Below are 72,089 nucleotides of genomic sequence, written 5' to 3' on the forward strand. Positions count from 1 at the left end.
ACATTTCAGCCTGATTGGACCTTGTTTTCACCCAAATGGACCCAGAATGATGTGAAATAGTGCTTCGTGCAACATAATTCTGGGTGCCATTTACAAACCATAAGTGCTAATGACTCCATTCCTTTTTGTGGTTGTAGGGGCTGTTGATTGGAGTACACTAAAACAAACCTGATCTCTCTAGGACATTCAGAAGCCAAGTTATAAGCCCACAAATGTGTAACTGGACTACTTCTTTAAATTGACACCAGATCCGGTGACCTTTGGGACATGGTTTGACCCCCTTAGGAAAGTGCTATCATCATGAAACGTTCAGATCACTTACAACTCAATAGATTCTACCTTCCTGTAACGTTTCAGCCTGACTGGACCTTGTTTTCACACAAATGAACCCAGAATGATGTGAAATTGTGCTTCGTGCAACATAATTCTGGGTGCCATTTACAAACCATAAGTGCTAATGACTCCATTCCTTTTTGTGGTTGTAGGGACTTTTGATTGGTGTACACTAAAACAAACCTAACCTCTCTAGGACATTCAGAAGCCAAGTTATAAGCCCACAAAGGCGTAACTGGACTACATCCTTAAAGTGACACCAGGCCCGATGACCTTTGGGACATGGTTTTACCCCCTATAGGAATGTGCGATCATCTTGAAACGTTCAGATCACTTACAACTCAATATATTCTATCTTCTTGTAGCGTTTCAGCCTGATTGGACCTTGTTTTCACACAAATGGACCCAGAATGATGTGAAATTGTGCTTCGTGCAACATAATTCTGGGTGCCATTTACAAACCATAAGTGCTAATGACTCCATTCCTTTTTGTGGTTGTATGGGATGTTGATTGGAGTACACTAAAACAAACCTGATCTCACTAGGACATTCAGAAGCCAAGTTATAAGCCCACAAATGTGTAACTGGACTACTTCTTTAAATTGACACCAGATCCGGTGACCTTTGGGACATGGTTTGACCCCCTTAGGAAAGTGCTTTCATCATGAAACGTTCAGATCACTTACTACTCAATAGATTCTACCTTCCTGTAACGTTTCAGCCTTATTGGACCTTGTTTTCACACAAATGAACCCAGAATGATGTGAAATTGTGCTTCGTGCAACATAATTCTGGGTGCCATTTAAAAACCATAAGTGCTAATGACTCCATTCCTTTTTGTGGTTGTAGGGGCTGTTGATTGGAGTACACTAAAACAAACCTGATCTCTCTAGGACATTCAGAATCCAAGTTATAAGCCCACAAATGTGTAACTGGACTACTTCTTTAAATTGTCACCAGATCCGGTGACCTTTGGGACATGGTTTGACCCCCTTAGGAAAGTGCTATCATCATGAAACGTTCAGATCACTTACAACTCAATAGATTCTACCTTCTTGTAACGTTTCAGCCTGATTGAACCTTGTTTTCACACAAATGGACCCAGAATGATGTGAAATTGTGCTTCGTGCAACATAATTCTGCGTCCCATTTAAAAACCATAAGTGCTAATGACTCCAGTCCTTTTTGTGGTTGTAGGGACTGTTGATTGGAGTACACTAAAACAAACCTGACCTCTTTAGAATATTCAGAAGCCAAGTTATAAGCCCACAAAGGTGTAACTGGACTACTTCTTTAAAGTGACACCAGGCCCGGTGACCTTTGGGACATGGTTTGACCCCCCATAGGAATGTGTGATCATCATGAAACGTTCAGATCACTTACAACTCAATAGATTCTACCTTCTTGTAACGTTTCAGCCTGATTGGACCTTGTTTTCACACAAATGGACCCAGAATGATGTGAAATTGTGCTTCGTGCAACATAATTCTGGTTGCCATTTACAAACCATAAGTGCTAATGACTCCATTCCTTTTTGTGGTTGTAGGGGTTGTTGATTGGAGTACACTAAAACAAACCTGATCTCTCTAGGACATTCAGAAGCCAAGTTACAAGCCCACAAATGTGTAACTGGACTACTTCTTTAAATTGACACCAGATCCGGTGACCTTTGGGACATGGTTTGACCCCCTTAGGAAAGTGTTATCATCATGAAACGTTCAGATAACTTACAACTCAATAGATTCTACCTTCCTGTAACGTTTCAGCCTGATTGGACCTTGTTTTCACACAAATGAACCCAGAATGATGTGAAATTGTGCTTCGTGCAACATAATTCTGGGTGCCATTTAAAAACCATAAGTGCTAATGACTCCATTCCTTTTTGGGGTAATGGGGGCTGTTAATTGGACTACTCTAAAACAAACCTGACCTCTCTAGGATATTCAAAAGCCAAGTTATAAGCCCACAAAGGTGTAACTGGACTACTTCTTTAAATTGACACCAGATCCGGTGACCTTTGGGACATGGTTTGACCCCCTTAGGAAAGTGCGATCATCTTGAAACGTTCAGATCACTTACAACTCAATAGATTCTACCTTCTTGTAACGTTTCAGCCTGATTTGACCTTGTTTTCACACAAATGGACCCAGAATGATGTGAAATTGTGCTTCGTGCAACATAATTCTGGGTGCCATTTAAAGACCATAAGTGCTAATGACTCCATTCCTTTTTGTGGTTGTAGGGGCTGTTGATTGGAGTATACTAAAATAAACCTGATCTCTCTAGGACATTCAGAAGCCAAGTTATAAGCCCACAAATGTGTAACTGGACTACTTCTTTAAATTTACACCAGATCCGGTGACCTTTGGGACATGGTTTGACCCCCTTAGGAAAGTGCTATCATCATGAAACGTTCAGATCACTTACAACTCAATAGATTCTACCTTCCTGTAACGTTTCAGCCTGATTGGACCTTTTTTTCACACAAATGAACCCAGAATTATGTGAAATTGTGCTTCGTGCAACATAATTCTGGGTGCCATTTACAAACCATAAGTGCTAATGACTGCATTCATTTTTGTGGTTGTAGGGACTGTTGACTGGAGTACACTAAAACAAACCTGACCTCTCTAGGACATTCAGAAGCCAAGTTATAAGCCCACAAAGGTGTAACTGGACTACTTCTTTAAATTGACACCAGATCCGGTGACCTTTGGGACATGGTTTGACCCCCTTAGGAAAGTGCGATCATCTTGAAACGTTCAGATCACTTACAACTCAATAGATTCTACCTTCTTGTAACATTTCAGCCTGATTGGACCTTGTTTTCACACAAATGGACCCAGAATGATGTGAAATTGTGCTTCGTGCAACATAATTCTGGGTGCCATTTACAAACCATAAGTGCTAATGACTCCATTCCTTTTTGTGGTTGTAGGGGCTGTTGATTGGAGTACACTAAAACAAACCTAACCTCTCTAGGACATTCAGAAGCCAAGTTATAAGCCCACAAAGGTGTAACTGGACTACTTCTTTAAATTGACACCAGATCCGGTGACCTTTGGGACATGGTTTGACCCCCTTAGGAAAGTGCTATCATCATGAAACGTTCAGATCACTTACAACTCAATAGATTCTACCTTCTTGTAACGTTTCAGCCTGATTGGACCTTGTTTTCACACAAATGAACCCAGAATGATGTGAAATTGTGCTTCGTGCAACATAATTCTGGGTGCCATTTACAAACCATAAGTGCTAATGACTCCATTCCTTTTTGTGGTTGTAGGGGCTGTTGATTGGAGTACACTAAAACAAACCTAACCTCTCTAGGACATTCAGAAGCCAAGTTATAAGCCCACAAAGGTGTAACTGGACTACTTCTTTAAAGTGACACCAGGCCCGGTGACCTTTGGGACATGGTTTTACCCACTATAGGAATGTGCGATCATCTTGAAACGTTCAGATCACTTACAACTCAATAGATTCTACCTTCTTGTAGCGTTTCAGCCTGAATGGACCTTGTTTTCACACAAATGGACCCAGAATGATGTGAAATTGTGCTTCGTGCAACATAATTCTGGGTGCCATTTACAAACCATAAGTGCTAATGACTCCATTCCTTTTTGTGGTTGTAGGGGCTGTTGATTGGAGTACACTAAAACAAACCTGACCTCTCTAGGACATTCAGAAGCCAAGTTATAAGCCCACAAAGGTGTAACTGGACTACTTCTTTAAAGTGACACCAGGCCCGGTGACCTTTGGGACATGGTTTGACCCCCTATAGGAATGTGCGATCATCATGAAACGTTCAGATCACTTAAAACTCAATAGATTCTACCTTCTTGTAACGTTTCAGCCTCATTGGACCTTGTTTTCACACAAAGGGACCCAGAATGATGTGAAATTGTGCTTCGTGCAACATAATTCTGGGTGCCATTTACAAACCATAAGTGCTAATGACTCCCTTCCTTTTTGTGGTTGTAGGGGCTGTTGATTGGAGTACACTAAAACAAACCTGATCTCTCTAGGAAATTCAGAAGCCAAGTTATAAGCCCACAAATGTGTAACTGGACTACTTCTTTAAATTGACACCAGATCCGGTGACCTTTGGGACATGGTTTGACCCCCTTAGGAAAGTGCTATCATCATGAAACGTTCAGATCACTTACAACTCAATAGATTCTACCTTCCTGTAACGTTTCAGCCTGATTGGACCTTTTTTTCACACAAATGAACCCAGACTGATGTGAAATTGTGCTTCGTGCAACATAATTCTGGGTGCCATTTACAAACCATAAGTGCTAATGACTGCATTCCTTTTTGTGGTTGTAGGGACTGTTGATTGGAGTACACTAAAACAAACCTGACCTCTCTAGGACATTCAGAAGCCAAGTTATAAGCCCACAAAGGTGTAACTGGACTACTTCTTTAAATTGACACCAGATCCGGTGACCTTTGGGACATGGTTCGACCCCCTTAGGAAAGTGCGATCATCTTGAAACGTTCAGATCACTTACAACTCAATAGATTCTACCTTCTTGTAACGTTTCAGCCTGATTGGACCTTGTTTTCACACAAATGGACCCAGAATGATGTGAAATTGTGCTTCGTGCAACATAATTCTGGGTGCCATTTACAAACCATAAGTGCTAATGACTCCATTCCTTTTTGTGGTTGTAGGGGCTGTTGATTGGAGTACACTAAAACAAATCTAACCTCTCTAGGACATTCAGAAGCCAAGTTATAAGCCCACAAAGGTGTAACTGGACTACTTCTTTAAATTGACACCAGATCCGGTGACCTTTGGGACATGGTTTGACCCCCTTAGGAAAGGGCTATCATCATGAAACGTTCAGATCACTTACAACTCAATAGATTCTACCTTCTTGTAACGTTTCAGCCTGATTGCGACGGTGGCACAGGAGTTAACTGCTCGCCTCGCAATCGGAAGGTCGCAGGTTCGAGACCCGCTCAGTCTGTCGCTGTCGTTGTGTCCTTGGGCAAGACACTTAACCCACGTTGCCTGCTGGTGGTGGTCGGAGGGACCGGTGGCGCCAGTGCTCGGCAGCCTCGCCTCTGTCAGTGCGCCCCAGGGCAGCTGTGGCTACACTGTAGCTCATCCCCACCAGTGTGTGAATGTGTGTGTGAATGGGTGAATGACTGATTGTGTTGTAAAGCGCCTTGGGGGGTTCCAGGACTCTAGAAGGCGCTATATCAAATACAGGCCATTTACCATTTACCATTTACCATTGGACCTTGTTTTCACACAAATGAACCCAGAATGATGTGAAATTGTGCTTCGTGCAACATAATTCTGGGTGCCATTTACAAACCATAAGTGCTAATGACTCCATTCCTTTTTGTGGTTTTAGGGGCTGTTGATTGGAGTACACTAAAACAAACCTGATCTCTCTAGGACATTCAGAAGCCAAGTTATAAGCCCACAAATGTGTAACTGGACTACTTCTTTAAATTGACACCAGATCCGGTGACCTTTGGGACATGGTACTACTTCTTTAAATTGACACCAGATCCGGTGACCTTTGGGACATGGTTTGACCCCCTATAGGAATGTGTGATCATCATGAAACGTTCAGATCACTTACAACTCAATAGATTGTACCTTCTTGTAACGTTTCAGCCTGATTGGACCTTGTTTTCACACAAATGGACCCAGAATGATGTGAAATTGTGCTTCGTGCAACATAATTCTGGGTGCCATTTACAAACCATAAGTGCTAATGACTCCACTCCTTTTTGTGGTTGTAGGGGATGTTGATTGGAGTACACTAAAACAAACTTGACCTCCCTAGGACATTCAGAAGCCAAGTTATAAGCCCAAAAAGGTGTAACTGGACTACTTCTTTTAAGTGACACCAGGCCCGGTGACATTTGGGACATGGGTCCAATCAGGCTGAAACGTTACAAGAAGGTAGAATCTATTGAGTTGTAAGTGATCTGAACGTTTCATGATGATCGCACATTCCTATAGAGGGTCAAACCATGTCCCAAAGGTCACCGGGCCTGGTGTCACTTTAAAGAAGTAGTCCAGTTACACATTTGTGGGCTTATAACTTGGCTTCTGAATATCCTAGAGAGGTCAGGTTTGTTTTAAAGTACTCCAATTAACAGCCCCCATTCACCCAAAAAAGGAATGGAGTCATTAGCACTTATGGTTTGTAAATGGCACCCAGAATTATGTTGCACAAAGCACAATTTCACATCATTCTGGGTTCATTTGTGTGAAAACAAGGTCCAATCAGGCTAAAACGTTACAGGTAGGTAGAATCTATTGAGTGGTAAGTGATCTGAACGTTTCATGATGATCGCACAGTCCTAACAGGCTCAAAAAATGTCCCAAAGGTCACCAGGATCTGGTGTCAATTTAAAGAAGTAGTCCAGTTACACATTTTTGGGCTTATAACTTGGCTTCTGAATGTCCTAGAGAGATCAGGTTTGTTTTAGTGTACTCCAATCAACAACCCTTGTAAGTGATCTGAACGTTTCATGATGATCACACATTCCTATAGGGGGTCAAACCATGTCCCAAAGGTCACCGGGCCTGGTGTCACTTTAAAGAAGTAGTCCAGTTACACCTTTGTGGGCTTATAACTTGGCTTCTGAATGTCCTAGAGAGGTCAGGTTTGTATTAGTGTACTCCAATCAACAGCCCCTACAACCACAAAAAGGGAGGGAGTCATTAGCCCTTATGTTTTTTATATGGCACCCAGAATTATGCTGCACGAAGCACAATTTCACATCATTCTGGGTTCATTTGTGTGAAAAGTAGGTCCATTCAGGCTGAAACGTTACAGGAAGGTAGAATCTATTGAGTTGTAAGTGATCTGAACGTTTCATGATGATAGCACTTTCCTAAGGGGGTCAAACCATGTCCCAAAGGTCACCGGATCTGGTGTCAATTTAAAGAAGTAGTCCAGTTACACATTTGTCGGCTTATAACTTGGCTTCTTAATGTTCTAGAGAGATCAGGTTTGTTTTAGTGTACTCCAATCAACAGCCCCTACAACCACAAAAAAGGAATGAATCATTAGCACTTATGGCTTGTAAATGGCACCCAGAATTATGTTGCACGAAGCACAATTTCACTTCATTCTGGGTCCATTTGTGTGAAAACAAGGTCCAATCAGGCTGAAACGTTACAGGAAGGTAGAATCTATTGAGTTGTAATTGAACTGAACATTTCATGATGATAGCACTTTCCTAAGGGGGTCAAACCATGTCCCAAAGGTCACCGGGCCTGGTGTCACTTTAAAGAAGTAGCCCAGTTACACCTTTGTGGGCTTATAACTTGGCTTCTGAATGTCCTAGAGAGATCAGGTTTGTTTTAGTGTACTCCAATCAACAACCCCTACAACCTCAAAAAGGAATGGGGTCATTAGCACTTATGGTTTGTAAATGGCACCCAGAATTATGTTGCACGAAGCACAATTTCACATCATTCTGGGTCCATTTGTGTGAAAACAAGGTCCAATCAGGCTGAAATGTTACAGGAAGGTAGAATCTATTGAGTTGTAAGTGATCTAAACGTTTCATGATGATAGCACTTTCGTAAGGGGGTCAAACCATGTCCCAAAGGTCACCGGATCTGGTGTCAATTTAAAGAAGTAGTCCAGTTACACATTTGTGGGCTTGTAACTTGGCTTCTGAATGTCCTAGAGAGATCAGGTTTGTTTTAGTGTACTCCAATCAACAGCCCCTACAACCACAAAAAGGAATGGAGTCATTAGCACTTATAGTTTGTAAATGGCAACCAGAATTATGTTGCACGAAGCACAATTTCACATCATTCTGGGTCCATTTGTGTGAAACCAAGGTCCAATCAGGCTGAAACGTTACAAGAAGGTAGAATCTATTGAGTTGTAAGTGATCTGAACGTTTCATGATGATCGCACATTCCTATAGAGGGTCAAACCATGTCCCAAAGGTCACATGGCCTGGTGTCACTTTAAAGAAGTAGTCCAGTTACACATTTGTGGACTTATAACTTGGCTTCTGAATATCCTAGAGAGATCAGGTTTGTTTTAGTGTACTCCAATCAACAACCCCAACAACCTCAAAAAGGAATGGGGTCATTAGCACTTATGGTTTGTAAATGGCACCCAGAGTTATGTTGCACGAAGCACAATTTCACATCATTCTGGGTCCATTTGTGTGAAAACAAGGTCCAATCAGGCTGAAACGTTACAAGAAGGTAGAATCTATTGAGTTGTAAGTGATCTGAACGTTTCAAGATGATCGCACATTCCTAAGGGGGTAAAACCATGTCCCAAAGGTCACCGGGCCTGGTGTCACTTTAAAGAAGTAGTCCAGTTACACCTTTGTGGGCTTATAACTTGGCTTCTGAATGTCCTAGAGAGGTCAGGTTTGTTTTAGTGTACTCCAATCAACAGCCCCTACAACCACAAAAAGGAATGGAGTCATTAGCACTTATGGTTTTTACATGACACCCAGAATTATGTTGCATGAAGCACAATTTCACATCATTCTGGGTTCATTTGTGTGAAAACAAGGTCCAATCAGGCTGAAACGTTACAGGAAGGTAGAATCTATTGAGTTGTAAGTGATCTGAACGTTTCATGATGATAGCACTTTCGTAAGGGGGTCAAACCATGTCCCAAAGGTCACCGGATCTGGTGTCAATTTAAAGAAGTAGTCCAGTTACACATTTGTGGGCTTGTAACTTGGCTTCTGAATGTCCTAGAGAGATCAGGTTTGTTTTAGTGTACTCCAATCAACAACCCCTACAACCACAAAAAGGAATGGAGTCATGAGCACTTATGGTTTGTAAATGGCAACCAGAATTATGTTGCACGAAGCACAATTTCACATCTTTCTGGGTCCATTTGTGTGAAACCAAGGTCCAATCAGGCTGAAACGTTACAAGAAGGTAGAATCTATTGAGTTGTAAGTGATCTGAACGTTTCATGATGATCGCACATTCCTATAGAGGGTCAAACCATGTCCCAAAGGTCACCGGGCCTGGTGTCACTTTAAAGAAGTAGTCCAGTTACACATTTGTGGGCTTATAACTTGGCTTCTGAATATCCTAGAGAGGTCAGGTTTGTTTTACAGTACTCCAATTAACAGCCCCCATTACCCCAAAAAGGAATGGAGTCATTAGCACTTATGGTTTGTAAATGGCACCCAGAATTATGTTGCACGAAGCACAATTTCACTTCATTCTGGGTCCATTTGTGTGAAAACAAGGTCCAATCAGGCTGAAACGTTATAAGAAGGTAGAATCTATTGAGTTGTAAGTGATCTGAACGTTTCAAGATGATCGCACATTCCTATAGGGGGTCAAACCATGTCCCAAAGCTCACCGGGCCTGGTGTCACTTTAAAGAAGTAGTCCAGTTACACCTTTGTGGGCTTATAACTTGGCTTCTGAATGTCCTAGAGAGATCAGGTTTGTTTTAGTGTACTCCAATCAAGAGCCCCTACAACCACAAAAAGGAATGGAGTCATTAGCACTTATGGTTTGTAAATGGCACCCAGAATTATGTTGCACGAAGCACAATTTCACATCATTCTGGGTCCATTTGTGTGAAAACAAGGTCCAATTAGTATGAAACGTTACAAGAAGGTTGAATCTATTGAGTTGTAAGTGATCTGAACGTTTCATGATGATCGCACATTCCTATAGGGGGTCAAACCATGTCCCAAAGGTCACCGGGCCTGGTGTCACTTTAAAGAAGTAGTCCAGTTACACATTTGTGGGCTTATAACTTGGCTTCTGAATATCCTAGAGAGGTCAGGTTTGTTTTAAAGTACTCCAATTAACATCCCCCATTACCCCAAAAAGGAATGGAGTCATTAGCACTTATGGTTTGTAAATGGCACCCAGAATTATGTTGCACGAAGCACAATTTCACTTCATTCTGGGTCCATTTGTGTGAAAACAAGGTCCAATCAGGCTGAAACGTTACAAGAAGGTAGAATCTATTGAGTTGTAAGTGATCTGAACGTTTCAAGATGATCGCACTTTCCTAAGCGGGCAAAACCATGTCCCAAAGGTCACCGGGCCTGGTGTCACTTTAAAGAAGTAGTCCAGTTACACCTTTGTGGGCTTATAACTTGGCTTCTGAATGTCCTAGAGAGGTCAGGTTTGTTTTAGTGTACTCCAATCAACAGCCCCTACAACCACAAAAAGGAATGGAGTCATTAGCACTTATTGTTTGTAAATGGCACCCAGAATTATGTTGCACGAAGCACAATTTCACATCATTCTGGGTCCATTTGTGTGAAAACAAGGTCCAATCAGTATGAAACGTTACAGGAAGGTAGAATCTATTGAGTTGTAATTGAACTGAACATTTCATGATGATAGCACTTTCCTAATGGGGTCAAACCATGTCCCAAAGGTCACCGGGCCTGGTGTCACTTTAAAGAAGTAGTCCAGTTACACCTTTGTGGGCTTATAACTTGGCTTCTGAATGTCCTAGAGAGATCAGGTTTGTTTTAGTGTACTCCAATCAACAACCCCTACAACCTCAAAAAGGAATGGGGTCATTAGCACTTATGGTTTGTAAATGGCACCCAGAATTATGTTGCACGAAGCACAATTTCACATCATTCTGGGTCCATTTGTGTGAAAACAAGGTCCAATCAGGCTGAAACGTTACAAGAAGGTAGAATCTATTGAGTTGTAAGTGATCTGAACGTTTCAAGATGATCGCACATTTCTAAGGGGGTAAAACCATGTCCCAAAGGTCACCGGGCCTGGTGTCACTTTAAAGAAGTAGTCCAGTTACACCTTTGTGGGCTTATAACTTGGCTTCTGAATGTCCTAGAGAGGTCAGGTTTGTTTTAGTGTACTCCAATCAACAGCTCCTACAACCACAAAAAGGAATGGAGTCGTTAGCACTTATGGTTTTTACATGACACCCAGAATTATGTTGCACGAAGCACAATTTCACATCATTCTGGGTTCATTTGTGTGAAAACAAGGTCCAATCAGGCTGAAATGTTACAGGAAGGTAGAATCTATTGAGTTGTAAGTGATCTGAACGTTTCATGATGATAGCACTTTCGTAAGGGGGTCAAACCATGTCCCAAAGGTCACCGGATCTGGTGTCAATTTAAAGAAGTAGTCCAGTTACACATTTGTGGGCTTGTAACTTGGCTTCTGAATGTCCTAGAGAGATCAGGTTTGTTTTAGTGTACTCCAATCAACAGCCCCTACAACCACAAAAAGGAATGGAGTCATTAGCACTTATGGTTTGTAAATGGCAACCAGAATTATGTTGCACGAAGCACAATTTCACATCATTCTGGGTCCATTTGTGTGAAACCAAGGTCCAATCAGGCTGAAACGTTACAAGAAGGTAGAATCTATTGAGTTGTAAGTGATCTGAACGTTTCATGATGATCGCACATTCCTATAGAGGGTCAAACCATGTCCCAAAGGTCACCGGGCCTGGTGTCACTTTAAAGAAGTAGTCCAGTTACACATTTGTGGGCTTATAACTTGGCTTCTGAATATCCTAGAGAGATCAGGTTTGTTTTAGTGTACTCCAATCAACAACCCCAACAACCTTAAAAAGGAATGGGGTCATTAGCACTTATGGTTTGTAAATGGCACCCAGAATTATGTTGCACGAAGCACAATTTCACATCATTCTGGGTCCATTTGTGTGAAAACAAGGTCCAATCAGGCTGAAACGTTACAAGAAGGTAGAATCTATTGAGTTGTAAGTGATCTGAACGTTTCAAGATGATCGCACATTCCTAAGGGGGTAAAACCATGTCCCAAAGGTCACCGGGCCTGGTGTCACTTTAAAGAAGTAGTCCAGTTACACCTTTTTGGGCTTATAACTTGGCTTCTGAATGTCCTAGAGAGATCAGGTTTGTTTTAGTGTACTCCAATCAACAGCCCCTACAACCACAAAAAGGAATGGAGTCATTAGCACTTATGGTTTTTACATGACACCCAGAATTATGTTGCATGAAGCACAATTTCACATCATTCTGGGTTCATTTGTGTGAAAACAAGGTCCAATCAGGCTGAAACGTTACAGGAAGGTAGAATCTATTGAGTTGTAAGTGATCTGAACGTTTCATGATGATAGCACTTTCGTAAGGGGGTCAAACCATGTCCCAAAGGTCACCGGATCTGGTGTCAATTTAAAGAAGTAGTCCAGTTACACATTTGTGGGCTTGTAACTTGGCTTCTGAATGTCCTAGAGAGATCAGGTTTGTTTTAGTGTACTCCAATCAACAACCCCTACAACCACAAAAAGGAATGGAGTCATGAGCACTTATGGTTTGTAAATGGCAACCAGAATTATGTTGCACGAAGCACAATTTCACATCTTTCTGGGTCCATTTGTGTGAAACCAAGGTCCAATCAGGCTGAAACGTTACAAGAAGGTAGAATCTATTGAGTTGTAAGTGATCTGAACGTTTCATGATCATCGCACATTCCTGTAGAGGGTCAAACCATGTCCCAAAGGTCACCGGGCCTGGTGTCACTTTAAAGAAGTAGTCCAGTTACACATTTGTGGGCTTATAACTTGGCTTCTGAATATCCTAGAGAGGTCAGGTTTGTTTTACAGTACTCCAATTAACAGCCCCCATTACCCCAAAAAGGAATGGAGTCATTAGCACTTATGGTTTGTAAATGGCACCCAGAATTATGTTGCACGAAGCACAATTTCACTTCATTCTGGGTCCATTTGTGTGAAAACAAGGTCCAATCAGGCTGAAACGTTACAAGAAGGTAGAATCTATTGAGTTGTAAGTGATCCGAACGTTTCAAGATGATCGCACATTCCTATAGGGGGTCAAACCATGTCCCAAAGCTCACCGGGCCTGGTGTCACTTTAAAGAAGTAGTCCAGTTACACCTTTGTGGGCTTATAACTTGGCTTCTGAATGTCCTAGAGAGGTCAGGTTTGTTTTAGTGTACTCCAATCAACAGCCCCTACAACCACAAAAAGGAATGGAGTCATTAGCACTTATGGTTTGTAAATGGCACCCAGAATTATGTTGCACGAAGCACAATTTCACATCATTCTGGGTCCATTTGTGTGAAAACAAGGTCCAATCAGTATGAAACGTTACAAGAAGGTTGAATCTATTGAGTTGTAAGTGATCTGAACGTTTCATGATGATCGCACATTCCTATAGGGGGTCAAACCATGTCCCAAAGGTCACCGGGCCTGGTGTCACTTTAAAGAAGTAGTCCAGTTACACATTTGTGGGCATATAACTTGGCTTCTGAATATCCTAGAGAGGTCGGGTTTGTTTTAGAGTACTCCAATTAACAGCCCCCATTACCCCAAAAAGGAATGGAGTCATTAGCACTTATGGTTTTTACATGGCACCCAGAATTATGTTGCACGAAGCACAATTTCACATCATTCTGGGTTCATTTGTGTGAAAACAAGGTCCAATCAGGCTGAAACGTTACAGGAAGGTAGAATCTATTGAGTTGTAAGTGAACTGAACGTTTCATGATTATAGCACTTTCCTAAGGGGGTCAAACCATGTCCCAAAGGTCACCGGATCTGGTGTCAATTTAAAGAAGTAGTCCAGTTACACATTTGTGGGCTTGTAACTTGGCTTCTGAATTTCCTAGAGAGATCAGGTTTGTTTTAGTGTACTCCAATCAACAGCCCCTACAACCACAAAAGGAATGGAGTCATTAGCACTTATGGTTTGTAAATGGCACCCAGAATTATGTTGCACGAAGCACAATTTCACTTCATTCTGGGTCCATTTGTGTGAAAACAAGGTCCAATCAGGCTGAAACGTTACAAGAAGGTAGAATCTATTGAGTTGTAAGTGATCTGAACGTTTCAAGATGATCGCACATTCCTAAGCGGGTAAAACCATGTCCCAAAGGTCACCGGGCCTGGTGTCACTTTAAAGAAGTAGTCCAGTTACACATTTGTGGGCTTATAACTTGGCTTCTAAATGTCCTAGAGAGGTCAGGTTTGTTTTAGTGTACTCCAATCAACAGCCCCTACAACCACAAAAAGGAATGGAGTCATTAGCACTTATGGTTTGTAAATGGCACCCAGAATTATGTTGCACGAAGCACAATTTCACATCATTCTGGGTCCATTTGTGTGAAAACAAGGTCCAATCAGTATGAAACGTTACAAGAAGGTTGAATCTATTGAGTTGTAAGTGATCTGAACATTTCATGATGATCGCACATTCCTATAGGGGGTCAAACCATGTCCCAAAGGTCACCGGGCCTGGTGTCACTTTAAAGAAGTAGTCCAGTTACACATTTGTGGGCTTATAACTTGGCTTCTGAATATCCTAGAGAGGTCGGGTTTGTTTTAGAGTACTCCAATTAACAGCCCCCATTACCCCAAAAAGGAATGGAGTCATTAGCACTTATGGTTTTTACATGGCACCCAGAATTATGTTGCACGAAGCACAATTTCACATCATTCTGGGTTCATTTGTGTGAAAACAAGGTCCAATCAGGCTGAAACGTTACAGGAAGGTAGAATCTATTGAGTTGTAAGTGATCTGAACATTTCATGATGATAGCACTTTCCTAAGGGGGTCAAACCATGTCCCAAAGGTCACCGGGCCTGGTCTCACTTTAAAGATGTAGTCCAGTTACACCTTTGTGGGCTTATAACTTGGCTTCTGAATGTCCTAGAGAGGTCAGGTTTGTTTTAGTGTACTCCAATCAACAGCCCCTACAACCACAAAAAGGAATGGAGTCATTAGCACTTATGGTTTGTAAATGGCACCCAGAATTATGTTGCACGAAGCACAATTTCACATCATTCTGGGTCCATTTGTGTGAAAACAAGGTCCAATCAGTATGAAACGTTACAAGAAGGTTGAATCTATTGAGTTGTAAGTGATCTGAACGTTTCATGATGATCGCACATTCCTATAGGGGGTCAAACCATGTCCCAAAGGTCACCGGGCCTGGTGTCACTTTAAAGAAGTAGTCCAGTTACACATTTGTGGGCATATAACTTGGCTTCTGAATATCCTAGAGAGGTCGGGTTTGTTTTAGAGTACTCCAATTAACAGCCCCCATTACCCCAAAAAGGAATGGAGTCATTAGCACTTATGGTTTTTACATGGCACCCAGAATTATGTTGCACGAAGCACAATTTCACTTCATTCTGGGTTCATTTGTGTGAAAACAAGGTCCAGTCAGGCTGAAACGTTACAGGAAGGTAGAATCTACTGAGTTGTAAGTGATCTGAACGTTTCATAATGATAGCACTTTCGTAAGGGGGTCAAACCATGTCCCAAAGGTCACCGGATCTGGTGTCAATTTAAAGAAGTAGTCCAGTTACACATTTGTGGGCTTGTAACTTGGCTTCTGAATGTCCTAGAGAGATCAGGTTTGTTTTAGTATACTCCAATCAACAGCCCCTACAACCACAAAAAGGAATGAGTCATTAGCACTTATGGTTTGTAAATGGCAACCAGAATTATGTTGCACGAAGCACAATTTCACATCATTCTGGGTCCATTTGTGTGAAACCAAGGTCCAATCAGGCTGAAACGTTACAAGAAGGTAGAATCTATTGAGTTGTAAGTGATCTGAACGTTTCATGATGATCGCACATTCCTATAGAGGGTCAAACCATGTCCCAAAGGTCACCAGGCCTGGTGTCACTTTAAAGAAGTAGTCCAGTTACACATTTGTGGGCTTATAACTTGGCTTCTGAATATCCTAGAGAGGTCAGGTTTGTTTTAAAGTACTCCAATTAACAGCCCCCATTACCCCAAAAAGGAATGGCGTCATTAGCACTTATGGTTTGTAAATGGCACCCAGAATTATGTTGCACGAAGCACAATTTCACATCATTCTGGGTTCATTTGTGTGATAACAAGGTCCAATCAGGCTGAAACTTTACAGGTAGGTAGAATCTATTGAGTTGTAAGTGATCTGAACGTTTCATGATGATAGCACTTTCGTAAGGGGGTCAAACCATGTCCCAAAGGTCACCGGATCTGGTGTCAATTTAAAGAAGTAGTCCAGTTACACATTTGTGGGCTTGTAACTTGGCTTCTGAATGTCCTAGAGAGATCAGGTTTGTTTTAGTGTACTCCAATCAACAACCCCTACAACCACAAAAAGGAATGGAGTCATTCGCACTTATGGTTTGTAAATGGCAACCAGAATTATGTTGCACGAAGCACAATTTCACATCATTCTGGGTCCATTTGTGTGAAAACAAGGCCCGATCAGGCTGAAACGTTACAGGAAGGTAGAATCTATTGAGTTGTAAGTGATCTGAACGTTTCATGATGATAGCACTTTCCTAAGGGGGTCAAACCATGTCCCAAAGGTCACCGGATCTGGTGTCAATTTAAAGAAGTAGTCCAGTTACATATTTGTGGGCTTATAACTTGGCTTCTGAATGTCCTAGAGAGATCAGGGTTGTTTTAGTGTACTCCAATCAACAGCCCCTACAACGACAAAAAGGAATGGAGTCATTAGCACTTATAGTTTGTAAATGGCACCCAGAATTATGTTGCACGAAGCGCAATTTCACATAATTCTGGGTCCATTTGTGTGAAAACAAGGTCCAATCAGGCTGAAACGTTACAAGAAGGTAGAATCTATTGATTTGTAAGTGATCTGAACGTTTCATGATGATCACACATTCCTATGGGGGGTCAAACCATGTCCCAAAGGTCACCGGGCCTGGTGTCACTTTAAAGAAGTAGTCCAGTTACACCTTTGTGGGCTTATAACTTGGCTTCTGAATATTCTAAAGAGGTCAGGTTTGTTTTAGTGTACTCCAATCAACAGTCCCTACAACCACAAAAAGGACTGGAGTCATTAGCACTTATGGTTTTTAAATGGGACGCAGAATTATGTTGCACGAAGCACAATTTCACATCATTCTGGGTCCATTTGTGTGAAAACAAGGTTCAATCAGGCTGAAACGTTACAAGAAGGTAGAATCTATTGAGTTGTAAGTGATCTGAACGTTTCATGATGATAGCACTTTCCTAAGGGGGTCAAACCATGTCCCAAAGGTCACCGGATCTGGTGACAATTTAAAGAAGTAGTCCAGTTACACATTTGTGGGCTTATAACTTGGATTCTGAATGTCCTAGAGAGATCAGGTTTGTTTTAGTGTACTCCAATCAACAGCCCCTACAACCACAAAAAGGAATGGAGTCATTAGCACTTATGGTTTTTAAATGGCACCCAGAATTATGTTGCACGAAGCACAATTTCACATCATTCTGGGTTCATTTGTGTGAAAACAAGGTCCAATAAGGCTGAAACGTTACAGGAAGGTAGAATCTATTGAGTAGTAAGTGATCTGAACGTTTCAAGATGATCGCACTTTCCTATAGGGGGTAAAACCATGTCCCAAAGGTCATCGGGCCTGGTGTCACTTTAAAGATGTAGTCCAGTTATGCCTTTGTGGGCTTATAACTTGGCTTCTGAATGTCCTAGAGAGGTTAGGTTTGTTTTAGTGTACACCAATCAAAAGTCCCTACAACCACAAAAAGGAATGGAGTCATTAGCACTTATGGTTTGTAAATGGCACCCAGAATTATGTTGCACGAAGCCCAATTTCACATCATTCTGGGTTCATTTGTGTGAAAACAAGGTCCAGTCAGGCTGAAACGTTACAGGAAGGTAGAATCTATTGAGTTGTAAGTGATCTGAACGTTTCATGATGATAGCACTTTCCTAAGGGGGTCAAACCATGTCCCAAAGGTCACCGGATCTGGTGTCAATTTAAAGAAGTAGTCCAGTTACACATTTGTGGGCTTATAACTTGGCTTCTGAATGTCCTAGAGAGATCAGGTTTGTTTTAGTGTACTCCAATCAACAGCCCCTACAACCACAAAAAGGAATGGGGTCATTAGCACTTATGGTTTGTAAATGGCACCCAGAATTATGTTGCACGAAGCACTATTTCACATCATTCTGGGTCCATTTGAGTGAAAACAAGGTCCAATCAGGCTGAAATGTTACAGGAAGGTAGAATCTATTGAGTTGTAAGTGATCTGAACGTTTCATGATGATAGCACTTTCCTAAGGGGGTCAAACCATGTCCCAAAGGTCACCGGATCTGGTGTCACTTTAAAGAAGTAGTCCAGTTACACATTTGTGGGCTTATAACTTGGCTTCTGAATGTCCTAGAGAGATCAGGTTTGTTTTAGTATACTCCAATCAACAGCCCCTACAACCACAAAAAGGATCGGAGTCATTAGCACTTATGGTTTTTAAATGGCACCCAGAATTATGTTGCACGAAGCACAATTTCACATCATTCTGGGTTCATTTGTGTGAAAACAAGGTCCAATCAGGCTGAAACGTTACAGGAAGGTAGAATCTATTGAGTTGTAAGTGATCTGAACGTTTCAAGATGATCGCACATTCCTATAGGGGGTAAAACCATGTCCCAAAGGTCACCGGGCCTGGTGTCACTTTAAAGATGTAGTCCAGTTACACCTTTGTGGGCTTATAACTTGGCTTCTGAATGTCCTACAGAGGTTAGGTTTGTTTTAGTGTACTCCAATCAAAAGCCCCTACAACCACAAAAAGGAATGGAGTCATTAGCACTTATGGTTTGTAAATGGCACCCAGAATTATGTTGCACGAAGCACAATTTCACATCATTTTGGGTTCATTTGTGTGAAAACAAGGTCCAATCAGGCTGAAACGTTACAGGAAGGTAGAATCTATTGAGTTGTAATTGATCTGAACGTTTCATGATGATAGCACTTTCCTAAGGGGGTCAAACCATGTCCCAAAGGTCACCGGATCTGGTGTCACTTTAAAGAAGTAGTCCAGTTACACATTTGTAGGCTTATAACTTTTCTTCTGAATGTCCTAGAGAGGTCAGGTTTGTTTTAGTGTACTCCAATCAACAGCCCCTACAACCACAAAAAGGAATGGAGACATCAGCAGTTATGGTTTTTAAATGGCACCCAGAATTATGTTGCACGAAGCACAATTTCACATCATTCTGGGTTCATTTGTGTGAAAACAAGGTCCAATCAGGCTGAAACGTTACAGGAAGGTAGAATCTATTGAGTTGTAAGTGATCTTAACGTTTCATGATGATAGCACTTTCCTAAGGGGGTCAAACCATGTCCCAAATGTCACCGGATCTGGTGTCAATTTAAAGAAGTAGTCCAGTTACACATTTGTGGGCTTATAACTTGGCTTCTGAATGTCCTAGAGAGATCAGGTTTGTTTTAGGGTACTCCAGTCAACAGCTCCTACAACCACAAAAAGGAATGGAGTCATTAGCACTTATGGTTTTTAAATGGAACCCAGAATTATGTTGCACGAAGCACAATTTCACATCATTCTTGGTTCATTTGTGTGAAAACAAGGTCCAATCAGGCTGAAACGTTACAGGAAGGTAGAATCTCTTGAGTTGTAAGTCATCTGAACGTTTCATGATGATAGCACTTTCCTAAGGGGGTAAAACCATGTCCCAAAGGTCACCGGATCTGGTGTCAATTTAAGGAAGTAGTCCAGTTCCACATTTGTGGGCTTATAACTTGGCTTCTGAATGTCCTAGAGAGATCAGGTTTGTTTTAATGTACTCCAATCAACAGCCCCTACAACCACAAAAAGGAATGGAGTCATTAGCACTTATGGTTTGTAAATGGCACCCAGAATTATGTTGCACAAAGCACAATTTCACATCATTCTGGGTTCATTTGTGTGAAAACAAGGTCCAATCAGGCTGAAACGTTACAGGAAGGTAGAATCTACTGAGTTGTAAGTGATCTGAACGTTTCATGATGATAGCACTTTCCTAAGGGGGTCAAACCATGTCCCAAATGTCACCGGATCTGGTGTCAATTTAAAGAAGTAGTCCAGTTACACATTTGTGGGCTTATAACTTGGCTTCTGAATGTCCTAGAGAGATCAGGTTTGTTTAACTGTACTCCAATCAACAGCCCCTACAACCACAAAAAGGAATGGAGTCATTAGCACTTATGCTTTGTCAATGGCACCCAGAATTATGTTGCACGAAGCACCATTTCAGATCATTCTGGGTCCATTTGTGTGAAAACAATGTCCAATCAGGCTGAAACGCTACAAGAAGATAGACTCTATTGAGTTGTAAGTGATCTGAACGTTTCAAGATGATCGCACATTCCTATAGGTGGTAAAACCATGTCCCAAAGGTCACCGGGCCTTGTGTCACTTTAAAGAAGTAGTCCAGTTACACCTTTGTGGGCTTTTAACTCTGCTTCTGAATGTCCTAGAGAGGTCAGGTTTGTTTTAGTGTACTCCAACAAACAGCCCCTAGAACCACAAAAAAGAATGGAGTCATTAGCACTTATGGTTTGTAAATGGCTCCCAGAATTATGTTGCACGAAGCACAATTTCACATCATTCTGGGTCCATTTGTGTGAAAACAAGGTCCAATCAGGCTGAAACTTTACAGGAAGGTAGAATCTATTGAGTTGTAAGTGATCTCAACGTTTCAAGATGATAGCACTTTCCTAAGGGGGTCAAACCATGTCCCAAAGGTCACCGGATCTGGTGTCAATTTAAAGAAGTAGTCCAGTTACACATTTGTGGGCTTATAACTTGGCTTCTGAATGTCCTAGAGAGATCAGGTTTGTTTTAGTATACTCCAATCAACAGCCCCTACAACCACAAAAAGGAATGGAGTCATTAGCACTTATGGATTTTAAATGGCACCCAGAATTATGTTGCACGAAGCCCAATTTCACATCATTCTGGGTTCATTTGTGTGAAAACAAGGTCCAGTCAGGCTGAAACGTTACAGGAAGGTAGAATCTATTGAGTTGTAAGTGATCTGAACGTTTCATGATGATAGCACTTTCCTAAGGGGGTCAAACCATGTCCCAAAGGTCACCGGATCTGGTGTCAACTTAAAGAAGTAGTCCAGTTACACATTTGTGGGCTTATAACTTGACTTCTGAATGTCCTGGAGCGATCAGGTTTGTTTTAGTGTACTCCAATCAACAGCCCCTACAACCACAAAAAGGATAGGAGTCATTAGCACTTATGGTTTTTAAATGGCACCCAGAATTATGTTGCACGAAGCACATTTTCACATCATTCTGGGTTCATTTGTGTGAAAACAAGGTCCAATCAGGCTGATACGTTACAGGAAGGTAGAATCTATTGAGTTGAAAGTGATCTGAACGTTTCATGATGATAGCACTTTCCTAAGGGGGTCAAACCATGTCCCAAAGGTCACCGGATCTGGTGTCAATATAAAGAAGTTGTCCAGTTACACATTTGTGGGCTTATAACCTGGCTTCTGAATGTCCTAGAGCGATCAGGTTTGTTTTAGTGTACTCCAATCAACAGCCCCTACAACCACAAAAAGGAATGGAGACATTAGCACTTATGGTTTTTAAATGGCACCCAGAATTATGTTGCACGAAGCACAATTTCACATCATTCTGGCTTCATTTGTGTGAAAACAAGGTCCAATCAGGCTGAAACGTTACAGGAAGGTAGAATCTATTGAGTTGTAAGTGATCTGAACGTTTCATCATGATAGCACTTTCCTAAGGGGGTCAAACCATGTCCCAAAGGTCACCGGATCAGGTGTCAATTTAAAGAAGTAGTCCAGTTACACATTTGTGGGCTTATAACTTGGCTTCTGAATGTCCTAGAGAGATCAGGTTTGTTTTAGTGTACTCCAATCAACAGCCCCTACAACCACAAAAAGGAATGGAGTCATTAGCACTTATGGTTTGTAAATGGCACCCAGAATTATGTTGCACGAAGCACAATTTCACATCATTCTGTGTCCATTTGTGTGAAAACAAGGTCCAATCAGGCTGAAACGCTACAAGAAGGTAGAATCTATAGAGTTGTAAGTGATCTGAACGTTTCAAGATGATCGCACATTCCTATAGGGGGTAAAACCATGTCCCAAAGGTCACCGGGCCTGGTGTCACTTTAAAGATGTAGTCCAGTTACACCTTTGTGGGCTTATAACTTGGCTTCTTAATGTCCTAGAGAGGTTAGGTTTGTTTTAGTGTACTCCAATCAAAAGCCCCTACAACCACAAAAAGGAATGGAGTCATTAGCACTTATGGTTTGTAAATGGCACCCAGAATTATGTTGCACGAAGCACAATTTCACATCATTCTGGGTTCATTTGTGTGAAAACAAGGTCCAATCTGGCTGAAACGTTACAGGAAGGTAGAATCTATTGAGTTGTAAGTGATCTTAACGTTTCATGATGATAGCACTTTCCTAAGGGGGTCAAACCATGTCCCAAATGTCACCGGATCTGGTGTCAATTTAAAGAAGTAGTCCAGTTACACATTTGTGGGCTTATAACTTGGCTTCTGAATGTCCTAGAGAGATCAGGTTTGTTTTAGGGTACTCCAATCAACAGCTCCTACAACCACAAAAAGGAATGGAGTCATTAGCACTTATGGTTTTTAAATGGCACCCAGAATTATGTTGCACGGAGCACAATTTCACATCATTCTGGGTTCATTTGTGTGAAAACAAGGTCCAATCAGGCTGAAACGTTACAGGAAGGTAGAATCTATTGAGTTGTAAGTGATCTGAACGTTTCATGATGATAGCACTTTCCTAAGGGGGTAAAACCATGTCCCAAAGGTCACCGGATCTGGTGTCAATTTAAAGAAGTTGTCCAGTTACACATTTGTGGGCTTATAACTTGGCTTCTGAATGTCCTAGAGAGATCAGGTTTGTTTTAATGTAATCCAATCAACAGCCCCTACAACCACAAAAAGGAATGGAGTCATTAGCACTTATGGTTTGTAAATGGCACCCAGAATTATGTTGCACAAAGCACAATTTCACATCATTCTGGGTTCATTTGTGTGAAAACAAGGTCCAATCAGGCTGAAACGTTACAGGAAGGTAGAATCTACTGAGTTGTAAGTGATCTGAACGTTTCATGATGATAGCACTTTCCTAAGGGGGTCAAACCATGTCCCAAATGTCACCGGATCTGGTGTTAATTTAAAGAAGTAGTCCAGTTACACATTTGTGGGCTTATAACTTGGCTTCTGAATGTCCTAGAGAGATCAGGTTTGTTTTACTGTACTCCAATCAACAGCCCCTACAACCACAAAATGGAATGGAGTCATTAGCACTTATGCTTTGTAAATGGCACCCAGAATTATGTTGCACGAAGCACAATTTCAGATCATTCTGGGTCCATTTGTGTGAAAACAAGGTCCAATCAGGCTGAAACGCTACAAGAAGGTAGAATCTATTGAGTTGTAAGTGATCTGAACGTTTCAAGATGATGACACATTCCTCTAGGGGGTAAAACCATGTCCCAAAGGTCACTGGGCCTTGTGTCACTTTAAAGAATAGTCCAGTTACACCTTTGTGGGCTTATAACTTGGCTTCTGAATGTCCTAGAGAGGTGAGGTTTGTTTTAGTGTACTCCAATCAACAGCCCCTACAAACATCAAAAAGGAATGGAGTCATTAGCACTTATGGTTTGTAAATGGCACCCAGAATTATGTTGCACGAAGCACAATTTCACATCATTCTGGGTTCATTTGTGTGAAAACAAGGTCCAATCAGGCTGAAACGTTACAGGAAGGTAGAATCTATTGAGTTGTAAGTGATCTGAACATTTCATGATGATAGCACTTTCCTAAGGGGGTCAAAATATGTCCCAAAGGTCACCGGATCTGGTGTCAATTTAAAGAAGTAGTCCAGTTACACATTTGTGGGCTTATAACTTGGCTTCTGAATGTCCTAGAGAGGTCAGGTTTGTTTTAGTGTACTCCAACAAACAGCCCCTACAACCACAAAAAAGAATGGAGTCATTAGCACTTATGGTTTGTAAATGGCACCCAGAATTATGTTGCACGAAGCACAATTTCACATCATTCTGGGTCCATTTGTGTGAAAACAAGGTCCAATCAGGCTGAAACGTTGCAGGAAGGTAGACTCTATTGAGTTGTAAGTGATCTGAAAGTTTCAAGATGATAGCACTTTCCTAAGGGGGTCAAACCATGTCCCAAAGGTCACCGGATCTGGTGTCAAATTAAAGAAGTAGTCCAGTTAAACATTTGTGGGCTTATAACTTGGCTTCTGAATGTCCTAGAGAGATCAGGTTTGTTTTAGTATACTCCAATCAACAGCCCCTACAACCACAAAAAGGAATGGAGTCATTAGCACTTATGGTTTTTAAATGGCACCCAGAATTATGTTGCACGAAGCCCAATTTCACATCATTCTGGGTTCATTTGTGTGAAAACAAGGTCCAGTCAGGCTGAAACGTTACAGGAAGGTAGAATCTATTGAGTTGTAAGTGATCTGAACGTTTCATGATGATAGCACTTTCCTAAGGGGGTCAAACCATGTCCCAAAGGTCACCGGATCTGGTGTCAACTTAAAGAAGTAGTCCAGTTACACATTTGTGGGCTTATAACTTGGCTTCTGAATGTCCTGGAGCAATCAGGTTTGTTTTAGTGTACTCCAATCAACAGCCCCTACAACCACAAAAAGGATCGGAGTCATTAGCACTTATGGTTTTTAAATGGCACCCAGAATTATGTTGCACGAAGCACAATTTCACATCATTCTGGGTTCATTTGTGTGAAAACAAGATCCAATCAGGCTGAAACGTTACAGGAAGGTAGAATCTATTAAGTTGTAAGTGATCTGAACGTTTCATGATGATAGCACTTTCCTAAGGGGGTCAAACCATGTCCCAAAGGTCACCGGATCTGGTGTCAATTTAAAGAAGTTGTCCAGTTACACATTTGTGGGCTTATAACTTGGCTTCTGAATGTCCTAGAGCGATCAGGTTTGTTTTAGTGTACTCCAATCAACAGCCCCTACAACCACAAAAAGGAATGGAGACATTAGCACTTATGGTTTTTAAATGGCACCCAGAATTATGTTGCACGAAGCACAATTTCACATCATTCTGGGTTCATTTGTGTGAAAACAAGGTCCAATCAGGCTGAAACGTTACAGGAAGGTAGAATCTATTGAGTTGTAAGTGATCTGAACGTTTCATCATGATAGCACTTTCCTAAGGGGGTCAAACCATGTCCCAAAGGTCACCGGATCAGGTGTCAATTTAAAGAAGTAGTCCAGTTACACATTTGTGGGCTTATAACTTGGCTTCTGAATGTCCTAGAGAGATCAGGTTTGTTTTAGTGTACTCCAATCAACAGCCCCTACAACCACAAAAAGGAATGGAGTCATTAGCACTTATGGTTTGTAAATGGCACCCAGAATTATGTTGCACGAAGCACAATTTCACATCATTCTGTGTCCATTTGTGTGAAAACAAGGTCCAATCAGGCTGAAACGCTACAAGAAGGTAGAATCTATTGAGTTGTAAGTGATCTGAACGTTTCAAGATGATCGCACATTCCTATAGGGGGTAAAACCATGTCCCAAAGGTCACCGGGCCTGGTGTCACTTTAAAGATGTAGTCCAGTTACACCTTTGTGGGCTTATAACTTGGCTTCTGAATGTCCTAGAGAGGTTAGGTTTGTTTTAGTGTACTCCAATCAAAAGCCCCTACAACCACAAAAAGGAATGGAGTCATTAGCACTTATGGTTTGTAAATGGCACCCAGAATTATGTTGCACGAAGCACAATTTCACATCATTCTGGGTTCATTTGTGTGAAAACAAGGTCCAATCAGGCTGAAACGTTACAGGAAGGTAGAATCTATTGAGTTGTAAGTGATCTGAACGTTTCATGATGATAGCACTTTCCTAAGGGGGTCAAACCATGTCCCAAAGGTCACCGGATCTGGTGTCACTTTAAAGAAGTAGTCCAGTTACACATTTGTGGGCTTATAACTTGGCTTCTGAATGTCCTAGAGAGGTCAGGTTTGTTTTAGTGTACTCCAATCAACAGCCCCTACAACCACAAAAAGGAATGGAGACATTAGCACTTATGGTTTTTAAATGGCACCCAGAATTATGTTGCACGAAGCACAATTTCACATCATTCTGGGTTCATTTGTGTGAAAACAAGGTCCAATCAGGCTGAAACGTTACAGGAAGGTAGAATCTATTGAGTTGTAAGTGATCTTAACGTTTCATGATGATAGCACTTTCCTAAGGGGGTCAAACCATGTCCCAAATGTCACCGGATCTGGTGTCAATTTAAAGAAGTAGTCCAGTTACACATTTGTGGGCTCATAACTTGGCTTCTGAATGTCCTAGAGAGATCAGGTTTGTTTTAGGGTACTCCAATCAACAGCTCCTACAACCACAAAAAGGAATGGAGTCATTAGCATTTATGGTTTGTAAATGGCACCCAGAATTATGTTGCACGAAGCACAATTTCACATCATTCTGTGTCCATTTGTGTGAAAACAAGGTCCAATCAGGCTGAAACGCTACAAGAAGGTAGAATCTATTGAGTTGTAAGTGATCTGAACGTTTCAAGATGATCGCACATTCCTAAGGGGGTAAAACCATGTCCCATAGGTCACGGTGCCTGGTGTCACTTTAAAGATGTAGTCCAGTTACACCTTTGTGGGCTTATAACTTGGCTTCTGAATGTCCTAGAGAGGTTAGATTTGTTTTAGTGTACTCCAATCAAAAGCCCCTACAACCACAAAAAGGAATGGAGTCATTAGCACTTATGGTTTGTAAATGGCACCCAGAATTATGTTGCACGAAGCACAATTTCACATCATTCTGGGTTCATTTGTGTGAAAACAAGGTCCAATCAGGCTGAAACGTTACAGGAAGGTAGAATCTATTGAGTTGTAAGTGATCTGAACGTTTCATGATGATAGCACTTTCCTAAGGGGGTCAAACCATGTCGCAAAGGTCACCGGATCTGGTGTCACTTTAAAGAAGTAGTCCAGTTACACATTTGTGGGCTTATAACTTGGCTTCTGAATGTCCTAGAGAGGTCAGGTTTGTTTTAGTGTACTCCAATCAACAGCCCCTACAACCACAAAAAGGAATGAAGACATTAGCACTTATGGTTTTTAAATGGCACCCAGAATTATGTTGCACGAAGCACAATTTCACATCATTCTGGGTTCATTTGTGTGAAAACAAGGTCCAATCAGGCTGAAACGTTACAGGAAGGTAGAATCTATTGAGTTGTAAGTGATCTTAACATTTCATGATGATAGCACTTTCCTAAGGGGGTCAAACCATGTCCCAAATGTCACCGGATCTGGTGTCAATTTAAAGAAGTAGTCCAGTTACACATTTGTGGGCTTATAACTTGGCTTCTGAATGTCCTAGAGAGATCAGGTTTGTTTTAGGGTACTCCAATCAACAGCTCCTACAACCACAAAAAGGAATGGAGACATTAGCACTTATGGTTTTTAAATGGCACCCAGAATTATGTTGCACGAAGCCCAACTTCACATAATTCTGGGTTCATTTGTGTGAAAACAAGGTCCAGTCAGGCTGAAACGTTACAGGAAGGTAGAATCTATTGAGTTGTAAGTGATCTGAACGTTTCAAGATGATCACACATTCCTATAGGGGGTAAAACCATGTCCCAAAGGTCACCGGGCCTTGTGTCACTTTAAAGAATAGTCCAGTTACACCTTTGTGGGCTTATAACTTGGCTTCTGAATGTCCTAGAGAGGTTAGGTTTGTTTTAGTGTACTCCAATCAACAGCCCCTACAACCACAAAAAGGAATGAAGACATTAGCACTTATGGTTTTTAAATGGCACCCAGAATTATGTTGCACGAAGCACAATTTCACATCATTCTGGGTTCATTTGTGTGAAAACAAGGTCCAATCAGGCTGAAACGTTACAGGAAGGTAGAATCTATTGAGTTGTAAGTGATCTTAACATTTCATGATGATAGCACTTTCCTAAGGGGGTCAAACCATGTCCCAAATGTCACCGGATCTGGTGTCAATTTAAAGAAGTAGTCCAGTTACACATTTGTGGGCTTATAACTTGGCTTCTGAATGTCCTAGAGAGATCAGGTTTGTTTTAGGGTACTCCAATCAACAGCTCCTACAACCACAAAAAGGAATGGAGACATTAGCACTTATGGTTTTTAAATGGCACCCAGAATTATGTTGCACGAAGCCCAACTTCACATAATTCTGGGTTCATTTGTGTGAAAACAAGGTCCAGTCAGGCTGAAACGTTACAGGAAGGTAGAATCTATTGAGTTGTAAGTGATCTGAACGTTTCAAGATGATCACACATTCCTATAGGGGGTAAAACCATGTCCCAAAGGTCACCGGGCCTTGTGTCACTTTAAAGAATAGTCCAGTTACACCTTTGTGGGCTTATAACTTGGCTTCTGAATGTCCTAGAGAGGTTAGGTTTGTTTTAGTGTACTCCAATCAACAGCCCCTACAACCACAAAAAGGAATGGAGTTATTAGCACTTATGGTTTGTAAATGGCACCCAGAATTATGTTGCACGAAGCACAATTTCACATCATTCTGTGTCCATTTGTGTGAAAACAAGGTCCAATCAGGCTGAAACGCTACAAGAAGGTAGAATCTATAGAGTTGTAAGTGATCTGAACGTTTCAAGATGATCGCACATTCCTATAGGGGGTAAAACCATGTCCCAAAGGTCACCGGGCCTGGTGTCACTTTAAAGATGTAGTCCAGTTACACCTTTGTGGGCTTATAACTTGGCTTCTGAATGTCCTAAAGAGGTTAGGTTTGTTTTAGTGTACTCCAATCAAAAGCCCCTACAACCACAAAAAGGAATGGAGTCATTAGCACTTATGGTTTGTAAATGGCACCCAGAATTATGTTGCACGAAGCACAATTTCACATCATTCTGGGTTCATTTGTGTGAAAACAAGGTCCAATCAGGCTGAAACGTTACAGGAAGGTAGAATCTATTGAGTTGTAAGTGATCTGAACGTTTCATGATGATAGCACTTTCCTAAGGGGGTCAAACCATGTCCCAAAGGTCACCGGATCTGGTGTCACTTTAAAGAAGTAGTCCAGTTACACATTTCTGGGCTTATAACTTGGCTTCTGAATGCCCTAGAGAGGTCAGGTTTGTTTTAGTGTACTCCAATCAACAGCCCCTACAACCACAAAAAGGAATGGAGACATTAGCACTTATGGTTTTTAAATGGCACCCAGAATTATGTTGCACGAAGCACAATTTCACATCATTCTGGGTCCATTTGTGTGAAAACAAGGTCCAATCAGGCTGAAACGTTACAGGAAGGTAGAATCTATTGAGTTGTAAGTGATCTGAAAGTTTCAAGATGATAGCACTTTCCTAAGGGGGTCAAACCATGTCCCAAAGGTCACCGGATCTGGTGTCAATTTAAAGAAGTAGTCCAGTTACACATTTGTGGGCTTATAACTTGGCTTCTGAATGTCCTAGAGAGATCAGGTTTGTTTTAGTATACTCCAATCAACAGCCCCTACAACCACAAAAAGGAATGGAGTCATTAGCACTTATGGTTTTTAAATGGCACCCAGAATTATGTTGCACGAAGCCCAATTTCACATCATTCTGGGTTCATTTGTGTGAAAACAAGGTCCAGTCAGGCTGAAACGTTACAGGAAGGTAGAATCTATTGAGTTGTAAGTGATCTGAACGTTTCATGATGATAGCACTTTCCTAAGGGGGTCAAACCATGTCCCAAAGGTCACCGGATCTGGTGTCAACTTAAAGAAGTAGTCCAGTTACACATTTGTGGGCTTATAACTTGGCTTCTGAATGTCCTGGATCAATCAAGTTTGTTTTAGTGTACTCCAATCAACAGCCCCTACAACCACAAAAAGGATCGGAGTCATTAGCACTTATGGTTTTTAAATAGCACCCAGAATTATGTTGCACGAAGCACAATTTCACATCATTCTGGGTTCATTTGTGTGAAAACAAGGTCCAATCAGGCTGAAACGTTACAGGAAGGTAGAATCTATTAAGTTGTTAGTGATCTGAACGTTTCATGATGATAGCACTTTCCTAAGGGGGTCAAACCATGTCCCAAAGGTCACCGGATCTGGTGTCAATTTAAAGAAGTTGTCCAGTTACACATTTGTGGGCTTATAACTTGGCTTCTGAATGTCCTAGAGCGATCAGGTTTGTTTTAGTGTACTCCAATCAACAGCCCCTACAACCACAAAAAGGAATGGAGACATTAGCACTTATGGTTTTTAAATGGCACCCAGAATTATGTTGCACGAAGAACAATTTCACATCATTCTGGGTTCATTTGTGTGAAAACAAGGTCCAATCAGGCTGAAACGTTACAGGAAGGTAGAATCTATTGAGTTGTAAGTGATCTGAACGTTTCATCATGATAGCACTTTCCTAAGGGGGTCAAACCATGTCCCAAATGTCACCGGATCAGGTGTCAATTTAAAGAAGTAGTCCAGTTACACATTTGTGGGCTTATAACTTGGCTTCTGAATGTCCTAGAGAGATCAGGTTTGTTTTAGTGTACTCCAATCAACAGCCCCTACAACCACAAAAAGGAATGGAGTCATTAGCACTTATGGTTTGTAAATGGCACCCAGAATTATGTTGCACGAAGCACAATTTCACATCATTCTGTGTCCATTTGTGTGAAAACAAGGTCCAATCAGGCTGAAACGCTACAAGAAGGTAGAATCTATTGAGTTGTAAGTGATCTGAACGTTTCAAGATGATCGCACATTCCTATAGGGGGTAAAACCATGTCCCAAAGGTCACCGGGCCTGGTGTCACTTTAAAGATGTAGTCCAGTTACACCTTTGTGGGCTTATAACTTGGCTTCTGAATGTCCTAGAGAGGTTAGGTTTGTTTTAGTGTACTCCAATCAAAAGCCCCTACAACCACAAAAAGGAATGGAGTCATTAGCACTTATGGTTTGTAAATGGCACCCAGAATTATGTTGCACGAAGCACAATTTCACATCATTCTGGGTTCATTTGTGTGAAAACAAGGTCCAATCAGGCTGAAACGTTACAGGAAGGTAGAATCTATTGAGTTGTAAGTGATCTGAACGTTTCATGATGATAGCACTTTCCTAAGGGGGTCAAACAATGTCCCAAAGGTCACCGGATCTGGTGTCACTTTAAAGAAGTAGTCCAGTTACACATTTGTGGGCTTATAACTTGGCATCTGAATGTCCTAGAGAGGTCAGGTTTTTTTTAGTGTACTCCAATCAACAGCCCCTACAACCACAAAAAGGAATGGAGACATTAGCACTTATGGTTTTTAAATGGCACCCAGAATTATGTTGCACGAAGCACAATTTCACATCATTCTGGGTTCATTTGTGTGAAAACAAGGTCCAATCAGGCTGAAACGTTACAGGAAGGTAGAATCTATTGAGTTGTAAGTGATCTTAACGTTTCATGATGATAGCACTTTCCTAAGGGGGTCAAACCATGTCCCAAATGTCACCGGATCTGGTGTCAATTTAAAGAAGTAGTCCAGTTACACATTTGTGGGCTCATAACTTGGCTTCTGAATGTCCTAGAGAGATCAGGTTTGTTTTAGGGTACTCCAATCAACAGCTCCTAAAACCACAAAAAGGAATGGAGTCATTAGCACTTATGGTTTGTAAATGGCACCCAGAATTATGTTGCACGAAGCACAATTTCACATCATTCTGTGTCCATTTGTGTGAAAACAAGGTCCAATCAGGCTGAAACGCTACAAGAAGGTAGAATCTATTGAGTTGTAAGTGATCTGAACGTTTCAAGATGATCGCACATTCCTAAGGGGGTAAAACCATGTCCCAAAGGTCACCGGGCCTGGTGTCACTTTAAAGATGTAGTCCAGTTACACCTTTGTGGGCTTATAACTTGGCTTCTGAATGTCCTAGAGAGGTTAGATTTGTTTTAGTGTACTCCAATCAAAAGCCCCTACAACCACAAAAAGGAATGGAGTCATTAGCACTTATGGTTTGTAAATGGCACCCAGAATTATGTTGCACGAAGCACAATTTCACATCATTCTGGGTTCATTTGTGTGAAAACAAGGTCCAATCAGGCTGAAACGTTACAGGAAGGTAGAATCTATTGAGTTGTAAGTGATCTGAACGTTTCATGATGATAGCACTTTCCTAAGGGGGTCAAACCATGTCGCAAAGGTCACCGGATCTGGTGTCACTTTAAAGAAGTAGTCCAGTTACACATTTGTGGGCTTATAACTTGGCTTCTGAATGTCCTAGAGAGGTCAGGTTTGTTTTAGTGTACTCCAATCAACAGCCCCTACAACCACAAAAAGGAATGAAGACATTAGCACTTATGGTTTTTAAATGGCACCCAGAATTATGTTGCACGAAGCCCAATTTCACATCATTCTGGGTTCATTTGTGTGAAAACAAGGTCCAATCAGGCTGAAACGTTACAGGAAGGTAGAATCTATTGAGTTGTAAGTGATCTTAACGTTTCATGATGATAGCACTTTCCTAAGGGGGTCAAACCATGTCCCAAATGTCACCGGATCTGGTGTCAATTTAAAGAAGTAGTCCAGTTACACATTTGTGGGCTTATAACTTGGCTTCTGAATGTCCTAGAGAGATCAGGTTTGTTTTAGGGTACTCCAATCAACAGCTCCTACAACCACAAAAAGGAATGGAGTCATTAGCACTTATGGTTTTTAAATGGCACCCAGAATTATGTTGCACGAAGCACAATTTCACATCATTCTGGGTTCATTTGTGTGAAAACAAGGTCCAATCAGGCTGAAACGTTACAGGAAGGTAGAATCTATTGAGTTGTAAGTGATCTGAACGTTTCATGATGATAGCACTTTCCTAAGGGGGTAAAACCATGTCCCAAAGGTCACCGGATCTGGTGTAAATTTAAAGAAGTAGTCCAGTTACACATTTGTGGGCTTATAACTTGGCTTCTGAATGTCCTAGAGAGATCAGGTTTGTTTTAATGTACTCCAATCAACAGCCCCTACAACCACAAAAAGGAATGGAGTCATTAGCACTTATGGTTTGTAAATGGCACCCAGAATTATGTTGCACAAAGCACAATTTCACATCATTCTGGGTTCATTTGTGTGAAAACAAGGTCCAATCAGGCTGAAACGTTACAGGAAGGTAGAATCTACTGAGTTGTAAGTGATCTGAACGTTTCATGATGATAGCACTTTCCTAAGGGGGTCAAACCATGTCCCAAATGTCACCGGATCTGGTGTCAATTTAAAGAAGTAGTCCAGTTACACATTTGTGGGCTTATAACTTGGCTTCTGAATGTCCTAGAGAGATCAGGTTTGTTTTACTGTACTCCAATCAACAGCCCCTACAACCACAAAAAGGAATGGAGTCATTAGCACTTATGCTTTGTAAATGGCACCCAGAATTATGTTGCACGAAGCACAATTTCAGATCATTCTGGGTCCATTTGTGTGAAAACAATGTCCAATCAGGCTGAAACGCTACAAGAAGGTAGAATCTATTGAGTTGTAAGTGATCTGAACGTTTCAAGATGATCGCACATTCCTATAGGGGGTAAAACCATGTCCCAAAGGTCACCGGATCTGGTGTCACTTTAAAGAAGTAGTCCAGTTACACATTTGTGGGCTTATAACTTGGCTTCTGAATGCCCTAGAGAGGTCAGGTTTGTTTTAGTGTACTCCAATCAACAGCCCCTACAACCACAAAAAGGAATGGAGACATTAGCACTTATGGTTTTTAAATGGCACCCAGAATTATGTTGCACGAAGCACAATTTCACATCATTCTGGGTCCATTTGTGTGAAAACAAGGTCCAATCAGGCTGAAACGTTACAGGAAGGTAGAATCTATTGAGTTGTAAGTGATCTGAAAGTTTCAAGATGATAGCACTTTCCTAAGGGGGTCAAACCATGTCCCAAAGGTCACCGGATCTGGTGTCAATTTAAAGAAGTAGTCCAGTTACACATTTGTGGGCTTATAACTTGGCTTCTGAATGTCCTAGAGAGATCAGGTTTGTTTTAGTATACTCCAATCAACAGCCCCTACAACCACAAAAAGGAATGGAGTCATTAGCACTTATGGTTTTTAAATGGCACCCAGAATTATGTTGCACGAAGCCCAATTTCACATCATTCTGGGTTCATTTGTGTGAAAACAAGGTCCAGTCAGGCTGAAACGTTACAGGAAGGTAGAATCTATTGAGTTGTAAGTGATCTGAACGTTTCATGATGATAGCACTTTCCTAAGGGGGTCAAACCATGTCCCAAAGGTCACCGGATCTGGTGTCAACTTAAAGAAGTAGTCCAGTTACACATTTGTGGGCTTATAACTTGGCTTCTGAATGTCCTGGAGCAATCAGGTTTGTTTTAGTGTACTCCAATCAACAGCCCCTACAACCACAAAAAGGATCGGAGTCATTAGCACTTATGGTTTTTAAATAGCACCCAGAATTATGTTGCACGAAGCACAATTTCACATCATTCTGGGTTCATTTGTGTGAAAACAAGGTCCAATCAGGCTGAAACGTTACAGGAAGGTAGAATCTATTAAGTTGTAAGTGATCTGAACGTTTCATGATGATAGCACTTTCCTAAGGGGGTCAAACCATGTCCCAAAGGTCACCGGATCTGGTGTCAATTTAAAGAAGTTGTCCAGTTACACATTTGTGGGCTTATAACTTGGCTTCTGAATGTCCTAGAGCGATCAGGTTTGTTTTAGTGTACTCCAATCAACAGCCCCTACAACCACAAAAAGGAATGGAGACATTAGCACTTATGGTTTTTAAATGGCACCCAGAATTATGTTGCACGAAGCACAATTTCACATCATTCTGGGTTCATTTGTGTGAAAACAAGGTCCAATCAGGCTGAAACGTTACAGGAAGGTAGAATCTATTGAGTTGTAAGTGATCTGAACGTTTCATCATGATAGCACTTTCCTAAGGGGGTCAAACCATGTCCCAAAGGTCACCGGATCAGGTGTCAATTTAAAGAAGTAGTCCAGTTACACATTTGTGGGCTTATAACTTGGCTTCTGAATGTCCTAGAGAGATCAGGTTTGTTTTAGTGTACTCCAATCAACAGCCCCTACAACCACAAAAAGGAATGGAGTCATTAGCACTTATGGTTTGTAAATGGCACCCAGAATTATGTTGCACGAAGCACAATTTCACATCATTCTGTGTCCATTTGTGTGAAAACAAGGTCCAATCAGGCTGAAACGCTACAAGAAGGTAGAATCTATTGAGTTGTAAGTGATCTGAACGTTTCAAGATGATCGCACATTCCTATAGGGGGTAAAACCATGTCCCAAAGGTCACCGGGCCTGGTGTCACTTTAAAGATGTAGTCCAGTTACACCTTTGTGGGCTTATAACTTGGCTTCTGAATGTCCTAGAGAGGTTAGGTTTGTTTTAGTGTACTCCAATCAAAAGCCCCTACAACCACAAAAAGGAATGGAGTCATTAGCACTTATGGTTTGTAAATGGCACCCAGAATTATGTTGCACGAAGCACAATTTAACATCATTCTGGGTTCATTTGTGTGAAAACAAGGTCCAATCAGGCTGAAACGTTACAGGAAGGTAGAATCTATTGAGTTGTAAGTGATCTGAACGTTTCATGATGATAGCACTTTCCTAAGGGGGTCAAACAATGTCCCAAAGGTCACCGGATCTGGTGTCACTTTAAAGAAGTAGTCCAGTTACATATTTGTGGGCTTATAACTTGGCTTCTGAATGTCCTAGAGAGGTCAGGTTTGTTTTAGTGTACTCCAATCAACAGCCCCTACAACCACAAAAAGGAATGGAGACATTAGCACTTATGGTTTTTAAATGGCACCCAGAATTATGTTGCACGAAGCACAATTTCACATCATTCTGGGTTCATTTGTGTGAAAACAAGGTCCAATCAGGCTGAAACGTTACAGGAAGGTAGAATCTATTGAGTTGTAAGTGATCTTAACGTTTCATGATGATAGCACTTTCCTAAGGGGGTCAAACCATGTCCCAAATGTCACCGGATCTGGTGTCAATTTAAAGAAGTAGTCCAGTTACACATTTGTGGGCTCATAACTTGGCTTCTGAATGTCCTAGAGAGATCAGGTTTGTTTTAGGGTACTCCAATCAACAGCTCCTAAAACCACAAAAAGGAATGGAGTCATTAGCACTTATGGTTTGTAAATGGCACCCAGAATTATGTTGCACGAAGCACAATTTCACATCATTCTGTGTCCATTTGTGTGAAAACAAGGTCCAATCAGGCTGAAACGCTACAAGAAGGTAGAATCTATTGAGTTGTAAGTGATCTGAACGTTTCAAGATGATCGCACATTCCTAAGGGGGTAAAACCATGTCCCAAAGGTCACCGGGCCTGGTGTCACTTTAAAGATGTAGTCCAGTTACACCTTTGTGGGCTTATAACTTGGCTTCTGAATGTCCTAGAGAGGTTAGATTTGTTTTAGTGTACTCCAATCAAAAGCCCCTACAACCACAAAAAGGAATGGAGTCATTAGCACTTATGGTTTGTAAATGGCACCCAGAATTATGTTGCACGAAGCACAATTTCACATCATTCTGGGTTCATTTGTGTGAAAACAAGGTCCAATCAGGCTGAAACGTTACAGGAAGGTAGAATCTATTGAGTTGTAAGTGATCTGAACGTTTCATGATGATAGCACTTTCCTAAGGGGGTCAAACCATGTCGCAAAGGTCACCGGATCTGGTGTCACTTTAAAGAAGTAGTCCAGTTACACATTTGTGGGCTTATAACTTGGCTTCTGAATGTCCTAGAGAGGTCAGGTTTGTTTTAGTGTACTCCAATCAACAGCCCCTACAACCACAAAAAGGAATGAAGACATTAGCACTTATGGTTTTTAAATGGCACCCAGAATTATGTTGCACGAAGCCCAATTTCACATCATTCTGGGTTCATTTGTGTGAAAACAAGGTCCAATCAGGCTGAAACGTTACAGCAAGGTAGAATCTATTGAGTTGTAAGTGATCTTAACGTTTCATGATGATAGCACTTTCCTAAGGGGGTCAAACCATGTCCCAAATGTCACCGGATCTGGTGTCAATTTAAAGAAGTAGTCCAGTTACACATTTGTGGGCTTATAACTTGGCTTCTGAATGTCCTAGAGAGATCAGGTTTGTTTTAGGGTACTCCAATCAACAGCTCCTACAACCACAAAAAGGAATGGAGTCATTAGCACTTATGGTTTTTAAATGGCACCCAGAATTATGTTGCACGAAGCACAATTTCACATCATTCTGGGTTCATTTGTGTGAAAACAAGGTCCAATCAGGCTGAAACGTTACAGGAAGGTAGAATCTATTGAGTTGTAAGTGATCTGAACGTTTCATGATGATAGCACTTTCCTAAGGGGGTAAAACCATGTCCCAAAGGTCACCGGATCTGGTGTAAATTTAAAGAAGTAGTCCAGTTACACATTTGTGGGCTTATAACTTGGCTTCTGAATGTCCTAGAGAGATCAGGTTTGTTTTAATGTACTCCAATCAACAGCCCCTACAACCACAAAAAGGAATGGAGTCATTAGCACTTATGGTTTGTAAATGGCACCCAGAATTATGTTGCACAAAGCACAATTTCACATCATTCTGGGTTCATTTGTGTGAAAACAAGGTCCAATCAGGCTGAAACGTTACAGGAAGGTAGAATCTACTGAGTTGTAAGTGATCTGAACGTTTCATGATGATAGCACTTTCCTAAGGGGGTCAAACCATGTCCCAAATGTCACCGGATCTGGTGTCAATTTAAAGAAGTAGTCCAGTTACACATTTGTGGGCTTATAACTTGGCTTCTGAATGTCCTAGAGAGATCAGGTTTGTTTTACTGTACTCCAATCAACAGCCCCTACAACCACAAAAAGGAATGGAGTCATTAGCACTTATGCTTTGTAAATGGCACCCAGAATTATGTTGCACGAAGCACAATTTCAGATCATTCTGGGTCCATTTGTGTGAAAACAATGTCCAGTCAGGCTGAAACGCTACAAGAAGGTAGAATCTATTGAGTTGTAAGTGATCTGAACGTTTCAAGATGATCGCACATTCCTATAGGGGGTAAAACCATGTCCCAAAGGTCACCGGGCCTTGTGTCACTTTAAAGAATAGTCCAGTTACACCTTTGTGGGCTTATAACTTGGCTTCTGAATGTCCTAGAGAGGTTAGGTTTGTTTTAGTGTACTCCAATCAACAGCCCCTACAACCAAAAAAAGGAATGGAGTTATTAGCACTTATGGTTTGTAAATGGCACCCAGAATTATGTTGCACGAAGCACAATTTCACATCATTCTGGGTTCATTTGTGTGAAAACAAGGTCCAATCAGGCTGAAACGTTACAGGAAGGTAGAATCTATTGAGTTGTAAGTGATCTGAACGTTTCATCATGATAGCACTTTCCTAAGGGGGTCAAACCATGTCCCAAAGGTCACCGGATCTGGTGTCAATTTAAAGAAGTAGTCCAGTTACACATTTGTGGGCTTATAACTTGGCTTCTGAATGTCCTAGAGAGATCAGGTTTGTTTTAGTGTACTCCAATCAACAGCCCCTACAACCACAAAAAGGAATGGAGTCAATAGCACTTATGGTTTGTAAATGGCACCCAGAATTATGTTGCACGAAGCACAATTTCACATCATTCTGTGTCCATTTGTGTGAAAACAAGGTCCAATCAGGCTGAAACGCTACAAGAAGGTAGAATCTATTGAGTTGTAAATGATCTGAACGTTTCAAGATGATCGCACATTCCTATAGGGGGTAAAACCATGTCCCAAAGGTCACCGGGCCTGGTGTCACTTTAAAGATGTAGTCCAGTTACACCTTTGTGGGCTCATAACTTGGCTTCTGAATGTCCTAGAGAGGTTAGGTTTGTTTTAGTGTACTCCAATCAAAAGCCCCTACAACCACAAAAAGGAATGGAGTCATTAGCACTTATGGTTTGTAAATGGCACCCAGAATTATGTTGCACGAAGCACAATTTCACATCATTCTGGGTTCATTTGTGTGAAAACAAGGTCCAGTCAGGCTGAAACGTTACAGGAAGGTAGAATCTATTGAGTTGTAAGTGATCTGAACGTTTCATGATGATAGCACTTTCCTAAGGGGGTCAAACCATGTCCCAAAGGTCACCGGATCTGGTGTCACTTTAAAGAAGTAGTCCAGTTACACATTTGTGGGCTTATAACTTGGCTTCTGAATGCCCTAGAGAGGTCAGGTTTGTTTTAGTGTACTCCAATCAACAGCCCCTACAACCACAAAAAGGAATGGAGACATTAGCACTTATGGTTTTTAAATGGCACCCAGAATTATGTTGCACGAAGCACAATTTCACATCATTCTGTGTCCATTTGTGTGAAAACAAGGTCCAATCAGGCTGAAACGCTACAAGAAGGTAGAATCTATTGAGTTGTAAGTGATCTGAACGTTTCATCATGATAGCACTTTCCTAAGGGGGTCAAACCATGTCCCAAAGGTCACCGGATCAGGTGTCAATTTAAAGTAGTCCAGTTACACATTTGTGGGCTTATAACTTGGCTTCTGAATGTCCTAAAGAGATCAGGTTTGTTTTAGTGTACTCCAATCAACAGCCCCTACAACCACAAAAAGGAATGGAGTCATTAGCACTTATGGTTTGTAAATGGCACCCAGAATTATGTTGCACGAAGCACAATTTCACATCATTCTGTGTCCATTTGTGTGAAAACAAGGTCCAATCAGGCTGAAACGCTACAAGAAGGTAGAATCTATTGGGTTGTAAGTGATCTGAACGTTTCAAGATGATCGCACATTCCTAAGGGGGTAAAACCATGTCCCAAAGGTCACCGGGCCTGGTGTCACTTTAAAGATGTAGTCCAGTTACACCTTTGTGGGCTTATAACTTGGCTTCTAAATGTCCTAGAGAGGTTAGATTTGTTTTAGTGTACTCCAATCAAAAGCCCCTACAACCACAAAAAGGAATGGAGTCATTAGCACTTATGGTTTGTAAATGGCACCCAGAATTATGTTGCACGAAGCACAATTTCACATCATTCTGGGTTCATTTGTGTGAAAACAAGGTCCAATCAGGCTGAAACGTTACAGGAAGGTAGAATCTATTGAGTTGTAAGTGATCTGAACGTTTCATGATGATAGCACTTTCCTAAGGGGGTCAAACAATGTCGCAAAGGTCACCGGATCTGGTGTCACTTTAAAGAAGTAGTCCAGTTACACATTTGTGGGCTTATAACTTGGCTTCTGAATGTCCTAGAGAGGTCAGGTTTGTTTTAGTGTACTCCAATCAACAGCCCCTACAACCACAAAAAGGAATGAAGACATTAGCACTTATGGTTTTTAAATGGCACCCAGAATTATGTTGCACGAAGCACAATTTCACATCATTCTGGGTTCATTTGTGTGAAAACAAGGTCCAATCAGGCTGAAACGTTACAGGAAGGTAGAATCTATTGAGTTGTAAGTGATCTTAACGTTTCATGATGACAGCACTTTCCTAAGAGGGTCAAACCATGTCCCAAATGTCACCGGATCTGGTGTCAATTTAAAGAAGTAGTCCAGTTACACATTTGTGGGCTTATAACTTGGCTTCTGAATGTCCTAGAGAGATCAGGTTTGTTTTAGGGTACTCCAATCAACAGCTCCTACAACCACAAAAAGGAATGGAGTCATTAGCACTTATGGTTTTTAAATGGCACCCAGAATTATGTTGCACGAAGCACAATTTCACATCATTCTGGGTTCATTTGTGTGAAAACAAGGTCCAATCAGGCTGAAACGTTACAGGAAGGTAGAATCTATTGAGTTGTAAGTGATCTGAACGTTTCATGATGATAGCACTTTCCTAAGGGGGTAAAACCATGTCCCAAAGGTCACCGGATCTGGTGTAAATTTAAAGAAGTAGTCCAGTTACACATTTGTGGGCTTATAACTTGGCTTCTGAATGTCCTAGAGAGATCAGGTTTGTTTTAATGTACTCCAATCAACAGCCCCTACAACCACAAAAAGGAATGGAGTCATTAGCACTTATGGTTTGTAAATGGCACCCAGAATTATGTTGCACAAAGCACAATTTCACATCATTCTGGGTTCATTTGTGTGAAAACAAGGTCCATTCAGGCTGAAACGTTACAGGAAGGTAGAATCTACTGAGTTGTAAGTGATCTGAACGTTTCATGATGATAGCACTTTCCTAAGGGGGTCAAACCATGTCCCAAATGTCACCGGATCTGGTGTCAATTTAAAGAAGTAGTCCAGTTACACATTTGTGGGCTTATAACTTGGCTTCTGAATGTCCTAGAGAGATCAGGTTTGTTTTACTGTACTCCAATCAACAGCCCCTACAACCACAAAAAGGAATGGAGTCATTAGCACTTATGCTTTGTAAATGGCACCCAGAATTATGTTGCACGAAGCACAATTTCAGATCATTCTGGGTCCATTTGTGTGAAAACAATGTCCAATCAGGCTGAAACGCTACAAGAAGGTAGAATCTATTGAGTTGTAAGTGATCTGAACGTTTCAAGATGATCGCACATTCCTATAGGGGGTAAAACCATGTCCCAAAGGTCACCGGGCCTTGGGTCACTTTAAAGAATAGTCCAGTTACACCTTTGTGGGCTTATAACTTGGCTTCTGAATGTCCTAGAGAGGTTAGGTTTGTTTTAGTGTACTCCAATCAACAGCCCCTACAACCACAAAAAGGAATGGAGTTATTAGCACTTATGGTTTGTAAATGGCACCCAGAATTATGTTGCACGAAGCACAATTTCACATCATTCTGGGTTCATTTGTGTGAAAACAAGGTCCAATCAGGCTGAAACGTTACAGGAAGGTTGAATCTATTGAGTTGTAAGTGATCTGAACGTTTCATCATGATAGCACTTTCCTAAGGGGGTCAAACCATGTCCCAAAGGTCACCGGATCTGGTGTCAATTTAAAGAAGTAGTCCAGTTACACATTTGTGGGCTTATAACTTGGCTTCTGAATGTCCTAGAGAGATCAGGTTTGTTTTAGTGTACTCCAATCAACAGCCCCTACAACCACAAAACGGAATGGAGTCAATAGCACTTATGGTTTGTAAATGGCACCCAGAATTATGTTGCACGAAGCACAATTTCACATCATTCTGTGTCCATTTGTGTGAAAACAAGGTCCAATCAGGCTGAAACGCTACAAGAAGGTAGAATCTATTGAGTTGTAAGTGATCTGAACGTTTCAAGATGATCGCACATTCCTATAGGGGGTAAAACCATGTCCCAAAGGTCACCGGGCCTGGTGTCACTTTAAAGATGTAGTCCAGTTACACCTTTGTGGGCTTATAACTTGGCTTCTGAATGTCCTAGAGAGGTTAGGTTTGTTTTAGTGTACTCCAATCAAAAGCCCCTACAACCACAAAAAGGAATGGAGTCATTAGCACTTATGGTTTGTAAATGGCACCCAGAATTATGTTGCACGAAGCACAATTTCACATCATTCTGGGTTCATTTGTGTGAAAACAAGGTCCAATCAGGCTGAAACGTTACAGGAAGGTAGAATCTATTGAGTTGTAAGTGATCTTAACGTTTCATGATGATAGCACTTTCCTAAGGGGGTCAAACCATGTCCCAAATGTCACCGGATCTGGTGTCAATTTAAAGAAGTAGTCCAGTTACACATTTGTGGGCTTATAACTTGGCTTCTGAATGTCCTAGAGAGATCAGGTTTGTTTTAGGGTACTCCAATCAACAGCTCCTACAACCACAAAAAGGAATGGAGTCATTAGCACTTATGGTTTTTAAATGGCACCCAGAATTATGTTGCACGAAGCACAATTTCACATCATTCTGGGTTCATTTGTGTGAAAACAAGGTCCAATCAGGCTGAAACGTTACAGGAAGGTAGAATCTATTGAGTTGTAAGTGATCTGAACGTTTCATGATGATAGCACTTTCCTAAGGGGGTAAAACCATGTCCCAAAGGTCACCGGATCTGGTGTCAATTTAAAGAAGTAGTCCAGTTACACATTTGTGGGCTTATAACTTGGCTTCTGAATGTGCTAGAGAGATCAGGTTTGTTTTAATGTACTCCAATCAACAGCCCCTACAACCACAAAAAGGAATGGAGTCATTAGCACTTATGGTTTGTAAATGGCACCCAGAATTATGTTGCACAAAGCACAATTTCACATCATTCTGGGTTCATTTGTGTGAAAACAAGGTCCAATCAGGCTGAAACGTTACAGGAAGGTAGAATCTACTGAGTTGTAAGTGATCTGAACGTTTCATGATGATAGCACTTTCCTAAGGGGGTCAAACCATGTCCCAAAGGTCACCGGATCTGGTGTCAATTTGAAGAAGTAGTCCAGTTACACATTTGTGGGCTTATAACTTGGCTTCTGAATGTCCTAGAGAGATCAGGTTTGTTTTACTGTACTCCAATCAACAGCCCCTACAACCACAAAAAGGAATGGAGTCATTAGCACTTATGCTTTGTAAATGGCACCCAGAATTATGTTGCACGAAGCACAATTTCAGATCATTCTGGGTCCATTTGTGTGAAAACAATGTCCAATCAGGCTGAAACGCTACAAGAAGGTAGAATCTATTGAGTTGTAAGTGATCTGAACGTTTCAAGATGATCGCACATTCCTATAGGGGGTAAAACCATGTCCCAAAGGTCACCGGGCCTTGTGTCACTTTAAAGAATAGTCCAGTTACACCTTTGTGGGCTTATAACTTGGCTTCTGAATGTCCTAGAGAGGTTAGGTTTGTTTTAGTGTACTCCAATCAACAGCCCCTACAACCACAAAAAGGAATGGAGTCATTAGCACTTATGGTTTGTAAATGGCACCCAGAATTATGTTGCACGAAGCACAATTTCACATCATTCTGGGTTCATTTGTGTGAAAACAAGGTCCAATCAGGCTGAAACGTTACAGGATGGTAGAATCTATTGAGTTGTAAGTGATCTGAACATTTCATGATGATAGCACTTTCCTAAGGGGGTCAAACCATGTCCCAAAGGTCACTGGATCTGGTGTCAATTTAAAGAAGTAGTCCAGTTACACATTTGTGGGCTTATAACTTGGCTTCTGAATGTCCTGGAGCGATGAGGTTTGTTTTAGTGTACTCCAATCAACAGCCCCTACAACCACAAAAAGGAATGGAGTCATTAGCACTTATGGTTTTTTAATGGCACCCAGAATTATGTTGCATGAAGCACAATTTCACAACATTCTGTGTTCATTTGTGTGAAAACAAGGTCCAATCAGGCTGAAACGTTACAGGAAGGTAGAATCTATTGAGTTGTAAGTGATCTGAACGTTTCATGATGATATCACTTTCCTAAGGGGGTCAAACCATGTCCCAAAGGTCACCGGATCTGGTGTCACTTTAATGAAGTAGTCCAGTTACACATTTGTGGGCTTCTAACTTGGCTTCTGAATGTCCTAGAGAGATCAGGTTTGTTTTAGTATACTCCAATCAACAGCCCCTACAACCACAAAAAGGATCGGAGTCATTAGCACTTATGGTTTTTAAATGGCACCCAGAATTATGTTGCATGAAGCACAATTTCACATCATTCTGGGTTCATTTGTGTGAAAACAAGGTCCAATCAGGCTGAAACGTTACAGGAAGGTAGAATCTATTGAGTTGTAAGTGATCTGAACGTTTCATGATGATAGCACTTTCCTAAGGGGGTCAAACCATGTCCCAAAGGTCACCGGATCTGGTGTCAATTTAAAGAAGTTGTCCAGTTACACATTTGTGGGCTTATAACTTGGCTTCTGAATGTCCTAGAGCGATCAGGTTTGTTTTAGTGTACTCCAATGAACAGCCCCTACAACCACAAAAAGGAATGGAGACATTAGCACTTATGGTTTTTAAATGGCACCCAGAATTATGTTGCACGAAGCACAATTTCACATCATTCTGGCTTCATTTGTGTGAAAACAAGGTCCAATCAGGCTGAAACGTTACAGGAAGGTAGAATCTATTGAGTTGTAAGTGATCTGAACGTTTCATCATGATAGCACTTTCCTAAGGTGGTCAAACCATGTCCCAAAGGTCACCGGATCAGGTGTCAATTTAAAGAAGTAGTCCAGTTACACATTTGTGGGCTTATAACTTGGCTTCTGAATGTCCTAGAGCGATCAGGTTTGTTTTAGTGTACTCCAATCAACAGCCCCTACAACCACAAAAAGGAATGGAGTCATTAGCACTTATGGTTTGTAAATGGCACCCAGAATTATGTTGCACGAAGCACAATTTCACATCATTCTGTGTCCATTTGTGTGAAAACAAGGTCCAATCAGGCTGAAACGTTACAGGAAGGTAGAATCTACTGAGTTGTAAGTGATCTGAACGTTTCATGATGATAGGACTTTCCTAAGGGGGTCAAACCATGTCCCAAAGGTCACCGGATCAGGTGTCAATTTAAAGAAGTAGTCCAGTTACACATTTGTGGGCTTATAACTTGGCTTCTGAATGTCCTAGAGAGATCAGGTTTGTTTTAGTGTACTCCAATCAACAGCCCCTACAACCACAAAAAGGAATGGAGTCATTAGCACTTATGGTTTGTAAATGGCACCCAGAATTATGTTGCACGAAGCACAATTTCACATCATTCTGGGTCCATTTGTGTGAAAACAAGGTCCAATCAGGCTGAAACGCTACAAGAAGGTAGAATCTATTGAGTTGTAAGTGATCTGAACGTTTCAAGATGATCGCACATTCCTATAGGGGGTAAAACCATGTCCCAAAGGTCACCGGGCCTGGTGTCACTTTAAAGATGTAGTCCAGTTACACCTTTGTGAGCTTATAACTTGGCTTCTGAATGTCCTAGAGAGGTTAGGTTTGTTTTAGTGTACTCCAATCAAAAGCCCCTACAACCACAAAAAGGAATGGAGTCATTAGCACTTATGGTTTGTAAATGGCACCCAGAATTATGTTGCACGAAGCACAATTTCACATCATTCTGGGTTCATTTGTGTGAAAACAAGGTCCAATCAGGCTGAAACGTTACAGGAAGGTAGAATCTATTGAGTTGTAAGTGATCTGATTGTTTCATGATGATAGCACTTTCCTAAGGGGGTCAAACCATGTCCCAAAGGTCACCGGATCTGGTGTCACTTTAAAGAAGTAGTCCAGTTACACATTTGTGGGCTTATAACTTGGCTTCTGAATGTCCTAGAGAGGTCAGGTTTGTTTTAGTGTACTCCAATCAACAGCCCCTACAACCACAAAAAGGAATGGAGACATTAGCACTTATGGTTTTTAAATGGCACCCAGAATTATGTTGCACGAAGCACAATTTCACATCATTCTGGGTTCATTTGTGTGAAAACAAGGTCCAATCAGGCTGAAACGTTACAGGAAGGTAGAATCTATTGAGTTGTAAGTGATCTTAACGTTTCATGATGATAGCACTTTCCTAAGGGGGTCAAACCATGTCCCAAATGTCACCGGATCTGGTGTCAATTTAAAGAAGTAGTCCAGTTACACATTTGTGGGCTCATAACTTGGCTTCTGAATGTCCTAGAGAGATCAGGTTTGTTTTAGGGTACTCCAATCAACAGCTCCTACAACCACAAAAAGGAATGGAGTCATTAGCACTTATGGTTTTTAAATGGCACCCAGAATTATGTTGCACGAAGCACAATTTCACATCATTCTGGGTCCATTTGTGTGAAAACAATGTCCAATCAGGCTGAAACACTACAAGAAGGTAGAATCTATTGAGTTGTAAGTGATCTGAACGTTTCAAGATGATCGCACATTCCTATAGGGGGTAAAACCATGTCCCAAAGGTCACCGGGCCTTGTGTCACTTTAAAGAATAGTCCAGTTACACCTTTGTGGGCTTATAACTTGGCTTCTGAATGTCCTAGAGAGGTTAGGTTTGTTTTAGTGTACTCCAATCAACAGCCCCTACAACCACAAAAAGGAATGGAGTCATTAGCACTTATGGTTTGTAAATGGCACCCAGAATTATGTTGCACGAAGCACAATTTCACATCATTCTGGGTCCATTTGTGTGAAAACAAGGTCCAATCAGGCTGAAACGCTACAAGAAGGTAGAATCTATTGAGTTGTAAGTGATCTGAACGTTTCAAGATGATCGCACATTCCTATAGGGGGTAAAACCATGTCCCAAAGGTCACCGGGCCTGGTGTCACTTTAAAGATGTAGTCCAGTTACACCTTTGTGAGCTTATAACTTGGCTTCTGAATGTCCTAGAGAGGTTAGGTTTGTTTTAGTGTACTCCAATCAAAAGCCCCTACAACCACAAAAAGGAATGGAGTCATTAGCACTTATGGTTTGTAAATGGCACCCAGAATTATGTTGCACGAAGCACAATTTCACATCATTCTGGGTTCATTTGTGTGAAAACAAGGTCCAATCAGGCTGAAACGTTACAGGAAGGTAGAATCTATTGAGTTGTAAGTGATCTGATTGTTTCATGATGATAGCACTTTCCTAAGGGGGTCAAACCATGTCCCAAAGGTCACCGGATCTGGTGTCACTTTAAAGAAGTAGTCCAGTTACACATTTGTGGGCTTATAACTTGGCTTCTGAATGTCCTAGAGAGGTCAGGTTTGTTTTAGTGTACTCCAATCAACAGCCCCTACAACCACAAAAAGGAATGGAGACATTAGCACTTATGGTTTTTAAATGGCACCCAGAATTATGTTGCACGAAGCACAATTTCACATCATTCTGGGTTCATTTGTGTGAAAACAAGGTCCAATCAGGCTGAAACGTTACAGGAAGGTAGAATCTATTGAGTTGTAAGTGATCTTAACGTTTCATGATGATAGCACTTTCCTAAGGGGGTCAAACCATGTCCCAAATGTCACCGGATCTGGTGTCAATTTAAAGAAGTAGTCCAGTTACACATTTGTGGGCTCATAACTTGGCTTCTGAATGTCCTAGAGAGATCAGGTTTGTTTTAGGGTACTCCAATCAACAGCTCCTACAACCACAAAAAGGAATGGAGTCATTAGCACTTATGGTTTTTAAATGGCACCCAGAATTATGTTGCACGAAGCACAATTTCACATCATTCTGGGTTCATTTGTGTGAAAACAAGGTCCAATCAGGCTGAAACGTTACAGGAAGGTAGAATCTATTGAGTTGTAAGTGATCTGAACGTTTCATGATGATAGCACTTTCCTAAGGGGGTAAATCCATGTCCCAAAGGTCACCAGATCTGGTGTCAATTTAAAGAAGTAGTCCAGTTACACATTTGTGGGCTTATAACTTGGCTTCTGAATGTCCTAGAGAGATCAGGTTTGTTTTAATGTACTCCAATCAACAGCCCCTACAACCACAAAAAGGAATGGAGTCATTAGCACTTATGCTTTGTAAATGGCACCCAGAATTATGTTGCACGAAGCACAATTTCAGATCATTCTGGGTCCATTTGTGTGAAAACAATGTCCAATCAGGCTGAAACACTACAAGAAGGTAGAATCTATTGAGTTGTAAGTGATCTGAACGTTTCAAGATGATCGCACATTCCTATAGGGGGTAAAACCATGTCCCAAAGGTCACCGGGCCTTGTGTCACTTTAAAGAATAGTCCAGTTACACCTTTGTGGGCTTATAACTTGGCTTCTGAATGTCCTAGAGAGGTTAGGTTTGTTTTAGTGTACTCCAATCAACAGCCCCTACAACCACAAAAAGGAATGGAGTCATTAGCACTTATGGTTTGTAAATGGCACCCAGAATTATGTTGCACGAAGCACAATTTCACATCATTCTGGGTTCATTTGTGTGAAAACAAGGTCCAATCAGGCTGAAACGTTACAGGAAGGTAGAATCTATTGAGTTGTAAGTGATCTGAACGTTTCATGATGATAGCACTTTCCTAAGGGGGTCAAACCATGTCCCAAAGGTCACCGGATCTGGTGTCAATTTAAAGAAGTAGTCCAGTTACACATTTGTGGGCTTATAACTTGGCTTCTGAATGTCCTGGAGCGATGAGGTTTGTTTTAGTGTACTCCAATCAACAGCCCCTACAACCACAAAAAGGAATGGAGTCATTAGCACTTATGGTTTGTAAATGGCACCCAGAATTATGTTGCACGAAGCACAATTTCACATCATTCTGTGTCCATTTGTGTGAAAACAAGGTCCAATCAGGCTGAAACGTTACAGGAAGGTAGAATCTACTGAGTTGTAAGTGATCTGAACGTTTCATGATGATAGGACTTTCCTAAGGGGGTCAAACCATGTCCCAAAGGTCACCGGATCAGGTGTCAATTTAAAGAAGTAGTCCAGTTACACATTTGTGGGCTTATAACTTGGCTTCTGAATGTCCTAGAGAGATCAGGTTTGTTTTAGTGTACTCCAATCAACAGCCCCTACAACCACAAAAAGGAATGGAGTCATTAGCACTTATGGTTTGTAAATGGCACCCAGAATTATGTTGCACGAAGCACAATTTCACATCATTCTGGGTCCATTTGTGTGAAAACAAGGTCCAATCAGGCTGAAACGCTACAAGAAGGTAGAATCTATTGAGTTGTAAGTGATCTGAACGTTTCAAGATGATCGCACATTCCTATAGGGGGTAAAACCATGTCCCAAAGGTCACCGGGCCTGGTGTCACTTTAAAGATGTAGTCCAGTTACACCTTTGTGAGCTTATAACTTGGCTTCTGAATGTCCTAGAGAGGTTAGGTTTGTTTTAGTGTACTCCAATCAAAAGCCCCTACAACCACAAAAAGGAATGGAGTCATTAGCACTTATGGTTTGTAAATGGCACCCAGAATTATGTTGCACGAAGCACAATTTCACATCATTCTGGGTTCATTTGTGTGAAAACAAGGTCCAATCAGGCTGAAACGTTACAGGAAGGTAGAATCTATTGAGTTGTAAGTGATCTGATTGTTTCATGATGATAGCACTTTCCTAAGGGGGTCAAACCATGTCCCAAAGGTCACCGGATCTGGTGTCACTTTAAAGAAGTAGTCCAGTTACACATTTGTGGGCTTATAACTTGGCTTCTGAATGTCCTAGAGAGGTCAGGTTTGTTTTAGTGTACTCCAATCAACAGCCCCTACAACCACAAAAAGGAATGGAGACATTAGCACTTATGGTTTTTAAATGGCACCCAGAATTATGTTGCACGAAGCACAATTTCACATCATTCTGGGTTCATTTGTGTGAAAACAAGGTCCAATCAGGCTGAAACGTTACAGGAAGGTAGAATCTATTGAGTTGTAAGTGATCTTAACGTTTCATGATGATAGCACTTTCCTAAGGGGGTCAAACCATGTCCCAAATGTCACCGGATCTGGTGTCAATTTAAAGAAGTAGTCCAGTTACACATTTGTGGGCTCATAACTTGGCTTCTGAATGTCCTAGAGAGATCAGGTTTGTTTTAGGGTACTCCAATCAACAGCTCCTACAACCACAAAAAGGAATGGAGTCATTAGCACTTATGGTTTTTAAATGGCACCCAGAATTATGTTGCACGAAGCACAATTTCACATCATTCTGGGTCCATTTGTGTGAAAACAATGTCCAATCAGGCTGAAACACTACAAGAAGGTAGAATCTATTGAGTTGTAAGTGATCTGAACGTTTCAAGATGATCGCACATTCCTATAGGGGGTAAAACCATGTCCCAAAGGTCACCGGGCCTTGTGTCACTTTAAAGAATAGTCCAGTTACACCTTTGTGGGCTTATAACTTGGCTTCTGAATGTCCTAGAGAGGTTAGGTTTGTTTTAGTGTACTCCAATCAACAGCCCCTACAACCACAAAAAGGAATGGAGTCATTAGCACTTATGGTTTGTAAATGGCACCCAGAATTATGTTGCACGAAGCACAATTTCACATCATTCTGGGTCCATTTGTGTGAAAACAAGGTCCAATCAGGCTGAAACGCTACAAGAAGGTAGAATCTATTGAGTTGTAAGTGATCTGAACGTTTCAAGATGATCGCACATTCCTATAGGGGGTAAAACCATGTCCCAAAGGTCACCGGGCCTGGTGTCACTTTAAAGATGTAGTCCAGTTACACCTTTGTGAGCTTATAACTTGGCTTCTGAATGTCCTAGAGAGGTTAGGTTTGTTTTAGTGTACTCCAATCAAAAGCCCCTACAACCACAAAAAGGAATGGAGTCATTAGCACTTATGGTTTGTAAATGGCACCCAGAATTATGTTGCACGAAGCACAATTTCACATCATTCTGGGTTCATTTGTGTGAAAACAAGGTCCAATCAGGCTGAAACGTTACAGGAAGGTAGAATCTATTGAGTTGTAAGTGATCTGATTGTTTCATGATGATAGCACTTTCCTAAGGGGGTCAAACCATGTCCCAAAGGTCACCGGATCTGGTGTCACTTTAAAGAAGTAGTCCAGTTACACATTTGTGGGCTTATAACTTGGCTTCTGAATGTCCTAGAGAGGTCAGGTTTGTTTTAGTGTACTCCAATCAACAGCCCCTACAACCACAAAAAGGAATGGAGACATTAGCACTTATGGTTTTTAAATGGCACCCAGAATTATGTTGCACGAAGCACAATTTCACATCATTCTGGGTTCATTTGTGTGAAAACAAGGTCCAATCAGGCTGAAACGTTACAGGAAGGTAGAATCTATTGAGTTGTAAGTGATCTTAACGTTTCATGATGATAGCACTTTCCTAAGGGGGTCAAACCATGTCCCAAATGTCACCGGATCTGGTGTCAATTTAAAGAAGTAGTCCAGTTACACATTTGTGGGCTCATAACTTGGCTTCTGAATGTCCTAGAGAGATCAGGTTTGTTTTAGGGTACTCCAATCAACAGCTCCTACAACCACAAAAAGGAATGGAGTCATTAGCACTTATGGTTTTTAAATGGCACCCAGAATTATGTTGCACGAAGCACAATTTCACATCATTCTGGGTTCATTTGTGTGAAAACAAGGTCCAATCAGGCTGAAACGTTACAGGAAGGTAGAATCTATTGAGTTGTAAGTGATCTGAACGTTTCATGATGATAGCACTTTCCTAAGGGGGTAAATCCATGTCCCAAAGGTCACCAGATCTGGTGTCAATTTAAAGAAGTAGTCCAGTTACACATTTGTGGGCTTATAACTTGGCTTCTGAATGTCCTAGAGAGATCAGGTTTGTTTTAATGTACTCCAATCAACAGCCCCTACAACCACAAAAAGGAATGGAGTCATTAGCACTTATGCTTTGTAAATGGCACCCAGAATTATGTTGCACGAAGCACAATTTCAGATCATTCTGGGTCCATTTGTGTGAAAACAATGTCCAATCAGGCTGAAACACTACAAGAAGGTAGAATCTATTGAGTTGTAAGTGATCTGAACGTTTCAAGATGATCGCACATTCCTATAGGGGGTAAAACCATGTCCCAAAGGTCACCGGGCCTTGTGTCACTTTAAAGAATAGTCCAGTTACACCTTTGTGGGCTTATAACTTGGCTTCTGAATGTCCTAGAGAGGTTAGGTTTGTTTTAGTGTACTCCAATCAACAGCCCCTACAACCACAAAAAGGAATGGAGTCATTAGCACTTATGGTTTGTAAATGGCACCCAGAATTATGTTGCACGAAGCACAATTTCACATCATTCTGGGTTCATTTGTGTGAAAACAAGGTCCAATCAGGCTGAAACGTTACAGGAAGGTAGAATCTATTGAGTTGTAAGTGATCTGAACGTTTCATGATGATAGCACTTTCCTAAGGGGGTCAAACCATGTCCCAAAGGTCACCGGATCTGGTGTCAATTTAAAGAAGTAGTCCAGTTACACATTTGTGGGCTTATAACTTGGCTTCTGAATGTCCTGGAGCGATGAGGTTTGTTTTAGTGTACTCCAATCAACAGCCCCTACAACCACAAAAAGGAATGGAGTCATTAGCACTTATGGTTTTTTAATGGCACCCAGAATTATGTTGCACGAAGCACAATTTCACAACATTCTGCGTTCATTTGTGTGAAAACAAGGTCCAATCAGGCTGAAACGTTACAGGAAGGTAGAATCTATTGAGTTGTAAGTGATCTGAACGTTTCATGATGATAGGACTTTCCTAAGGGGGTCAAACCATGTCCCAAAGGTCACCGGATCTGGTGTCACTTTAATGAAGTAGTCCAGTTACACATTTGTGGCCTTCTAACTTGGCTTCTGAATGTCCTAGAGAGATCAGGTTTGTTTTAGTATACTCCAATCAACAGCCCCTACAACCACAAAAAGGATCGGAGTCATTAGCACTTATGGTTTTTAAATGGCACCCAGAATTATGTTGCACGAAGCACAATTTCACATCATTCTGGGTTCATTTGTGTGAAAACAAGGTCCAAACAGGCTGAAACGTTACAGGAAGGTAGAATCTATTGAGTTGTAAGTGATCTGAATGTTTCATGATGATAGCACTTTCCTAAGGGGGTCAAACCATGTCCCAAAGGTCACCGGATCTGGTGTCAATTTAAAGAAGTTGTCCAGTTACACATTTGTGGGCTTATAACTTGGCTTCTGAATGTCCTAGAGCGATCAGGTTTGTTTTAGTGTACTCCAATCAACAGCCCCTACAACCACAAAAAGGAATGGAGACATTAGCACTTATGGTTTTTAAATGGCACCCAGAATTATGTTGCACGAAGCACAATTTCACATCATTCTGGCTTCATTTGTGTGAAAACAAGGTCCAATCAGGCTGAAACGTTACAGGAAGGTAGAATCTATTGAGTTGTAAGTGATCTGAACGTTTCATCATGATAGAACTTTCCTAAGGGGGTCAAACCATGTCCCAAAGGTCACCGGATCAGGTGTCAATTTAAAGAAGTAGTCCAGTTACACATTTGTGGGCTTATAACTTGGCTTCTGAATGTCCTAGAGCGATCAGGTTTGTTTTAGTGTACTCCAATCAACAGCCCCTACAACCACAAAAAGGAATGGAGTCATTAGCACTTATGGTTTGTAAATGGCACCCAGAATTATGTTGCACGAAGCACAATTTCACATCATTCTGTGTCCATTTGTGTGAAAACAAGGTCCAATCAGGCTGAAACGCTACAAGAAGGTAGAATCTATTGAGTTGTAAGTGATCTGAACGTTTCAAGATGATCGCACATTCCTATAGGGGGTAAAACCATGTCCCAAAGGTCACCGGGCCTGGTGTCACTTTAAAGATGTAGTCCAGTTACACCTTTGTGGGCTTATAACTTGGCTTCTGAATGTCCTAGAGAGGTTAGGTTTGTTTTAGTTTACTCCAATCAAAAGCCCCTACAACCACAAAAAGGAATGGAGTCATTAGCACTTATGGTTTGTAAATGGCACCCAGAATTATGTTGCACGAAGCACAATTTCACATCATTCTGGGTCCATTTGTGTTAAAAAAAGGTCCAATCAGGCTGAAACGTTACAGGAAGGTAGAATCTATTGAGTTGTAAGTGATCTGAACGTTTCATCATGATAGCACTTTCCTAAGGGGGTCAAACCATGTCCCAAAGGTCACCGGATAAGGTGTCAATTTAAAGAAGTAGTCCAGTTACACATTTGTGGGCTTATAACTTGGCTTCTGATTGTCCTAGAGAGGTTAGGTTTGTTTTAGTGTACTCCAATCAAAAGCCCCTACAACCACAAAAGGAATGGAGTCATTAGCACTTATGGTTTGTAAATGGCACCCAGAATTATGTTGCACGAAGCACAATTTCACATCATTCTGGGTTCATTTGTGTGAAAACAAGGTCCAATCAGGATGAAATGTTACAGGAAGGTAGAATCTATTGAGTTGTAAGTGATCTGAACGTTTCATGATGATAGCACTTTCCTAAGGGGGACAAACCATGTCCCAAAGGTCACCGGATCTGGTGTCACTTTAAAGAAGTAGTCCAGTTACACATTTGTGGGCTTATAACTTGGCTTCTGAATGTCCTAGAGAGGTCAGGTTTGTTTTAGTGTACTCCAATCAACAGCCCCTACAACCACAAAAAGGAATGGAGACATTAGCACTTATGGTTTTTAAATGGCACCCAGAATTATGTTGCACGAAGCACAATTTCACATCATTCTGGGTTCATTTGTGTGAAAACAAGGTCCAATCAGTCTGAAACGTTACAGGAAGGTAGAATCTATTGAGTTGTAAGTGATCTTAACGTTTCATGATGATAGCACTTTCCTAAGGGGGTCAAACCATGTCCCAAATGTCACCGGATCTGGTGTAAATTTAAAGAAGTAGTCCAGTTACACATTTGTGGGCTTATAACTTGGCTTCTGAATGTCCTAGAGAGATCAGGTTTGTTTTAGGGTACTCCAATCAACAGCTCCTACAACCACAAAAAGGAATGGAGTCATTAGCACTTATGGTTTGTAAATGGCACCCAGAATTATGTTGCACAAAGCACAATTTCACATCATTCTGGGTTCATTTGTGTGAAAACAAGGTCCAATCAGGCTGAAACGTTACAGGAAGGTAGAATCTACTGAGTTGTAAGTGATCTGAACGTTTCATGATGATAGCACTTTCCTAAGGGGGTCAAACCATGTCCCAAATGTCACCGGATCTGGTGTCAATTTAAAGAAGTAGTCCAGTTACACATTTGTGGGCTCATAACTTGGCTTCTGAATGTCCTAGAGAGATCCGGTTTGTTTTACTGTACTCCAATCAACAGCCCCTACAACCACAAAAAGGAATGGAGTCATTAGCACTTATGGTTTTTAAATGGCACCCAGAATTATGTTGCACGAAGCACAATTTCACATCATTCTGGGTCCATTTGTGTGAAAACAAGGTCCAATCAGGCTGAAACGTTACAGGAAGGTAGAATCTATTGAGATGTAAGTGATCTGAATGTTTCATGATGATAGCACTTTCCTAAGGGGGTCAAACCATGTCCCAAAGGTCACCGGATCTGGTGTCAATTTAAAGAAGTAGTCCAGTTACACATTTGTGGGCTTATAACTTGGCTTCTGAATGTCCTAGAGAGATCAGGTTTGTTTTACTGTACTCCAATCAACAGCCCCTACAACCACAAAAAGGAATGGAGTCATTAGCACTTATGCTTTGTAAATGGCACCCAGAATTATGTTGCACGAAGCACAATTTCAGATCATTCTGGGTCCATTTGTGTGAAAACAATGTCCAATCAGGCTGAAACGCTACAAGAAGGTAGAATCTATTGAGTTGTAAGTGATCTGAACGTTTCAAGATGATCGCACATTCCTATAGGGGGTAAAACCATGTCCCAAAGGTCACCGGGCCTTGTGTCACTTTAAAGAATAGTCCAGTTACACCTTTGTGGGCTTATAACTTGGCTTCTGAATGTCCTAGAGAGGTTAGGTTTGTTTTAGTGTACTCCAACAAACAGCCCCTACAACCACAAAAAGGATTGGAGTCATTAGCACTTATGGTTTGTAAATGGCACCCAGAATTATGTTGCACGAAGCACAATTTAACATCATTCTGGGTCCATTTGTGTGAAAACAAGGTCCAATCAGGCTGAAACGTTACAAGAAGGTAGAATCTATTGAGTTGTAAGTGATCTGAACGTTTCATGATGATCGCACATTCCTATAAGGGGTCAAACCATGTCCAAAAGGTCACCGGGCCTGGTGTCACTTTAAAGAAGTAGTCCAGTTACACCTTTGTGGGCTTATAACTTGGCTTCTGAATGTCCTAGAGAGGTCAGGTTTGTTTTAGGGTACTCCAATCAACAGCCCCTACAACCACAAAAAGGAATGGAGTCATTAGCACTTATGGTTTGTAAATGGCACCCAGAATTATGTTGCACGAAGCACAATTTCACATCATTCTGGGTCCATTTGTGTGAAAACAAGGTCCAATCAGGCTGAAACGTTACAGGAAGGTAGAATCTATTGAGTTGTAAGTGATCTGAACGTTTCATGATGATAGCACTTTCCTAAGGGGGTCAAACCATGTCCCAAAGGTCACCGGATCTGGTGTCAATTTAAAGAAGTAGTCCAGTTACACATTTGTGGGCTTATAACTTGGCTTCTGAATGTCCCTGAGAGATCAGGTTTGTTTTAGTATACTCCAATCAACAGCCCCTACAACCACAAAAAGGAATGGAGTCATTAGCACGTATGGTTTTTAAATGGCACCCAGAATTATGTTGCACGAAGCACAATTTCACATCATTCTGGGTCCATTTGTGTGAAAACAAGGTCCAATCAGGCTGAAACGTTACAGGAAGGTAGAATCTATTGAGTTGTAAGTGATCTGAACGTTTCATGATGATAGCACTTTCCTAAGGGGGTCAAACCATGTCCCAAAGGTCACCTGATCTGGTGTCAATTTAAAGAAGTAGTCCAGTTACACATTTGTGGGCTTATAACTTGATTTCTGAATGTCCTAGAGAGATCAGGTTTGTTTTAGTATACTCCAATCAACAGCCCCTACAACCACAAAAAGGAATGGAGTCATTAGCACTTATGCTTTGTAAATGGCACCCAGAATTATGTTGAACGAAGCACAATTTCACATCATTCTGGGTTCATTTGTGTGAAAACAAGGTCCAATCAGGCGGAAACGTTACAGGAAGGTAGAATCTATTGAGTTGTAAGTGATCTGAACGTTTCATGATGATAGCACTTTCCTAAGGGGGTCAAACCATGTCCCAAAGGTCACCGGATATGGTGTCAATTTAAAGAAGTAGTCCAGTTACACATTTGTGGGCTTATAACTTGGCTTCTGAATGTCCTAGAGAGATCAGGTTTGTTTTAATGTACTCCAATCAACAGCCCCTACAACCACAAAAAGGAATGGAGTCATAAGCACTTATGGTTTGTAAATGGCACCCAGAATTATGTTGCACGAAGCACAATTTCACATCATTCTGGGTTCATTTGTGTGAAAACAAGGTCCAATCAGGCTGAAACGTTACAGGAAGGTAGAATCTATTGAGTTGTAAGTGACCTGAACGTTTCATGATGATAGCACTTTCCTAAGGGGGTCAAACCATGTCCCAAATGTCACCGGATCTGGTGTCAATTTAAAGTAGTCCAGTTACACATTTGTGGGCTTATAACTTGGCTTCTGAATGTCCTAGAGAGATCAGGTTTGTTTTAATGTACTCCAATCAACAGCCCCTACAACCACAAAAAGGAATGGAGTCATTAGCACTTATGGTTTGTAAATGGCACCCAGAATTATGTTGCACGAAGCACAATTTTACATCATTCTGGGTCCATTTGTGTGAAAACAAGGTCCAATCAGGCTGAAACGCTACAAGAAGGTAGAATCTATTGAGTTGTAAGTGATCTGAACGTTTCATGATGATAGCACTTTCCTAAGGGGGTCAAACCATGTCCCAAAGGTCACCGGATCTGGTGTCAATTTAAAGAAGTAGTCCAGTTACACATTTGTGGGCTTATAACTTGGCTTCTGAATGTCCTAGAGAGATCAGGTTTGTTTTAGTGTACTCCAATCAACAGCCCCTACAACCACAAAAAGGAATGGAGTCATTAGCACTTATGGTTTGTAAATGGCACCCAGAATTATGTTGCACGAAGCACAATTTTACATCATTCTGGGTCCATTTGTGTGAAAACAAGGTCCAATCAGGCTGAAACGCTACAAGAAGGTAGAATCTATTGAGTTGTAAGTGATCTGAACGTTTCATGATGATAGCACTTTCCTAAGGGGGTCAAACCATGTCCCAAAGGTCACCGGATCTGGTGTCAATTTAAAGAAGTAGTCCAGTTACACATTTGTGGGCTTATAACTTGGCTTCTGAATGTCCTAGAGAGATCAGGTTTGTTTTAGTGTACTCCAATCAACAGCCCCTACAACCACAAAAAGCAATGGAGTCATTAGCACTTATGGTTTTTAAATGGCACCCAGAATTATGTTGCACGAAGCACAATTTCACATCATTCTGGGTCCATTTGTGTGAAAACAAGGTCCAATCAGGCTGAAACGTTACAAGAAGGTAGAATCTATTGAGTTGTAAGTGATCTGAACGTTTCATGATGATCGCACATTCCTATAAGGGGTCAAACCATGTTCAAAAGGTCACCGGGCCTGGTGTCACTTTAAAGAAGTAGTCCAGTTACACCTTTGTGGGCTTATAACTTGGCTTCTGAATGTCCTAGAGAGGTCAGGTTTGTTTTAGGGTACTCCAATCAACAGCCCCTACAACCACAAAAAGGAATGGAGTCATTAGCACTTATGGTTTGTAAATGGCACCCAGAATTATGTTGCACGAAGCACAATTTCACATCATTCTGGGTCCATTTGTGTGAAAACAAGGTCCAATCAGGCTGAAACGTTACAGGAAGGTAGAATCTATTGAGTTGTAAGTGATCTGATTGTTTCATGATGATAGCACTTTCCTAAGGGGGTCAAACCATGTCCCAAAGGTCACCGGGCCTGGTGTCACTTTAAAGATGTAGTCCAGTTACACCTTTGTGAGCTTATAACTTGGCTTCTGAATGTCCTAGAGAGGTTAGGTTTGTTTTAGTGTACTCCAATCAAAAGCCCCTACAACCACAAAAAGGAATGGAGTCATTAGCACTTATGGTTTGTAAATGGCACCCAGAATTATGTTGCACGAAGCACAATTTCACATCATTCTGGGTTCATTTGTGTGAAAACAAGGTCCAATCAGGCTGAAACGTTACAGGAAGGTAGAATCTATTGAGTTGTAAGTGATCTGATTGTTTCATGATGATAGCACTTTCCTAAGGGGGTCAAACCATGTCCCAAAGGTCACCGGATCTGGTGTCACTTTAAAGAAGTAGTCCAGTTACACATTTGTGGGCTTATAACTTGGCTTCTGAATGTCCTAGAGAGGTCAGGTTTGTTTTAGTGTACTCCAATCAACAGCCCCTACAACCACAAAAAGGAATGGAGACATTAGCACTTATGGTTTTTAAATGGCACCCAGAATTATGTTGCACGAAGCACAATTTCACATCATTCTGGGTTCATTTGTGTGAAAACAAGGTCCAATCAGGCTGAAACGTTACAGGAAGGTAGAATCTATTGAGTTGTAAGTGATCTTAACGTTTCATGATGATAGCACTTTCCTAAGGGGGTCAAACCATGTCCCAAATGTCACCGGATCTGGTGTCAATTTAAAGAAGTAGTCCAGTTACACATTTGTGGGCTCATAACTTGGCTTCTGAATGTCCTAGAGAGATCAGGTTTGTTTTAGGGTACTCCAATCAACAGCTCCTACAACCACAAAAAGGAATGGAGTCATTAGCACTTATGGTTTTTAAATGGCACCCAGAATTATGTTGCACGAAGCACAATTTCACATCATTCTGGGTTCATTTGTGTGAAAACAAGGTCCAATCAGGCTGAAACGTTACAGGAAGGTAGAATCTATTGAGTTGTAAGTGATCTGAACGTTTCATGATGATAGCACTTTCCTAAGGGGGTAAATCCATGTCCCAAAGGTCACCAGATCTGGTGTCAATTTAAAGAAGTAGTCCAGTTACACATTTGTGGGCTTATAACTTGGCTTCTGAATGTCCTAGAGAGATCAGGTTTGTTTTAATGTACTCCAATCAACAGCCCCTACAACCACAAAAAGGAATGGAGTCATTAGCACTTATGCTTTGTAAATGGCACCCAGAATTATGTTGCACGAAGCACAATTTCAGATCATTCTGGGTCCATTTGTGTGAAAACAATGTCCAATCAGGCTGAAACACTACAAGAAGGTAGAATCTATTGAGTTGTAAGTGATCTGAACGTTTCAAGATGATCGCACATTCCTATAGGGGGTAAAACCATGTCCCAAAGGTCACCGGGCCTTGTGTCACTTTAAAGAATAGTCCAGTTACACCTTTGTGGGCTTATAACTTGGCTTCTGAATGTCCTAGAGAGGTTAGGTTTGTTTTAGTGTACTCCAATCAACAGCCCCTACAACCACAAAAAGGAATGGAGTCATTAGCACTTATGGTTTGTAAATGGCACCCAGAATTATGTTGCACGAAGCACAATTTCACATCATTCTGGGTTCATTTGTGTGAAAACAAGGTCCAATCAGGCTGAAACGTTACAGGAAGGTAGAATCTATTGAGTTGTAAGTGATCTGAACGTTTCATGATGATAGCACTTTCCTAAGGGGGTCAAACCATGTCCCAAAGGTCACCGGATCTGGTGTCAATTTAAAGAAGTAGTCCAGTTACACATTTGTGGGCTTATAACTTGGCTTCTGAATGTCCTGGAGCGATGAGGTTTGTTTTAGTGTACTCCAATCAACAGCCCCTACAACCACAAAAAGGAATGGAGTCATTAGCCTTATGGTTTTTTAATGGCACCCAGAATTATGTTGCACGAAGCACAATTTCACAACATTCTGCGTTCATTTGTGTGAAAACAAGGTCCAATCAGGCTGAAACGTTACAGGAAGGTAGAATCTATTGAGTTGTAAGTGATCTGAACGTTTCATGATGATAGGACTTTCCTAAGGGGGTCAAACCATGTCCCAAAGGTCACCGGATCTGGTGTCACTTTAATGAAGTAGTCCAGTTACACATTTGTGGGCTTCTAACTTGGCTTCTGAATGTCCTAGAGAGATCAGGTTTGTTTTAGTATACTCCAATCAACAGCCCCTACAACCACAAAAAGGATCGGAGTCATTAGCACTTATGGTTTTTAAATGGCACCCAGAATTATGTTGCACGAAGCACAATTTCACATCATTCTGGGTTCATTTGTGTGAAAACAAGGTCCAAACAGGCTGAAACGTTACAGGAAGGTAGAATCTATTGAGTTGTAAGTGATCTGAATGTTTCATGATGATAGCACTTTCCTAAGGGGGTCAAACCATGTCCCAAAGGTCACCGGATCTGGTGTCAATTTAAAGAAGTTGTCCAGTTACACATTTGTGGGCTTATAACTTGGCTTCTGAATGTCCTAGAGCGATCAGGTTTGTTTTAGTGTACTCCAATCAACAGCCCCTAAAACCACAAAAAGGAATGGAGACATTAGCACTTATGGTTTTTAAATGGCACCCAGAATTATGTTGCACGAAGCACAATTTCACATCATTCTGGCTTCATTTGTGTGAAAACAAGGTCCAATCAGGCTGAAACGTTACAGGAAGGTAGAATCTATTGAGTTGTAAGTGATCTGAACGTTTCATCATGATAGAACTTTCCTAAGGGGGTCAAACCATGTCCCAAAGGTCACCGGATCAGGTGTCAATTTAAAGAAGTAGTCCAGTTACACATTTGTGGGCTTATAACTTGGCTTCTGAATGTCCTAGAGCGATCAGGTTTGTTTTAGTGTACTCCAATCAACAGCCCCTACAACCACAAAAAGGAATGGAGTCATTAGCACTTATGGTTTGTAAATGGCACCCAGAATTATGTTGCACGAAGCACAATTTCACATCATTCTGTGTCCATTTGTGTGAAAACAAGGTCCAATCAGGCTGAAATGCTACAAGAAGGTAGAATCTATTGAGTTGTAAGTGATCTGAACGTTTCAAGATGATCGCACATTCCTATAGGGGGTAAAACCATGTCCCAAAGGTCACCGGGCCTGGTGTCACTTTAAAGATGTAGTCCAGTTACACCTTTGTGGGCTTATAACTTGGCTTCTGAATGTCCTAGAGAGGTTAGGTTTGTTTTAGTTTACTCCAATCAAAAGCCCCTACAACCACAAAAAGGAATGGAGTCATTAGCACTTATGGTTTGTAAATGGCACCCAGAATTATGTTGCACGAAGCACAATTTCACATCATTCTGGGTCCATTTGTGTTAAAAAAAGGTCCAATCAGGCTGAAACGTTACAGGAAGGTAGAATCTATTGAGTTGTAAGTGATGTGAACGTTTCATCATGATAGCACTTTCCTAAGGGGGTCAAACAATGTCCCAAAGGTCACCGGATAAGGTGTCAATTTAAAGAAGTAGTCCAGTTACACATTTGTGGGCTTATAACTTGGCTTCTGATTGTCCTAGAGAGGTTAGGTTTGTTTTAGTGTACTCCAATCAAAAGCCCCTACAACCACAAAAGGAATGGAGTCATTAGCACTTATGGTTTGTAAATGGCACCCAGAATTATGTTGCACGAAGCACAATTTCACATCATTCTGGGTTCATTTGTGTGAAAACAAGGTCCAATCAGGATGAAATGTTACAGGAAGGTAGAATCTATTGAGTTGTAAGTGATCTGAACGTTTCATGATGATAGCACTTTCCTAAGGGGGACAAACCATGTCCCAAAGGTCACCGGATCTGGTGTCACTTTAAAGAAGTAGTCCAGTTACACATTTGTGGGCTTATAACTTGGCTTCTGAATGTCCTAGAGAGGTCAGGTTTGTTTTAGTGTACTCCAATCAACAGCCCCTACAACCACAAAAAGGAATGGAGACATTAGCACTTATGGTTTTTAAATGGCACCCAGAATTATGTTGCACGAAGCACAATTTCACATCATTCTGGGTTCATTTGTGTGAAAACAAGGTCCAATCAGTCTGAAACGTTACAGGAAGGTAGAATCTATTGAGTTGTAAGTGATCTTAACGTTTCATGATGATAGCACTTTCCTAAGGGGGTCAAACCATGTCCCAAATGTCACCGGATCTGGTGTAAATTTAAAGAAGTAGTCCAGTTACACATTTGTGGGCTTATAACTTGGCTTCTGAATGTCCTAGAGAGATCAGGTTTGTTTTAGGGTACTCCAATCAACAGCTCCTACAACCACAAAAAGGAATGGAGTCATTAGCACTTATGGTTTGTAAATGGCACCCAGAATTATGTTGCACAAAGCACAATTTCACATCATTCTGGGTTCATTTGTGTGAAAACAAGGTCCAATCAGGCTGAAACGTTACAGGAAGGTAGAATCTACTGAGTTGTAAGTGATCTGAACGTTTCATGATGATAGCACTTTCCTAAGGGGGTCAAACCATGTCCCAAATGTCACCGGATCTGGTGTCAATTTAAAGAAGTAGTCCAGTTACACATTTGTGGGCTCATAACTTGGCTTCTGAATGTCCTAGAGAGATCCGGTTTGTTTTACTGTACTCCAATCAACAGCCCCTACAACCACAAAAAGGAATGGAGTCATTAGCACTTATGGTTTTTAAATGGCACCCAGAATTATGTTGCACGAAGCACAATTTCACATCATTCTGGGTCCATTTGTGTGAAAACAAGGTCCAATCAGGCTGAAACGTTACAGGAAGGTAGAATCTATTGAGATGTAAGTGATATGAATGTTTCATGATGATAGCACTTTCCTAAGGGGGTCAAACCATGTCCCAAAGGTCACCGGATCTGGTGTCAATTTAAAGAAGTAGTCCAGTTACACATTTGTGGGCTTATAACTTGGCTTCTGAATGTCCTAGAGAGATCAGGTTTGTTTTACTGTACTCCAATCAACAGCCCCTACAACCACAAAAAGGAATGGAGTCATTAGCACTTATGCTTTGTAAATGGCACCCAGAATTATGTTGCACGAAGCACAATTTCAGATCATTCTGGGTCCATTTGTGTGAAAACAATGTCCAATCAGGCTGAAATGCTACAAGAAGGTAGAATCTATTGAGTTGTAAGTGATCTGAACGTTTCAAGATGATCGCACATTCCTATAGGGGGTAAAACCATGTCCCAAAGGTCACCGGGCCTTGTGTCACTTTAAAGAATAGTCCAGTTACACCTTTGTGGGCTTATAACTTGGCTTCTGAATGTCCTAGAGAGGTTAGGTTTGTTTTAGTGTACTCCAACAAACAGCCCCTACAACCACAAAAAGGATTGGAGTCATTAGCACTTATGGTTTGTAAATGGCACCCAGAATTATGTTGCACGAAGCACAATTTAACATCATTCTGGGTCCATTTGTGTGAAAACAAGGTCCAATCAGGCTGAAACGTTACAAGAAGGTAGAATCTATTGAGTTGTAAGTGATCTGAACGTTTCATGATGATCGCACATTCCTATAAGGGGTCAAACCATGTCCAAAAGGTCACCGGGCCTGGTGTCACTTTAAAGAAGTAGTCCAGTTACACCTTTGTGGGCTTATAACTTGGCTTCTGAATGTCCTAGAGAGGTCAGGTTTGTTTTAGGGTACTCCAATCAACAGCCCCTACAACCACAAAAAGGAATGGAGTCATTAGCACTTATGGTTTGTAAATGGCACCCAGAATTATGTTGCACGAAGCACAATTTCACATCATTCTGGGTCCATTTGTGTGAAAACAAGGTCCAATCAGGCTGAAACGTTACAGGAAGGTAGAATCTATTGAGTTGTAAGTGATCTGAACGTTTCATGATGATAGCACTTTCCTAAGGGGGTCAAACCATGTCCCAAAGGTCACCGGATCTGGTGTCAATTTAAAGAAGTAGTCCAGTTACACATTTGTGGGCTTATAACTTGGCTTCTGAATGTCCCTGAGAGATCAGGTTTGTTTTAGTATACTCCAATCAACAGCCCCTACAACCACAAAAAGGAATGGAGTCATTAGCACGTATGGTTTTTAAATGGCACCCAGAATTATGTTGCACGAAGCACAATTTCACATCATTCTGGGTCCATTTGTGTGAAAACAAGGTCCAATCAGGCTGAAACGTTACAGGAAGGTAGAATCTATTGAGTTGTAAGTGATCTGAACGTTTCATGATGATAGCACTTTCCTAAGGGGGTCAAACCATGTCCCAAAGGTCACCTGATCTGGTGTCAATTTAAAGAAGTAGTCCAGTTACACATTTGTGGGCTTATAACTTGATTTCTGAATGTCCTAGAGAGATCAGGTTTGTTTTAGTATACTCCAATCAACAGCCCCTACAACCACAAAAAGGAATGGAGTCATTAGCACTTATGCTTTGTAAATGGCACCCAGAATTATGTTGAACGAAGCACAATTTCACATCATTCTGGGTTCATTTGTGTGAAAACAAGGTCCAATCAGGCGGAAACGTTACAGGAAGGTAGAATCTATTGAGTTGTAAGTGATCTGAACGTTTCATGATGATAGCACTTTCCTAAGGGGGTCAAACCATGTCCCAAAGGTCACCGGATATGGTGTCAATTTAAAGAAGTAGTCCAGTTACACATTTGTGGGCTTATAACTTGGCTTCTGAATGTCCTAGAGAGATCAGGTTTGTTTTAATGTACTCCAATCAACAGCCCCTACAACCACAAAAAGGAATGGAGTCATAAGCACTTATGGTTTGTAAATGGCACCCAGAATTATGTTGCACGAAGCACAATTTCACATCATTCTGGGTTCATTTGTGTGAAAACAAGGTCCAATCAGGCTGAAACGTTACAGGAAGGTAGAATCTATTGAGTTGTAAGTGATCTGAACGTTTCATGATGATAGCACTTTCCTAAGGGGGTCAAACCATGTCCCAAATGTCACCGGATCTGGTGTCAATTTAAAGTAGTCCAGTTACACATTTGTGGGCTTATAACTTGGCTTCTGAATGTCCTAGAGAGATCAGGTTTGTTTTAATGTACTCCAATCAACAGCCCCTACAACCACAAAAAGGAATGGAGTCATTAGCACTTATGGTTTGTAAATGGCACCCAGAATTATGTTGCACGAAGCACAATTTTACATCATTCTGGGTCCATTTGTGTGAAAACAAGGTCCAATCAGGCTGAAACGCTACAAGAAGGTAGAATCTATTGAGTTGTAAGTGATCTGAACGTTTCATGATGATAGCACTTTCCTAAGGGGGTCAAACCATGTCCCAAAGGTCACCGGATCTGGTGTCAATTTAAAGAAGTAGTCCAGTTACACATTTGTGGGCTTATAACTTGGCTTCTGAATGTCCTAGAGAGATCAGGTTTGTTTTAGTGTACTCCAATCAACAGCCCCTACAACCACAAAAAGGAATGGAGTCATTAGCACTTATGGTTTGTAAATGGCACCCAGAATTATGTTGCACGAAGCACAATTTTACATCATTCTGGGTCCATTTGTGTGAAAACAAGGTCCAATCAGGCTGAAACGCTACAAGAAGGTAGAATCTATTGAGTTGTAAGTGATCTGAACGTTTCATGATGATAGCACTTTCCTAAGGGGGTCAAACCATGTCCCAAAGGTCACCGGATCTGGTGTCAATTTAAAGAAGTAGTCCAGTTACACATTTGTGGGCTTATAACTTGGCTTCTGAATGTCCTAGAGAGATCAGGTTTGTTTTAGTGTACTCCAATCAACAGCCCCTCCAACCACAAAAAGCAATGGAGTCATTAGCACTTATGGTTTTTAAATGGCACCCAGAATTATGTTGCACGAAGCACAATTTCACATCATTCTGGGTCCATTTGTGTGAAAACAAGGTCCAATCAGGCTGAAACGTTACAAGAAGGTAGAATCTATTGAGTTGTAAGTGATCTGAACGTTTCATGATGATCGCACATTCCTATAAGGGGTCAAACCATGTTCAAAAGGTCACCGGGCCTGGTGTCACTTTAAAGAAGTAGTCCAGTTACACCTTTGTGGGCTTATAACTTGGCTTCTGAATGTCCTAGAGAGGTCAGGTTTGTTTTAGGGTACTCCAATCAACAGCCCCTACAACCACAAAAAGGAATGGAGTCATTAGCACTTATGGTTTGTAAATGGCACCCAGAATTATGTTGCACGAAGCACAATTTCACATCATTCTGGGTCCATTTGTGTGAAAACAAGGTCAAATCAGGCTGAAACGTTACAGGAAGGTAGAATCTATTGAGTTGTAAGTGATCTGAACGTTTCATGATGATAGCACTTTCCTAAGGGGGTCAAACCATGTCCCAAAGGTCACCGGATCTGGTGTCAATTTAAAGAAGTAGTCCAGTTACACATTTGTGGGCTTATAACTTGGCTTCTGAATGTCCCTGAGAGATCAGGTTTGTTTTAGTATACTCCAATCAACAGCCCCTACAACCACAAAAAGGAATGGAGTCATTAGCACGTATGGTTTTTAAATGGCACCCAGAATTATGTTGCACGAAGCACAATTTCACATCATTCTGGGTCCATTTGTGTGAAAACAAGGTCCAATCAGGCTGAAACGTTACAGGAAGGTAGAATCTATTGAGTTGTAAGTGATCTGAACGTTTCATGATGATAGCACTTTCCTAAGGGGGTCAAACCATGTCCCAAAGGTCACCTGATCTGGTGTCAATTTAAAGAAGTAGTCCAGTTACACATTTGTGGGCTTATAACTTGGTTTCTGAATGTCCTAGAGAGATCAGGTTTGTTTTAGTATACTCCAATCAACAGCCCCTACAACCACAAAAAGGAATGGAGTCATTAGCACTTATGCTTTGTAAATGGCACCCAGAATTATGTTGAACGAAGCACAATTTCACATCATTCTGGGTTCATTTGTGTGAAAACAAGGTCCAATCAGGCGGAAACGTTACAGGAAGGTAGAATCTATTGAGTTGTAAGTGATCTGAACGTTTCATGATGATAGCACTTTCCTAAGGGGGTCAAACCATGTCCCAAATGTCACCGGATCTGGTGTCAATTTAAAGTAGTCCAGTTACACATTTGTGGGCTTATAACTTGGCTTCTGAATGTCCTAGAGAGATCAGGTTTGTTTTAATGTACTCCAATCAACAGCCCCTACAACCACAAAAAGGAATGGAGTCATTAGCACTTATGGTTTTTAAATGGCACCCAGAATTATGTTGCACGAAGCCCAATTTCACATCATTCTGGGTTCATTTGTGTGAAAACAAGGTCCAGTCAGGCTGAAACGTTACAGGAAGGTAGAATCTATTGAGTTGTAAGTGATCTGAACGTTTCATGATGATAGCACTTTCCTAAGGGGGTCAAACCATGTCCCAAAGGTCACCGGATCTGGTGTCAATTTAAAGAAGTAGTCCAGTTACACATTTGTGGGCTTACAACTTGGCTTCTGAATGTCCTAGAGAGATCAGGTTTGTTTTAGTGTACTCCAATCAACAGCCCCTACAACCACAAAAAGGAATGGAGTCATTAGCACTTATGGTTTTTAAATGGCACCCAGAATTATGTTGCACGAAGCACAATTTCACATCATTCTGGGTCCATTTTTGTGAAAACAAGGTCCAATCAGGCTGAAACGTTACAGGAAGATAGAATCTATTGAGATGTAAGTGATCTGAATGTTTCATGATGATAGCACTTTCCTAAGGGGGTCAAACCATGTCCCAAATGTCACCGGATCTGGTGTCAATTTAAAGTAGTCCAGTTACACATTTGTGGGCTTATAACTTGGCTTCTGAATGTCCTAGAGAGATCAGGTTTGTTTTAATGTACTCCAATCAACAGCCCCTACAACCACAAAAAGGAATGGAGTCATTAGCACTTATGATTTTTAAATGGCACCCAGAATTATGTTGCACGAAGCCCAATTTCACATCATTCTGGGTTCATTTGTGTGAAAACAAGGTCCAGTCAGGCTGAAACGTTACAGGAAGGTAGAATCTATTGAGTTGTAAGTGATCTGAACGTTTCATGATGATAGCGCTTTCCTAAGGGGGTCAAACCATGTCCCAAAGGTCACCGGATCTGGTGTCAATTTAAAGAAGTAGTCCAGTTACACATTTGTGGGCTTATAACTTGGCTTCTGAATGTCCTAGAGAGATCAGGTTTGTTTTAGTGTACTCCAATCAACAGCCCCTACAACCACAAAAAGGAATGGAGTCATTAGCACTTATGGTTTTTAAATGGCACCCAGAATTATGTTGCACGAAGCACAATTTCACATCATTCTGGGTCCATTTGTGTGAAAACAAGGTCCAATCAGGCTGAAACGTTACAGGAAGATAGAATCTATTGAGATGTAAGTGATCTGAATGTTTCATGATGATAGCACTTTCCTAAGGGGGTCAAACCATGTCCCAAATGTCACCGGATCTGGTGTCAATTTAAAGAAGTAGTCCAGTTACACATTTGTGGGCTTATAACTTGGCTTCTGAATGTCCTAGAGAGATCAGGTTTGTTTTAGGGTACTCCAATCAACAGCTCCTACAACCACAAAAAGGAATGGAGTCATTAGCTCTTATGGTTTGTAAATGGCACCCAGAATTATGTTGCACAAAGCACAATTTCACATCATTCTGGGTTCATTTGTGTGAAAACAAGGTCCAATCAGGCTGAAACATTACAGGAAGGTAGAATCTACTGAGTTGTAAGTGATCTGAACGTTTCATGATGATAGCACTTTCCTAAGGGGGTCAAACCATGTCCCAAATGTCACCGGATCTGGTGTCAATTTAAAGAAGTAGTCCAGTTACACATTTGTGGGCTTATAACTTGGCTTCTGAATGTCCTAGAGAGATCAGGTTTGTTTTACTGTACTCCAATCAACAGCCCCTACAACCACAAAAAGGAATGGAGTCATTAGCACTTATGGTTTTTAAATGGCACCCAGAATTATGTTGCACGAAGCACAATTTCACATCATTCTGGGTCCATTTGTGTGAAAACAAGGTCCAATCAGGCTGAAACGTTACAGGAAGGTAGAATCTATTGAGATGTAAGTGATCTGAATGTTTCATGATGATAGCACTTTCCTAAGGGGGTCAAACCATGTCCCAAAGGTCACCGGACCTGGTGTCAATTTAAAGAAGTTGTCCAGTTACACATTTGTGGGCTTATAACTTGGCTTCTGAATGTCCTAGAGAGATCAGGTTTGTTTTACTGTACTCCAATCAACAGCCCCTACAACCACAAAAAGGAATGGAGTCATTAGCACTTATGCTTTTTAAATGGCACCCAGAATTTTGTTGCACGAAGCACAATTTCAGATCATTCTGGGTCCATTTGTGTGAAAACAATGTCCAATCAGGCTGAAACGCTACAAGAAGGTAGAATCTATTGAGTTGTAAGTGATCTGAACGTTTCAAGATGATCGCACATTCCTATAGGGGGTAAAACCATGTCCCAAAGGTCACCGGGCCTTGTGTCACTTTAAAGAATAGTCCAGTTACACCTTTGTGGGCTTATAACTTGGCTTCTGAATGTCCTAGAGAGGTTAGGTTTGTTTTAGTGTACTCCAATCAACAGCCCCTACAACCACAAAAAGGAATGGAGTCATTAGCACTTATGGTTTGTAAATGGCACCCAGAATTATGTTGCACGAAGCACAATTTCACATCATTCTGGGTTCATTTGTGTGAAAACAAGGTCCATTCAGGCTGAAACGTTACAGGAAGGTAGAATCTATTGAGTTGTAAGTGATCTGAACATTTCATGATGATAGCACTTTCCTAAGGGGGTCAAACCATGTCCCAAAGGTCACCGGATCTGGTGTCAATTTAAAGTAGTCCAGTTACACATTTGTGGGCTTATAACTTGGCTTCTGAATGTCCTAGAGAGGTCAGGTTTGTTTTAGTGTACTCCAACAAACAGCCCCTACAACCACAAAAAGGATTGGAGTCATTAGCACTTATGGTTTGTAAATGGCACCCAGAATTATGTTGCACGAAGCACAATTTAACATCATTCTGGGTCCATTTGTGTGAAAACAAGGTCCAATCAGGCTGAAACGTTACAAGAAGGTAGAATCTATTGAGTTGTAAGTGATCTGAACATTTCATAATGATCGCACATTCCTAAAGGGGGTCAAACCATGTCCCAAAGGTCACCGGATCAGGTGTCACTTTAAAGAAGTAGTCCAGTTACACCTTTGTGGGCTTATAACTTGGCTTCTGAATGTCCTAGAGAGGTCAGGTTTGTTTTAGGGTACTCCAATCAACAGCCCCTACAACCACAAAAAGGAATGGAGTCATTAGCACTTATGGTTTGGAAATGGCACCCAGAATTATGTTGCACGAAGCACAATTTCACATCATTCTGGGTCCATTTGTGTGAAAACAAGGTCCAATCAGGCTGAAACGTTACAGGAAGGTAGAATCTATTGAGTTGTAAGTGATCTGAATGTTTCATGATGATAGCACTTTCCTAAGGGGGTCAAACCATGTCCCAAAGGTCACCGGATCTGGTGTCAATTTAAAGAAGTAGTCCAGTTACACATTTGTGGGCTTATAACTTGGCTTCTGAATGTCCCTGAGAGATCAGGTTTTTTTTAGTATACTCCAATCAAC

The sequence above is a fragment of the Nothobranchius furzeri genome, chromosome 17 (genome assembly GCF_043380555.1).
Source record: "Nothobranchius furzeri strain GRZ-AD chromosome 17, NfurGRZ-RIMD1, whole genome shotgun sequence".
Taxonomy (NCBI): domain Eukaryota; kingdom Metazoa; phylum Chordata; class Actinopteri; order Cyprinodontiformes; family Nothobranchiidae; genus Nothobranchius; species Nothobranchius furzeri.